Genomic DNA, 72089 nt, shown 5'->3' with positions numbered 1-72089 from the left:
TGTGAAGTCCGTGCGTATGACTGAGCTACTGGAATTCACAGGGCAGAACCAGTCAAGTGGCCAAAGGCCCGTGGTAGGCCTTAAGTATTTTGCTTCAATTTTTCAAAATGGTGAGGTGAAAAACCAGACAGACACCGTATGCAGCGTATATATGTATATACTCTTTCCCTCTGGTGGGATGACGGCGATCATGTAACGGACACAGCAGAGCCAAGAAACAATTATGCAGAAGCCTGCTGTAACGCTTAGCTGGGTAATAATGAGCGACTACTACCCCCAGCAGACACGCAGTAAACTGTACACGGTCGCAGGCTTGGCTGGGTAATAATGATCGACTACTACCCCCAGCACACATGCTGTAAACTGAAGATGGTCACAGGCAGCCCAAATATAGTATTTTTTTCCAATTTTGGGGAAAAAGCCCACTGCCTATATAGCTTGTATATGGATTTCCCTGTTGGAGGATGACTGTGGTTATTGAAAGCACAGTGCAGCCAGAAAAAATTATGCGCAAGGCTGCAGTAACACCTAGCTGGGTAATAGTGAGCGACTACTACCCCCAGCAGACACGCAGTAAACTGAACACGGTCACAGGCAGCCCAAAGATTTTTTTTTCCAATTTTTTTAAAAAAGCCCACTGCCTACATAACCTGTATATCTCTTTCCCTGTACCACTGTCCCTGCCTCACCAGTACTGCCCCTATACTCAGTAAAATGACTGCAGACTGAGGACGCTATGGTCTGCACACCCGATATACAAAAGAAAAAAAAAGGGTGCTGAGGTGCGGAGGTATGTATACCTTGATAGTAAATTTATTTTGCGTGCTGTTGCCATTTTTGGCTTCTGCTTCTACTGTATGTTACAGCCAAGGTTTAACCCCTTAACGACGGCCCCATCGGGAAACTACGTCCTCAGAAAGTGGGCCTTAATCCTAGAGGACGTAGTTTTATGCATCCTCTTTGGATTGATGCCCACTGGCCTGAGGACGTGACAGCTCCATGCTGTCGGTGCCCGCAGGTAGCCGACAGCATGGAGCTGTCATCCCAGGATGCGGGCAGTCCCCCCCGGCATTGCGATCGGCGCTATAAAATGAATAGCGCCGATCGCAAAAAAGTAAACAAAACAGTGTAAAAAAGTAGTAATTCAGCTGCTATGATGGATCGGATCCATCACGGCAGCTGAAAATACTCACACGGCTTGTCGGCGGTGTCCCCCGGAGATCTGGTCCTCCCGGACCCGCCGGCGGCCTTCTGCGCATGCGCGCCTGACGATGACGTCACGCGCACGCGCAGAAGCCCGGGTGTCCCCGGCAAATTTAAAATCTCCTGGCTCCCGGCTCCTGAAGGTAGCCTGGAACCAGGAGGTGTTACCGGGGACCACTGTGAGCGGTCCCCGGGCCCGCGATCACCGCTATCCATTGCGATAGCGGTGATCGCGAAAAACTTGAAAAAGTAAAACAAAAGTAAAGTTTCACCTCCCCTCATGGATCGGATCCATGAGGGGAGGTGAAGATACTCACCCCCGGTCCTCTGCGATGTCCCGGGACCCGAAATCCCCGTCTGCGCATGCGCGCCCGATGATTGACATCGGGCGCGTGCACAGAGGGGCTCGAGCCTCGGGAAATTCAAAATTGCTCTGCTCCTGGCTGCCATGTGTAGCCAAGAGCAGAGGGATGTCACCAGGGACATGATCACTGTCATCCAATGGATGACAGTGATCATGTAAAGTAAAAAAAAAAGTGCAAAAAGTAAAAAAAAAAAAAAAAAAAAAAGGGGTAAAAGGTAAAAAAAAAAAAAGTGCAAAAAGTAAAAAAAAAGTTTTAAAAAGTTAAAAAAAGCTTGTGTTTCATCTCCCCCCACGGATCATATCCGTGAGGAAGGATGAAATGACGTACCTAAGGCCTGCGGATTTATCCGCGGACCTCAACCCAGCTTCTGCGCTCGCTCCCGTCACCAATGTGGCAGGCGCATGCGCAAAAGCCGTGGTTTTTTAAAATCTCCCTGCTCCTGGCTACAAAACTTAGCCGAGAGCCTGGAGATTTCACGGGGGCCGCGGTGAGCGGTTCCTGATCACGTGTTCGCCGTTATCCAAAGAATAATGGCGATCACGTAAAAGTTAAAAAAAGGTGAAGCTTCATGTCCCCTCACTGATGCGATCGGTGAGAGGAGATAAAATTTTTTACCGGAGGCCTCCATATTTGCACCCCGACGCAATCTTCTTCCGTGAACTTTCCCGTAATCTGCGCATGCGACCGCTGGCAAAACACCGGACACATGTGCAGGAGTTGGGGAGCACAGGAAACTTAATATCTCCTTGCTCTCGGCGACCAACGGTCGGCGAGAGCCTGGAGCAGTGACGGGTGGCCTCGTTGAGCGGTCCCCGGTCACGTGAAAAAATGGTAGCGATCTACCTTTGGCCGGTCTCACATGACCGGATAGGAATTACGGATTCCGCATGCGTTTGATTAGCGGTAATACGCAGATCAATCGCATTGGATTACACAATTCCACTCACATTAGCGGGTTGGAATTGTGTAATCCACTCGCAGAAAAGAGAACGCAGCAGGTTCTATTTTACCGCGGATATCCGCAACATAGAGCCCATTGTGCTCCATGGTCGCGGATATACCCGCAGCCCATACGCAACTACGTTGTATACGGGCTGCGGGTACCCGCGTCATCGCTAAGCGACGGTGCGGTAAATACAAACAACAACAAAAAAAAGTGTACTGCGCATGACCGCCCGTGTAAGTACGCAGTTATGCGCAGTACATTACGCGGCCGTACGCAGGGTCACAGCCGGGCTCACAGATGGGATCCGCTGCCGGCCTCCGCAAGCAGATTCCGCATACGGCTGCGTAAGCCCGGCGTTATTCAGACCGCTACCTGTAATACGCAATTTACAAGAAGCCCCGGGAACGCTCGCCTTCCTGCAGTTCCAGGAGCAGCTTGTTGAGCGCCTTCTGTGTGAGACCGCCGCACCGCAGCAAGATTACGTAGACTCACAGAGCGCCACTTTTTACCCCCCATCCCCGCCACTGAGGTCAAAAAATGACTCCCAAAAAGCATGAGAGGAGGGGGGATACCCGGTTTTATTGCCCCATGTGCCCATCCCAACCAGCCTCCATAATTACCCGTCTTTGGAAATACTACACAGTTCACATTATTACTTTTATCTAAGATTTGGGGAAAGCCGAAAAGGGCGTGGAGGGGGGGGGGGGATTAGGGAGTCAATTTTTATTCCGTACAAATGAGCAATGGGGCCTGGAATTTATTCAGTTATGCCCTGCAATCCAACTGGTGTTCCCTCCATTACAGGCCTTGTTTCCTGTAAGTAGATTAGGGCCACAATGGGTATGTTTTTGAACACGGGACAAATGGGGGTATCCATTTGGGGGTGAACGTCTTCATTCCTATGTAAACTGTACAAAAAAAAAAGTTTTTAAATTGATAAAATTGCCAAAAAAATGAAAATTGTAATTTTTTTCTTCTGCTTTGCTGAAATTTATTCAAATACTGTGTGGTCAAAATACGCAGTACACCCCTAGATGAATTCGTTAAGGGGTCTAGTTTTTAAAATGGGGATATTTGTGAAGGTCTTTATAGTTTTGGACGCTCAATGACTCTATAAGTGGGCAATGGGGCCTGGAATTTATTCCGTTGTACCCTAAAATCCAACGGGTGCTCCTTCCATTATAGGCCTAGCCATGCGTCCTTTAAGTAGATTAGGGCCACAAGGGGTATGGTTCTGAAAACGGGACAAACAGGGGTATCCATTTTGGGGTGAAAGTCTTCATCCCTATGTGTGCTGTACAAAAAAAACAGTTTTTAAATTGATACAACTGCCAAAAAAATGAAAATTGTAATTTTTTCCCTACTGCTTTGCTTAGATTTATTGAAAAATTGTAGGGTAAAAATACACAGTACACCCCTAGATAAATTCGTTAGGGGGTCTAGTTTTCAAAATGGGATCATTTGTGGGGGTTCTCTGTCGTTTTGGCCGCTCAAGGGCTCTACAAGTGTGCAATGGGGTCTAAATCACCTTCATGCTAAATTTCTGTTCTGAAAGCCACCGACTACTCCTTTCATTTTGGGCCCCGTTGTTCATCCAGACAAAAGATTAGGGCCACAATGGGTATGTCTCTGAACACGGGACAAACAGGGGTATCCACTTTGGGGTGCAAGTCTTCATTCATGTGTGTGCTGTACCAAAAAAGCAGTTTTTAAAACGACAGAATTGCCAAAAAAACGAAAATCACAATTTTTTCCTTTTGCTTTGCTTCAATTCATTCAAAAACTGTGGGCTCAAGATGGGCAGTACACCCCTAGATAAATTCATTAAGGGGTCTAGTTTTCAAAATGGGGTCACTTGTGGGGGTTCTCTTTGATTTTGGTTGCTCAAGAGCTCTACAAAAGTGCTATGGGCCTAAAACTCCTTCAAGGAAAATCTATGTTCTTAAAGCCACCGACTACTCCTTTCGTTTTGGGCCTCATTGTGCATCCACACATAAGATTAGGGCCACAATGGGTATGTCTCTGAACACGGGAGAAACAGGGGTATCCATTTTGGGATGAAAGGCTTTATTCATGCGTGTGCTGTACAAAAAAAGCTGTTTTTAAAATGACAGAATTGACAAAAAAATGAAAATCACAATTTTTTCCTTTTGCTTGGCTTGAATTCATTCAAAAACTGTGGGGTCACAATGGTCAGTACACCCCTAGATAAATTCGTTAATGGGTCTAGTTTTCAAAATGGGGTCACTTGTGGGGGTTCTCTTTGGTTTTGGCCACTCAAGAGCTCTACAAAAGTGCTATGGGGCCTAAAACGCCTTCAAGCAAAATTTATGTTCTGAAAGACACCGACTACTCCTTTCATTTTGGCTCCCGTTATGTATCCAGACATAAGATTAGGGCCACAATAGGTATGTTTCTGAACACGGGAGAAACGGGGGTATCCATTTTGGTGTGTAAATCCTCATTTTCATGGGCTCTATAGGAAAAAAATATGTCTTTAAAATGACATATTTGCAAAAATCTGAAATTTTATTTTTTGTCCCCTAAATTGAACTAATTCCTGAAAAGAACTGGTGGGGTCAAAATACTCATGACACCCCTCAGTGAATACACTAAGGGGTGTAGTTTTTAAAATGGGGTCATTTGTGGGTGTATCTATTATTCTGACACATATGAGCCTCTGCAAACTTGGCTTGGTGCAGGAAAACAAAGTGCTCCTCAAAATGCTGAAAAGTAATGTTAAATTTGTACGTCCTCTAAATGGTTAAAAAAAACACAAAAGTTTTTCAAGTGTGCATTCAGAATAAAGTAAACAGATGGAAATACATATCTTATCAAAAATGTGTACAGTATGTTTGGACATATTTGAGATATTACGGTTGAAAATGTGAAAAAATGACAATTTTTTCAAAATTTTTCCAATATTGGTACTTTTAATAAATATACACAAATTATATCGGTCTCTTTTTACAATCTAAATGAAGTACAACATGTGGCGAAAAAACAATGTCAGAATCACTGGGATATGTAAAGCCTTTACGGAGTTATGCCACGTTGAACGACGCATGTCAGATTTCCAAAATTTGGCTCCGTCACTAAGGCGCAAACAGGCTTCGTCACTTAACGTGCACCTAAATATTTCTATTGAAATATATTTCCATTTGGTAGTGCTGACCTATTTTATCTTTTCTTTGTCACAGAAGTGGCAGGTGCAGCAGAGAATTCTTTTTCCTCGCGGGGATGAAGGAAACATCTGCCGAATGTGACAAATGTGTTCTTCATCCCCGCGGGGACACGGCAGCGACGGACAGGTAAGTATTTTTTTTTATTATTATTTTTTTTACAGTAAAATTCTTGTTTTTCAGGGAAGAGCTTATATGTAAAGCTCTTCAATGAAAAGCAATTCAGGGGGTGCCGGCAGACCATTATCTTCAATGGAGCAGCCGGCAGCAGCCGCTGCTCCACTGAAGATAGGACATGTGTGCACCATAGGGAATGCACGCACTATCTTTACAGGCACGCACCTGTAAAACATAAACATGTAAACACACCATAGGGAATGCATTGGTTCTAATAGAAGGGTCTTTTTGTGCGCACGTATGCATGCACAAAAACACGCTCGTGTGAAGCCACCCTTACAGAGATCTTTTATCATAGAAGCTATACTTGCACAGAAGAATTTCTCCACAATGCAATATAAGAATAAATGTGAGTTCTCTGAAGTCATGGTGATATCTTACAATGATATACAGCCAATTTGCTGTAGTTCAGCTCCACTGAAGATAGGACATGTGTGCACCATAGGGAATGCACGCACTATCTTTACAGGCACGCACCTGTAAAACACAAACATGTAAACACACCATAGGGAATGCATTGGTTCTAATAGAAGGGTCTTTTTGTGCGCACGTATGCATGCACAAAAACACGCTCGTGTGAAGCCACCCTTAGGGCGCCCACCCACTGGCGTTTTTTTTCACTGCGAAATTCGCAGGGTTTTTTTTCTGCAGGGGGTCTATGGGACTTGTAATGTAAAAATCGCGATTTTGCGCGATCGCGATTTTAGCTTTGCATGTCCCATAGCCCAAAGACCCCTGCAGAAAAAAAAAAAACGCTGCGAATTTCGCAGTAAAAAAACGCTAGTGGGTGGGCACCCTCACAGAGATCTTTTATCATAGAAGCTATACTTGCACAGAAGAATTTCTCCACAATGCAATATAAGAATAAATTTGAGTTCTCTGAAGTCATGGTGATATCTTACAATGATATACAGCCAATTTGCTGTAGTTCAGCTCTTCACAATACAAAAACAATAATTATAGTAGCACACTAGCTCCATGAAACATATAATGAGCGACATATAGGATAAGACTTTTCCACATTAACAAGGGCATACTATTCATCAGTATTGGTAAGCCAAGACTAAATCTTTCTATTATACTTTTTCTATGTTTAGGAGTCTGTTTTGGTCTGCAAATGCTGAAAATTTGTCTCATGAAAGTGACCTTCCTACTTACATTCTCAAATAATTAGTGTGTTAATTTAGGAAACAAAACTATATAGAGATGTGCTATTCGCAATAACTTTGAGCATTAAGTAGATTGCTTGTTTGATCTATTTCTTTTTAATATTTTAGAGTTATCACACTTGATTTTTATAGATATACTAGCTTACCCGTCGCGCGTTTCTGCGAAGACAGACATACATACATACATTTGTTTTTATATATCTAGATAACAACCAATGACAGCACAGCTTTCATGTTACCTCAGTGGTATAATAAATAACCAATCACAGCACAGTTCACATGTTACCTCAGCTTTATAATATATAACAACTAGAGATGAACGAGCACCAAAATGCTTGGGTGCTCGTTACTCGAGACGAACTTTTCGCGATGCTCGAGGGTTCGTTTCGAATAACGAACCCCATTGAACCGAGCATTTTTGTATATCGCCGATGCTCTGTAAGGTTTTCATTTGTGAAAATCTGCAAAACCCAAGAAAGTGATGGAAACGACACAGCAACGGATAGGGCAGGCGAGGGGCTACATGTTGGGCTGCATCTCAAGTTCACAGGTCCCACTATTAAGCCACAATAGCGGCAAGAGTGGGCCCCCCCCCCAACAACTTTTACTTCTGAAAAGCCCTCATTAAGAATGGATACCTTAGCTAAGCACCACACTACCTCCAACAAAGCACAATCACTGCCTGCATGACACTCCGCTGCCACTTCTCCTGGGTTACATGCTGCCCAACACCCCCCCCCCCGCACGACCCAGTGTCCACAGCGCACACCAAAGTGTCCCTGCGCAGCCTTCAGCTGCCCTCATGCCACGCCACACTCATGTCTATTTATAAGTGCGTCTGCCAGAGGAACCGCAGGCACACACTGCAGAGGGTTGGCACGGCAAGGCAGCGACCCTCTTTAAAAGGGGCGGGGCGATAGTCCACAATGCTGTACAGTAGCAATGGGAAATCCAATCCTGTGCCACCTCCATCTGGAGCTGCACACGTGGGCATAGCAATGGGGAACCTATGTGCCACACACTATTCATTCTGTCAAGGTGTCTGCATGCCCCAGTCAGACCGCGGTTTTTTATAAATAGCCACAGGCAGGTACAACTCCGCAATGGGAATTCCGTGTGCACCCACAGCATGGGTGGCTCCCTGGAACCCACCCGCTGTACATAAAAATATCCGATTGCATTGCCCATCACAGCTGAGGTAGTAATGTCATGTTTAATGCAGGTGGGCTTCGGCCCACACTGCATGCCCCAGTCAGACTGGGGTTCTTTAGAAGTGGAAACCGATGCATTTACAACTCCCTGTGGACCCACAGCATGGGTGGGTGCCAGGAAACCACCGGCGGTACATAACAATATCCCATTGCATTGCCCATCACAGCTGAGGTAATGTCATGTTTAATGCAGGTGGGCTTCGGCCCACACTGCATGCCCCAGTCAGACTGGGGTTCTTTAGAAGTGGACACAGATGCATTTACAACTCCCTGTGGACCCACAGCATGGGTGGCTCCCTGGAACCCACCGGCGGTACATAAATATATCCCATTGCATTGCCCATCACAGCTGATGTTATGTCAGCTGTAATGCAGGTGGGCCAAAAATTTATTGGATTACACTGTAGGCGAGGGCCCACAAAAATTGGTGTACCAACAGTACTAATGTACCTGAGAAAAATTGCCCATGCCCAACCGAGAGGGCAGGTGAAACCTATTAATGGCTTTGGTTAATGTGGCTTAATTGGTAACTAGGCCTGGAGGCAGCCCAGTTAAAATAAAAATTGGTTGAGGTGAAAGTTTCAACGCTTTAATGAGCATTGAAACGTATAAAAATTGTTTAGAAAAATTATATGACTGAGCCTTGTGGGCCTAAGAAAAATTGCACGTTCGGCGTGATTACGTGAGGTTTCAGGAGGAGGAGCAGGAGGAGGAGGATGAATATTATACACAGATTGATGAAGCAAAAAGGTCCCCGTTTTGGATGGTGATAGAGAACGATGCTTCCATCCGCGGGTGCAGCCTACGTATTGCTTAGGTTTCACTGCTGTCCGCTGGTGGAGAAGAGAAGTCTGGTGAAATCCAGGCTTTGTTCATCTTGGTGAGTGTAAGCCTGTCGGCACTGTCGGTTGACAGGTGGGTACGCTTATCCGTGATGATTCCCCCAGCCACACTAAACACCCTCTCTGACAAGACGCTAGCCGCAGGACAAGCAAGCACCTCCAGGGCATACAGCGCGAGTTCAGGCCACGTGTCCAGCTTCAACACCCAGTAGTTGTAGGGGGCAGAGGCGTCACCGAGGACGGTGCTGCAATCGGCTACGTACTCCCTCACCATCCTTTTACAGTGCTCCCGCCAACTCAGCCTTGACTGGGGACCAGTGACACAGTCTTGCTGGGAGCCATAAAGCTGTCAAAGGCCTTAGAGAGTGTTCCCCTGCCTGCGCTGTACATGCTGCCTGATCTCTGCGCCTCCCCTGCTACCTGGGTCGCGGAAATGCGCCTTCGGCCACTAGTGCTGTCGGATGGGAAGTTTACCATCAGTTTGTCCACCAGCGCCCTGTGGTATAGCATCATTCTCGAACCCCTTTCCTCTTCGGGAATGAGAGTGCAAAGGCTCTCCTTATACCGTGGATCGAGCAGTGTGTACACCCAGTAATCCGTAGTGGCCAGAATGCGTGTAACGCGAGGGTCACGAGAAAGGCATCCTAACATGAAGTCAGCCATGTGTGCCAGGGTACCTGTACGCAAAACATGGCTGTCCTCACTCGGAAGATCACTTTCAGGATCCTCCTCCTCCTCCTCTGGCCATACACGCTGAAAGGATGACAGGCAAGCTGCATCTATACCCTCAGCAGTGGGCCAAGCTGTCTCTTCCCCCTCCTCCTCATGCTCCTCCCCCTCCTCCGGCCATACACGCTGAAAGGATGACAGGCAAGCAGCATCTGTCCCCTCAGCAGTGGGCCAAGCTGTCTCTTCCCCCTCCTCCTCATGCTCCTCCCCCTCCTCCTCAACGCGCTGAGATATAGACATGAGGTTGCTCTGACTATCCAGCGACATACTGTCTTCCCCCGCCTCCGTTTCCGAGCGCCAAGCGTCTGCCTTTATGCTTTGCAGGAAAACTTCTCAAGAGGCATAGCAGAGGAATGGTGACGCTAATGATTGCAGCATCCCCGCTCACCATCTGGGTAGACTCCTCAAATTTTCCAAGGACCTGGCAGATGGCTGCCAACCAGGCCCACTCTTCTGTAAATAATTGAGGAGGCTGACTCCCACTGCGCCGCGCAAGTTGGAGTTGGTATTCCACTATAGCTCTACGCTGCTCATAGAGTCTGGCCAACATGTGGAGCGTAGAGTTCCACTGTGTGGGCACGTCGCACAGCAGTTGGTGCACTGGCAGATTAAACCGATGTTGCAGGGTCCGCAGGGTGGCAGCGTGCGTGTGGGATTTGCGGAAATGTGCGCAGAGCTGGCGCACCTTTCCGAGCAGGTATGACAAGTGGGGGTAGCTTTTCAGAAAGCGCTGAACCACCAAATTAAAGACATGGGCCAGGCATGGCACGTGCGTGAGGCTGCCGAGCTGCAGAGCCGCCACTAGCTTACCCCCGTTGTCACACACGACCATGCCCGATTGGAGGCTCAGCGGCGCAAGCCAGCGGTCGGTCTGCTCTGTCAGACCCTGCAGCAGTTCGTGGGCTGTGTGGCTCTTCTCTCCTAAGCTGAGTAGTTTCAGCACGGCCTGCTGACGCTTGCCCACCGCTGTGCTGCCACGCCGCGTGACACCGACTGCTGGCGACGTGCTGCTGCTGCTGACACATCTTGATTGCGAGACAGAGGTTGCGTAGGAGGAGGAGGAGGGTGGTTTAGTGGAGGAAGCATACACCCCCGCAGATACCACCACCGAGCTGGGGCACGCAATTCGGGGGGTGGGTAGGACGTGAGCGGTCCCAGGCTCTGACTCTGTCCCAGCCTCCACTAAATTCACCCAATGTGCCGTCAGGGAGATATAGTGGCCCTGCCCGCCTGTGCTTGTCCACGTGTCTGTTGTTAAGTGGACCTTGGCAGTAACCGCGTTGGTGAGGACGCGTACAATTTTGCGGGAGACGTGGTCGTGCAGGCCTGGGACGGCACATCGGGAAAAGTAGTGGCGACTGGGAACCGAGTAGAGCGGGGCCGCCGCCATCATGCTTTTGAAAGCCTCCGTTTCCACAAGCCTATACGGCAGCATCTCTAGGCTGATCAATGTTGCAATGTGCACGTTTAACGCTTGAGCGTGCGGGTGCGTGGGGTCGTACTTGCGCTTGCGCTCAAACTGTGGCGCTAGCGACGTATGGACGCTACGCTGAGAGACATTGCTGGATGGGGCCGAGGACAGCGGAGGTGAGGGTGTGGGTGCAGGCCAGGAGACGGTACTGCCTGTGTCCTCAGAGGGGGGTTGGATCTCAGTGGCAGGTTGGGGCACAGGGGGAGAGGCAGTGGTGCAAACCGGAGGCGGTGAACGGGCATTGTCCCACCTTGTGGGGTGCTTGGCCATCATATGCCTGCGCATGCTGGTGGTGGTGCCTGCCCAGCTGATCTTGGCGCGACAAAGGTTGCACACCACTGTTCGTCGGTCGTCAGGCGTCTCTGTGAAAAACTGCCACACCGTAGAGCACCTTGACCTCTGCAGGGTGGCATGGCGCGAGGGAGCGCTTTGGGAACCAGTTGGTGGATTATTCGGTCTGGCCCTGCCTCTACCCCTGGCCACCGCACTGGCTCGGCCTGTGCCCACACCCTGACTTGGGCCTCCGCGTCCTCGCTCGCGTCCACGTCCTATAGGCCTACCCCTACCCCTCAGCATGGTGTATTAGCAGTAGTGCAGAAACAGAACGCTGTAATTAAATGTGCCGCTTATTGGCCTGTGGTTGGAGGCTGACTTTGTTTACAGAACCCCAGGAAATAATTTGGCGCAAGCCTGCTGTAACACTTAGCTGGCTGCGTATTTATTTGGAGAACTACTACCCCCAGCAGACACGGACCCAGAACACTGAGCACAGTGAAAGGCAGGCCAAATAGATTTTTTTTCAAGATTTTTTTCAAAAGGACCACTGCGTATATTCAATCAATAATATATGTCTTCTGTCCCTGCCTACACAATTCTGTCCCTGGACTGTGTCACGGAACTGCAGTGTTGCACTGTTATTAACTGCAACAGACCGGTGATTTCAGAGCCAGGAAATAATTTACCGCAAGCCTGCTGTAACACTTAGCTGGCTGCGTATTTATTTGGAGAACTACTACCCCCAGCAGACACGGACCCAGAACACTGAGCACAGTGACAGGCAGGCCAAATAGATTTTTTTTCAAGATTTCTTTCAAAAGGACCACTGCGTATATACAATCTATAATATATGTCTTTTGTCCCTGCCTACACAATTCTGTCCCTGGACTGTGTCACGGAACTGCAGTGTTGCACTGTTATTAACTGCAACAGACCGGTGATTTCAGAGCCAGGAAATAATTTGGCGCAAGCCACTCACTGCAGGGGGGTGGTATAGGGCTTGAACGTCGCAGGGGGAAGTTGTAATGCCTTCCCTGTCTTTCAATTGGCCAGAAAAGCGCGCTAACGTCTCAGAGATGAAAGTGAAAGTAACCCGGACATCGCGTGGTACTCGTTACGAGTAACGAGCATCCCGAACACACTAATACTCGAACGAGTATCAAGCTCGGACGAGTACGTTCGCTCATCTCTAATAACAACCAATCACAGTGCAGCTTTCATGTTACCTCAGCAGAAAGAGAAATAACAACCAATCACAGCGCAACTTTTATTCTGCCTCAGCAATATAAAAAATAGCAACCAATCACAGCGCAGCATTCATTTTACCTCAGGGGTATAATATATAGCAACCAATCACTGCACAGCTTTCATGTAACCTCAGTAGTATAAGAAGTAGCAACCAATCACAGCACAGCTTTAATGTTGCCTCAGCAGTATAATATATAGCAACCAATCACAGCACAACTTTCATGTTACCTCAGCAGTATAAGAAATAGCAACCAATCACAGCACAGCTTTCATTTTACCTTAGCATTCTCAATATCCAGCAATTGTCTTGCGAAACGTTTGGCGGATGCATCATTTTGCAGTTGAACACGCATCCCATTGCTCGTTTTGCCTTTTGCTTTTGTGCTTGTAATGGAAATCAAATAATATATGTCTGGGGGGGCATAACTGTCGATAATGCTCGCACATGCGCCACCTATCGTAGGATAGTTGTACTATGCCAGTAATCTTCCCAGGAGTGTACTCAACAATTTACCTAAGTTTCATGGCGATTGGATGAATGGTGTAGTAATGCATAAAGGACAGACAGACAGACATTCATTTTTATTTATATATATATATAGATGACATCAGGAAGTAAGAGAATTAGATTTCGTACATAAAATTTGGACACTAATTCTTTTGCGCTTGGAATTGAATGATCGAGTTGGGACCCATTAGCTTTTCCTATTTTTGACATAATCAATGCTCGTGCCAAATTTCAAACTTCTATGACATTGGGAAGTGAGAAAATTAGATTCTGTACGTAAAATTTGGACGCTAATTCTTTGGCGCTTAGAATTGAAAAATGGAGTTGGGACCCATTAGCTTTTCCTATTTATGACATAATCAATGCTTGTGCCAAATTTCAAGTTTCTAAGACATTGGGAAGTGAGAGAATTAGATTCCGTACGTAAAATTTGGACGCTAATTCTTTAGCACTTTGAATTGAATAATCGAGTTGGGACCCATTACCTTTTCTTATTTATGACATAATCAATGCTCGTGCCAAGTTTTAAGTTTCTATGACATCAAGAAGTGAGAAAATTAGATTCTGTACGTAAAATTTGGACGCTAATTCTTTGGCGCTTAGAAATGAATAATCGAGTTGGGACCCATTAACTTTTCCTATTTATGACATTATCAATGCTCGTGCTAAATTTCACGTTTCTATGACATTGGGAAGTGAGAGAATTAGATTCCGTACGTAAAATTTGGACGCTAATTCTTTTGTGCTTAGAATTGAAAAATGGAGTTGGGACCCATTAACTTTTCCTATTTATGACATAATCAATACTCGTGCCAAATTTCAAGTTTCTATGACATTGGGAAGTGAGAAAATTAGATTTTGTACGTAAAATTTGGAAGCTAATTCTTTTGCGCTTAGAATTAAATAATCAAGTTGGGACCCATTAACTTTTCCTAATTTTGACATAATCTTCTGCAAAATTTCAAGTTTCTATGACATTGGCCGTCACAGATATAGAGATGGCCATCGAATCTTGGAGCCACTAATCTATGAGCTATTCATTTTGGCTAACTGTGGCAGGCTTTGCCAACCTCCTCCTCTATGACTTAGGTATTACCCTGGTCAGGTTAATCTTGGTGGCATAAATATGCACTACAACTAGAGGCTGGGTCCCCTCCGGTTCTATTGAGACGCATATAGCGCGTAGTTACGTTATTCTATTCTACGCCGAAGGTGAACCTGAGACATCTAGTAACGTCTACTTATGACCGTGATATACCGTTAATTCTGAATGACTAGAGCACGCTTGGGACTCACAAGATTGGTAGGGTCCTAGCGATATATACAAATTAGGCAATCTGAGTGATCCTCATATACCTAACAGTGACAGGCGTATTTTAGCCATTTATCCTTATAATTTGTTTTCATCACTCGGGGGCTCTATCAATGCCCTGCTCCTGAAGAACTATCAGTCATTCCGATAGGGAAACGTGTCAAGCACAAAAAACACGAAATCGTGTATAAAAACACTATATCATATTGTATTCTAAGAGTGAACACAAAAATGGAAAATCTGAAAACAGTAGAAAAAGGAAACACCATACTATATTGAGATTGAAATGCTAAAAACTATAAGAGTCCCTTAATGAGGAATGTGTTGATCGATTCGTATGTAAACCACTATCTCCACTGAAATTATAATTTTACTTGAGGACATACGAATCAGGTTACATCTAAAGTGATACCGAATACTGACCTCAAAAGGGGCACCATTTCCTCTCTATAATAATTCCTCGAAACATAAGAGACTCTTGGGGATCCTGGATACGGTTGGGAGGAAGATTGAAATTTACGATTTCTTCCCCCACCTCTCCTCGATCCTTCCCTTTGTCTGTATGTCTGTCCTGTCACTATATGTTTTACGTAACTGTGGTTTTTTTGTTGGCCTTGACTTTTTTAACTTAATTCCTAATAAAGTTATTTTTTAATATTCTATATCTGTGACGGCCCTAGCTTTGAATATATAGATTTCTCATACCACTGTGATTTGTTCTATGACATTGGGAAGTGAGAGAATTAGATTCCGTCCGTAAAATTTGGACGCTAATTCTTTGGTGCTTAGAAATGAATAATCGAGTTGGGACCCATTAACTTTTCTTATTTATGACATTATCAATGCTCGTGCTAAATTTCATGTTTCTATGACATTGGGAAGTGAGAGAATTAGATTCCGTACGTAAAATTTGGACGCTAATTCTTTTGCGCTTAGAATTGAATAATCGGGTTGGGACTCATTAAATTTTCCTATTTATGATATAATCAATGCTCGTGCCAAATTTCAAGTTTCTATGACATTGGGAAGTGAGAAAATTAGATTCTGTGCGTAAAATTTGGACGCTAATTCTTTTGCGCTTAGAATTGAATAATCGAGTTGGGACTCATTAGCTTTTCCTATTTATGACATAATCAATGCTCGTGCCAAATTTCATGTTTCTACGACATCGGGAAGTGAGAGAATTAGTGGCAATGATGGAAATCGAACGATCTACGTGGGGGGGGGGCGTAACTGTTGACGACATTCGCACGCGTGCCATTTATCATAGGGTAGATGTACTATGCCTATAATCTTCCCAGGAGTGTACTCAACAACTTCCCAAAGTTTCATGGCGATCGGATGAATGGTGTAGTAGCGCATAAAGGACAAACAGACAAACACACACACAGACAGACACACACGCATACATTCAATTTTATATATATAGATGGTTTTCAAATAATACCACTATACCTGGCCCAAATATTACCCCTATGTTAAGGTTGAATATTACCTCCATGCTATTATTGAACAAAACTCACTAAGCAAAGACCAATATTATTAACACCTTAGTGTCGGCCCAGTAGTGTTTTTACGTCCTGCCATGGCAGGACATGTATGGAGGGAGTTAGCACCGCTATCTCTTCACATACAGCATGGGTATCAACTGTTTATTACAGCTGACACCCGCGGGCAATAGCTGCAATCAACCACGTGGCCAAATGCGGCTATCAACCCTTTAAATTCCGCTGTCAATTCTGACAGCAACATTTAAATCCCCGACCAATGTTCGGGGGCCCGTACGGCCCCTTCAGCTGTGAGATCGGGGGAGTCCTGCAGATATCATGGCCCCATGGCTGTCTTGACAGACTGCCCATCAAGCTGTCCCCGTAGGGTGGCTTCGTAGGCTGTCTGTCAAAATGCAGTATGATGTAATGCTATGGCATTACATCATACTGCAGGAGCGATCAAAGCATCGCTGATTGTGGTCCCACCTGGGGACTAAAAGAAAATGTAAAAATAAAAACAATAAAGTTTTACTAATTATTAAACAATAAAAGTAACAAATGTTAAAAAAACCTTTTGCCATATTTGCAATAAAAGAATCTAAATAATAAAGCAAAAATATTTATTTGGTATCGCTGCATCCATAAAAGTCGAGTCTATCAAAGTAATGCATTATTTACACAGCATGGTGAACAGCGTCAGAAAAAAAAATAAAGAACGCCTATGTCAAAGAAAAAAACGTAATAAAAAGTGATTAGAGATGAGCGAATGTACTCGGTAAGGCCGATTTCGCAATCGAGCACCGCAATTTTTGAGTACTTCACTACTCGGGTGAAAAGTACTCAGGGGCGCTGTGGGTGAGCGGGGGGTTGCAGAGGGGAGTGGGGGGGGAGAGGGAGAGAGAGAGAGCTCCCACCTGTTCCGCGCTGCTACCCCCCGCTCCACCACGCCACGCCCCGCCCCCCGGTGACCCCTGAATCTTTTTACCCGAGTACTGAAGTACTCGAAAATCGCGGTGCTCGATTGCGAAATCGGCCTTACCGGGTACGTTCGCTCATCTCTAAAAGTGATCAAAAAGTCGTTGGTATTCAAAAATAATACAGAAACTTCAGGATGTACTACACAAAACGAGCCCTCACACAACTATATCGACGGAAAAATAAAAAAGTTATTGTGCGCAGAAAATGGAGACAGAAAATAATTTTTAAATATATATCTTTAAAAAAAATACAAGTAGTACAGTACAAAAAAAAACTATACAAGTTTGGTATCGTAGTAATCATACTGACCCATAGAATAAAGTTATCATGTCATTTTTGTTGCAGTTTGTGCACTGTAGAGAGACAGGACGCACCGAAACATGGCGGAATGCCGTCTTTTTTCCATTTCTCTCCACTTAGAATTTTTTTAAAGTTTTTCCATACATTATATGTTAAAATAAATAGTAGCATTAAAAAACCCAGCTCATCCCGGAAAAAACAAGCCCTCATACAGTTGGATAAATAAAGGAGTTACGATTTAGGAGTTACAATGACAATTTTGTGCTGAAAAAACAGTTTAAAGTACCAGCCACTGGGGGCTTCCCTTCCTCCTAGCTTGCTGTCCACTGCCTGCTGTCACGTGCATGACTGGAGTAATGCTTACAGCAACAGTGGAGGTACAGGGGAGGGATAAGGCATCATGCTTCTTGATATCTATGACAGCAGAGGGGAGCAGGCAAATGGTGAGACAATTACATGCATATGTGGGTGCTGAAGCTAATGGTGAGTTTTCTGCTGCTGTTTATTTGCATGTGCACTGCTCAGTACTGCTGTATACTGTCCTACATGATGATGTTCTGTCTCTTTGTGTGATATATAAACAACTAGAGACCAGAATCTGCAGTTCTCTGTACACAACATATGGAATACAGCACTACAGCCAGGCTCCTCCCACCAGTACTAATATAATTGATAATCACAGTTACAGACTGCATTAGGGGGTGGGGAAAATTGAAAAATACAGGATACAAGCCATATAACAGCCAGAAATGTGTAATTCTTCAGTCACACACATGATAGTTTATTCTAAAAAGTTTTCCCAAAAGGTAGGTATGCTTTAACATGCATTTTAAACCTGAGACATAGGCCGCCTGCAGACGGGCGGGTCGGATCCGGCGGCGAGGATTCTCGCCGCAGGACCCGACCCAAGCGCCTGCAGGGACCAGCGCGTACTCACCCGCGCCCACCGCTCCGGCGCATGCGCAGACCGGAGCCGGCAGTGGGTGAGTGACATTTCTGTGCGAGGCTTGCAGTGACCCGCACAGAAATAGAACATGCCGCTGTTTGTTTGCCGCATGAGATTTTGGGCGGCCAAATCGCGTCCGTCTGCATAGGATTGCGTTTGTTAACGCAATCCTATGCAGGCTTCCAGCGGCGGAAATTCCGCGGGAAATCCCGCTGCGGAATGTCCACTCATGTGCAGGCGCCCTTATACTGTGCCTGTCCCTGTGATAAGTGTGATAATGTGTATATGGGATAAAGATAAAAGAATAAAGAACAGCAAATACTAAGATACAAATATTGTACTGGGCTCTTTTCTTCATTCTCCACAAAACTAATTGTAAAATATTGACACGTGCTATGTAAATAAACCTGTGTAAACTTCATAAGCTATTAAATCTTTGCTTAGTTTAGGAAAATGGATAGTGCGCCCTATCAAAAATCTCAGTTGGAATATAAATAGGGGCATTGATTGATCAACTGTAACCACTTTTCCTACTTCAAGACAGCGGAAAAATCATTCAACAATGAAAATTGCTGTGATATTTCTTTTGGCAGCTTTGGCTTCCAGTTTTGGTAAGACTTTGCTGTCTTTCAATATTGCTTTTATAGCTATGTTTTACCCTGTATGTTACAGGAACAATAAGAATATGTTCAAACACAACAGATTTGTCACCTAAATTTTTACAATAGTTTCATACATTGGCATGATGTTTATAAAAATCCTTGCACATTGTGCTAAAACAGCTCCCTTCAGATGTTTGAAAGCAGGTTTTCAGTTGCATGAATTGCTAACAATTCTGCCCTGTGGGAATTTACTCCAACAATGAGTTGAAGAAATTGTTAATTGTGTTTCATATTGTTATTTTGTGCCATCTAGATTCATCAACTGGTACAATTCAGAACATATGTCTCCAACAACTGCTTCAAGTATGTATCATCTGTTACCAACCATTTATTGGTTCAAAAACATAGAAGTCTGAAAAATCAAAGTATTTAAATAACTGCTAAAAGTCTAAAATGTCCATTTGGACACATTCTATTGTTTTTTCTATTAGCATTTAAATGACAGAATTTCAACCACATACAGTAAGCCAATATTATGTTCATATTCTGCAGAATGATGCTCCTAAATTTATTCAGGACCTTGGAAATCTCCTCTGTAAATATCAACTTGCTCAGGTAAAGTGAACTTGTTTATACTAAATATCAATTTTCATCTTTAAGATTTTTGACTATTATTAATATTTCAATGTTTTTCGTAAAGTAAGTAAGCATATATCACAAATTCATGTAGAAGAATGGGATAAACACAAAAAAATGTAGCTTGTTACAATTTTGGGCTCTATCCCAAATAATTGACTAAAAAACTGAGACATAATATTTCAGCAAAAAATAAATAAACAAAAAGCAAAACAAAACCTTAATATAAGCTGTTGCTGACAAGGTGGCTCATAATTCTATACTACCCTTAATTTAATAGGATTACAGTATTAGTGCATAATCTTCATTGTGCTGAACTCTGCTAGTTAAAAAAAATGTCACAAGATTTTTTTTGCACTTAAAAATTTGATTAGTCCCTCTTAGTGCACTCATTTGAAAACTGTACTAAGACAACAGTTTTCAATACAAGAGATCGTGGAAAAAGCTTACCATACAGTATACAGAGTCAGTGACAGAGTCATTAAACTTTATAGACAAAATTACACGTATGTCTAGGGTATATGTATGTGCTTAACACATATAAAGCATTATGTCAACTCTTTGACTGGGTTCCCATTTATCAGTTGTGTGTGGCCAGTGTTTGAATGCTAAAGCTGGACATAACTGATGCAATTTTGGTGCACTTTTTGCACTGGTCCAGCATCCATAGCCAACATAACTGGATAGAAAAACATTGCATGCAATGGTGTTCTGTCCAGCGCATAGAGGCAACCGGCATCAAGCAGAGTCAGTTCTGGCATGAGCTTCACTCTAGCATTTCACTACAGGGCTAAAGGGAACAAAAATGGCAAAGGTCTTGACCGCTTGATAAATCCGTTGTTTCACTTTTCATGGCTTGCCATTTAAACACTTTTTTAGCAAGCATGTAAAACACTGATCCTTAAGATCTGGATGTGATTGTTCTCAGCAAGAGAAACGACGTAATCTTGTAGATATGATACCTTTTGATATGAGATCTTTGTTAAGATCTGGAGAAATGGAACAAGTTTCTAAGTGAATAGCATATTTACTCTGAATTGAGTATTCAGTATGATGCATAATACTAAGACTATGGAACCCATTTAAATACATTAGTTAAGATAAAGAATCTCTTACCATATGCAAAAGAAAATCTTTCAAATGTTGACATCTTGATCTTTTTTTAATAATAAATCTGCTTTGTTCAATTGTAGACATCACAAAATCAAGAATTATTTCTGGAATTTCTAAATGGAGTCAACAAATTATTGGTAAATATATTATATTGCTTGTCCAGAACATGGATTTTGTCTAAAATCAGCAACCTGTTGCATATCTCAAACCTACAGTGCTGTTTGAGTTAAACACAGCAACTGCACTTTAGGAAAAAAAACTTTTGAGATGTCGGAGTGACATGTCAAAAGTTTTGATCAGTGGGGGTTCTGGTGTCGAGACTACAGCTGATCACTGAAATGAAGGGGCTTACCCAAGCTCTTTCTCCTTTGGCTGTCATCATTGCCTGTAAGTTCCACTTGACAGCTGAAGACAGATGCATAGACTTATATAGACATTTATGCAGAGTTAATAGCTACACAAGTAATCAGGTAGCTGCAGACCTCAAACTGTGAATGCATGGCAGTCCTAAGAGAAAGCAGAAGTGATTTATCAAAACTTCTTCAGCATAAATAGGGGTGCGTTAAAGATGCCATGAGAACTGGACTATATGGAAAATGTGATCCCCATTGAGTTCAGAATTTGAATAATGATACTCTTTATTTATATAGCTCCAACATATTAGGCAATGCTATACTATTGGAGAATTAACAAACAAACAAGTAAAATAACAAAATAAATAAACTATGAGAAAAAGGTAGAGAGATCTGCACATTGACTGCTTAATATTTCTGCAGACTACCATTCGGTGAAACCTGGAACATGTGGAGGTGGGTTTTACCAGGAACAGCAGGTGTTAATAATGAGCTGCGCAATCTTCATGTACTTGCATGCAAGCTCCACTGGTCAGCCTAACCATAGAGATATTAAGCCTTCAAACATAATATTGGTGCATATGAAGTCTGATGAAACGTGCCACTCTACAGAAATAGAAGCTACGCAGGTTTGCCCGGCTCACAGCAGGTATACTCCGCGGGCCTCCCACATGTGGTGTCCGGTCCACCCATGTGAGCCCGGCCTATGGAAAAATAGGTGACAATAATAATATAGCAAATTGGGAACATTTTAGAAATATTGAGGGAAAAGAATGATTCAATTGCTTTTATATTAAATATATATTTATTGTAAGCATATTGTCAAATTATATATTCCAGATGCATAGTAGCAGTCAAACTAATTTTGACGGTATTCACTTAGATTTATAAAACAAAGGAAACAGAGGCAGTGTGTACAATAAAAGATTACTGCCAAAGTACAAACAATTATGATGAAATGTAATGTTAGCCTTGACCTTATAAAGAGCAAAATTGGTTGTAATGATATTTGCACAGTAACACACTTGCAATGTCCTTAAAATACAAGTAGGGTTAAATAAACACTGAGGATTTTAAGCCAACACTCTACAATCAGCCATTTGCTCCAACAAAATCTGATGGCCAAAGTATTTAGAAGTGATTAGATTGTAATATAATAACTTTTAATGATTGTGTTATTCTTCTTATTTTGATCTTATCAAAAGGCTATTTTTTAATCTTGCATGAGCTGTAGATGAAAATTGTTCTAATCATGGTCCTCCAGTCTAAACATTCAGAATATAGTCGCACAAATTAGTTTTATGCATATGAAAAGGGGTATTTCTGCAGCAAGTTCCATTTTGATGGTACGGACAGCCAAAAAAATTGCAACAACAAATTTGATACATGTCAATTAGTTTCAAAAGATATCTCTCTTAGACCAGCGTCACCGTGGCATATTTGTGCATGCAATAAGCAGAGAATAGAACCTATTGATTTCATTGGGTTCGTTCACGTGCATCTTTTTCCCGTGAATTTCGGTTGTGCAAAAAAAAACACAGCATGCTTTATTTTGCTGCAGATTTGCGCACTAAAAGTCCCCCCAGAGGTCAATAGGGATGCACAAATGCACACAAAACATGATAGGAGATGCATGGAACACTACATAACTCTGCAGGAAAAAAAACACATATGAAACTCATTAGACTAATGAGCCATTTCAATCGGTGTGTATCTTTTTGCCGGGTGCAAAAGATATAAAAGCAGACTATTAGCTTTACCTCCAAATATTACTTTTAATCTTTCGTGTTCTGTATATAAATTCTCCAAGTCACACAAGCAGTGCCTTCCTCACTCCAAGTTACTGCATCATGTGGCTACAGTTTCCAAAGTGAGATTACTTGTTGGTCAGGGGTGCCAAAAGCATTCTTTAATCTAAACATTTGAAGAAGGTTGTCTCTGATGAGACAATACCTTTAACAAGCAATATCTCAATTCATATATATTTATTGTGATGATTAGAGATGAGCGAACGTGATCGGCTCCGCCCCTTTTCGCCCGAACACCGAACTTTGCGAGCAATTCCGTGCTCGGGCGAAAAAAGTTCGGGGGTCGCCGTGGCAGCGCGGGGGAGTGCGGCGGGGAGTGGGGGGGAGAGAGGGCTCCCCCCTGTTCCCCGCTGCTGCCGCCCGCGCCGCCACGCCTCTCCCCGCCCCCCGGCGCCCCCCGAAGCTTTACGCGCGGACACTGAAGTCCTCGGCAAAGCCGGTGTCCGGGAGCGTAAGTGTTCGTTAAGAACACGTTCGCTCATCTCTAGTGATGATGCATAATACTGTACCGAATGTTGTGTATAATTGGCTTCTTTTTTGTTTGATTTTTTAATAGGGAGATGTGGGATGCACCCTGGACAGTTTACTTGGAATAAGAGTGGTAAAATCTTCAAATTGTTTCTATATTGTATAAAGGATTGATGTTGTAGAGGAAGCCTAAGGTTTGGTTCACACTGTGTTCATAGACCTGGTGTGTTCATTGCAGAGTATGAAAAAATGTATGCTTTGTGACAAAAATACATGGGTCATGCGCTAATATGTCCACCACTACAGAGCGTATTAGCGTATGAACCATTTCTTTTTTTTTTAATCCGACTATTCAAACTCCGTGCTCCAAGTTTGGAAAAAAAAAGGAAGATAGGTCCTGGATAAAGATGAGCGAGCATGCTCGGATAAGGCAGTTACATCGCTCTACTCGAGTAACTGCATTCTCGTCCGAGCAGGTTCAGGGGCGTCGGTGGGTAGCAGGGGGAGAGTGAGAGAGATCTCTCTCCCACCAGTGCCCCCCGCCCCCTCCCCCCCGAGCCTGCTCGGACGAGAATGCAGTTACTCAAGAAGAGCAATGCTCGCTCGAGTAACTGCAATATCCGAGCCTGCTCGCTCATCTCTAGTCCTGGTCTCTCTTTCTCGTATGTAAAGATAAGGCAGGTCCTATCTTTTGTCGGGCGTAGTATTAATGAGCGGAAATCCCGATGAAAATGAAACTATTGAAATAAATGGTTTCATTTCATCCCATTATGGTTTTGATTTTCACAGCTGCATAATGGGACAAAGTCATGCCCATATGTTTAAGCCATTATTCAAATAGCAGTGAGAGTGATACCTGAGAATGACTAGTGATCACCGTAAACAGCATCCAAGCTTTAAAATAGATTTGTTTTTAAGATAATTAATAGATAAAAGCATCAAAATATAACATTTTAAATAATAATTCTCACCATTCTTATCAACTCTGTGCCACTTTGTCATTTTTTTTAATTTTAGGTACCTACCCTTGAAAATTGTGAGCAAATTGCTGATCAGGTTGCAAACATCTTGTTCAACTTTCTGGTACATTTTTACATTTTTTAGAAATAATTTTATTAATAAAATTCAATGACTGTTTAATGTAGAATACCATAAAAATATCAAAGATAGAAAACTGTAAGGGGTTTAATGTTACTAGACTATAGATAACTTTTTGATCATAATTATAGTTAAATATTGTCCATGAAAATGTGATATCAATCAAGTTTAGTTTTTAACCCAAAATAAATCTGATTTTTCTGGCCTGCTTTTTCTTAAGTCAAACTGTTAGGTATCAATTACAATAAGTACATTGAGATACTGTACAGTGGTCTTCATATTACTATATCATTATGTAATAACAATAACATTTAAGTAAGTTGCTTCTTTCATATACAGGGTGTCCCAAAAAATGTAGAGTTACTTTGAATAATTAAAGTCGTTGTTTATTAATGAGTAATAAAAAAGTCTTTTTGTCTGTTTTCGTTTTCAAGCTGATGACAGTTTTGATTCAAGCACTGCAGATCACACAAAGCAATGGAATCGCAAACATTAAGGAGCATTTCATTTGGTATTTGTGTGCATTCATGTTCAATGGCTACCCTCAACTCATTGACTGTTGCTGATTTTTTTGCCATAAACTTTATCTTTTAAGGGCTCCCAAACACTTGTGTTTTTTTAACGCTGCATTAACACTTCGGTTTTTTTAACGCAAATTTCAATGGGACTTTCTAATGTTAAAAACACATCACACAAAAAGCACAAACTTGCGATGCATTTTTAACATTAAAAAAGTCCCATTGACATTCACGTTAAAAAAACACAGTCTTAAAAAAACGCAAGTGTGTGGGAGCCCTCAAGAGGATCTAGTGGTGTGAAGTCTCTTGAACTCGAGGGCTAGTCTGTTGAACGTCTTTGTCCAATCCATCTGCTTAACATATTGTATTCAAGCAAGGCCCTTACATAATGATGGTAGTGTGGGGGTGCTCCATCTTGGTGGAAATTAAACTCCTCATCCTAGAAGTCCTCTTGACTGTGCAGTGGCAAGTTTAAGTAAACAGCACCAGTCACAGTAGTGTCAAAAAAGAATGGTCTAATTAACAGCTTCATTGATAAGCTGCACCACACTATAATAGCCCCTTTACACACAACGATTATCATTGAGAATCGTTCAAATTCCTGTGCTCCCACAGAATTTGAAAAATAGTCGTCCCATGTAAATGCGTGCAGTGATTATGCAAGAATTGTTTAGTTTCTGCATGCAGAAAACTGAAAGACACACTGTTCAGTGTAAACAGCAGTTGTTCACTTCTGAACGACCGTCCGTTAACTAAGAATGGAAGTGGGCGAGTGAAAGAATGATACCTCCATGCTGGCAGCGCTATAAGCTATGCTAGCTATACTCGCTCCTTTGTAACAGCACAGGAGCGGGCATTACTGGGATAAGCTGTTGGACACTGCTTGCCCAACAGCTCATCTGGTGTAGATGAGGCTAAAGCCTGGTAAATTAATGTAATGTTCCTCCATAATATGCAGATTCTCAGCCATTTAGTTTAAATGTAGCCTCATGACTCCAATCTTTCTTGGAAACTGTGGTTCCTCTGCCCATCTTGCCAAGTACCACTCACAAAACTTCACTCTCCACTCTGGATCATCTTTATTGACAGCATGGACTATTCTTGGAATGTAACTTTTCTAATGACAGTGCTTTAAATTGTGATGGACACTTGATTTTGAAATTACTGTCTCATGACCTGGTAACCGCACAGATTATTTTGGACTCTGGAAATACTTTTGCATCAACCTTTCTCACTTTGTGGGGCTCGTCAATGTCCATGGTCTTCCAGAATGTTTTTTGCGGACATTCTGAACAGGTCCATCTACTTCAAACATATCCGTAATTTGAGTGCTAGTAAGTCACAAAGGTGGATTTGTTTGAAACTCTGTTCCAATCAGCCTTTGTACTTCAACTGAGTTATAAGCTTTTAAAATATGTAAACATTTTTGGGGACACCATGTATTTATATAATAGAAGTATCCTGGGAAATAGCTATAAAGGCTGCAGATGTAACAGTGGTATACAAGCCTTGGTGCCTGAAAGCTTCTCTGCCTCCTCAGACACTAGTATTATAAATGGCACATGGTAGGTTGCAGTTTGTGTTACAGATTTGGCACCAGGGCCCAGGAACTTCAAGGTACACATCTGAAAATCGTAGCAATGGCCCTTTTACATGGGCTGACAGTCATTTTAATGAATGCATGAGCGCCGACGTCACCGCTAAGATTGCGAGCGCTCGTGTAGAGCGATTACACAGAAAGACTTCACCGCTGGATAGCGGGCTTCTCGTCAGCTTCTCGCTCAGTGCTTCACCTACAATGTGAAATACTGAGCAGGGAGCATTTGCAAAGGCTGAAAAGCCATCAATGTTTTTTAAGCTGACTGAAAAGTCAGTATAACAAATTGTAAACGAATAGTGAGTGGTTTTTGTACATTGAGGGTGGGTTCACACGAGCGTGTTTTGGTGCGTACATACATCCGCACCTAGGTACGAGCAAAAACACGCGTGAACACAGCTGAAGTGCTTTAGCCAATCACAATCAGAGCTACCAGCAGGCGAGGATTTTAAATCCCCCACTGCTGATAGCTCAGCAGCGCTACAGAGCCTGGGACAGCAGCAGAAGTCAACGCTGAGCCCCAGCAGTTGTCAATGGCTTTTCAGGGAAGGGCTTCATAAGCCCTTCCCTGAAAAGCAATTAAAAGTAGTGTAAAAAAAAAATTACTTACCTGTCTGCCGCTGCTGTGTCCCCCGCAGAGAAATTCTTTAATTCTCTACGGCAGCTGTCACACATGTCAGCTGCGGTAGAGGATTCTGCTGCTGGCAATTGATTTCAGGGAAGGGCTTTGAATAAGATAAGCTTTTGAATAATCTGAACAAAATTCATAAGGGGGTATTTCCACCCCCGTTACGGCCGATAGTTGCAGGGATAGGCTCACCCTGTGAACGTTTAAAGGGGTTGTCTCGCGGCAGCAAGTGGGGTTATACACTTCTGTATGGCCATATTAATGCACTTTGTAATATACATCGTGCATTAAATATGAGCCATACAGAAGTTATTCACTTACCTGCTCCGTTGCTAGCGTCCCCGTTGCCATGGTTCCGTCTAACTTCGGTGTCTTCTTGCTTTTTTAGACGCGCTTGCGCAGATGCATCTTCTCCCTTCGGCTGGTCTTGGAAGCATCGGCGTTTTGGCTCCGCCCCCTTGTACGCATCATCGCGTAGCTCCGCCCCATGACGTGTGCCGGTTCCAGCCTCCTGATTGATGTTGTGAACAGGTTGATCAGTTTAGCAGGTACATCAATAACAACTCTGTCAATTTACAATTTATTGTCACATACAATAAGAATGAAGTGCCATTTCTGGACTTGACCTTAAAAGGTAATTGTGCTACGGGTATAGAAACTAAACTTTATAGGAAGGAAACGGCAGGTAACACTATATTACACGCGAGTAGCGGTCATCCTAAGCATACTATAAAGGCCATCCCTATGGGAGAATTTATTCGTGCAAAAAGATCTTGTTCTGATAGTTCCGTGTTTAATATAACTAAAATGGACATGAAAAATAGATTACATCAAAGAGGCTATAAAAAAACATTATTGGACAGGACATGCACTAAAATGGAAACACTAAATAGAGAGGAACTACTCATGGATAAATTTAGGGGAAAAGGTAGAAAGAAGAATAAAGGATTAGTTTTTTCCACAGCATATAGCAGAGATTTTTATAGTATCAGAAAAACTTTCTTTAAATTCTTGCCGATACTCAGACAGGACGATATGACTGATGAAATACTAAATGAAGGAGTTAAATTTGTTGCAAGAAAAAATAAAAATCTAGGAGATCTATTAGCTCCAAGTAATTTTTCTTCCAACACAGAAAAACCTCATTGGTTAAAATTCAAGGGTTTCTACCGTTGCGGCAATTCAAGATGTACTGTTTGTCATCTGGCTGTCAAAAAGGAAAGCTTTTTTGACAGTAGTGATACGAGGGAATATAAGATATCGAGTTATATTAATTGCAATACCACTAATGTAGTTTATATAATTCGATGTAAGGAATGCAACATAAGCTATATAGGATGTACCACCCGTAAATTAAAAACAAGAGTGAGTGAACACATCCGTAACATAAAGAAAGGTAATATGAGCAGCTCAGGTGTAGCTAAGCATTTTTGTGAAAGACATACAGGCACTATAGATAATTTTTCTTTTTTTGGGATAAAAAGGGTAATGAATAAAAAGAAAGGTATAGTAAGTCCGGAAAAAGTCTTCAAAAGGGAAGCTTTTTGGATTCTAAATTTAAACACCAGATACCCTAAAGGGATGAATTATAGGACAGATTTGATGTACATCTATTAGTTCTAACGAAATCGGTGAGAATCCACCATCTTTTCCTTTCCGTTTTTTTTTTTTTTTCGTTTGTTTATTTGTGTGCCGTTTTTTTGCATGTCATTAAATACATATATAGCAATGCCTATGACATGTTAAACAAACTGTTCTAGTCTATTATGATGAGCTTCTATTTAATATGATGGTCCGTAATGCACTGTTTTGCTTTATAAGGTATATTGTTTATATAGTTATTGATGTGCTGCTGGACGATTTGTCTGTAACATATATATGGATCAATAAGTAAGTTGTTTCAAATCCTGTAAGATTGTAACTATTTCACCGCAATTTCCACCATGTTTATTAAGATATACATTTTTGTATCGTCCTACTATGTATACTCTGTATACTCTATATGCAAATGGACATGTGTCAGTTCTTGCAGGAGGAACGAACCATGGTAATCAATTTGAGATAATCAATGTAGGGGTTAACACATATGTTTTTAATCAACTAATTATATGTTAAGCTTTTTTAAAGGTCTGTGTAATGTTTGTTAGTTAGAGGTGAGCAAGGTTCTATGTGAACCGAAACGCGTACTCTGTCTGTTATGAGCACAAAGTTATTGGAATAAAAGCAAGGTTTTTTCTCACAAAGCCGGACTCCTGCACATGGAAATTTGTGTGACTACCGTCTCCTGGCCTGCACCCATACCCTCACCTCCGCTGTCCTCGGCCCCATCCAGCAATGTCTCTCAGCGCAGCGTCCAGATGTCGCTAGCGCCACTGTTTGAGCGCAAGCGCAAGTACACCGCCACGCACCCGCACGCTCAAGCGTTAAACGTGCACATTGCCAAATTGATCAGCCTGGAGATGCTGCCGTATAGGCTTGTGGAAACGGAGGCTTTCAGAAGCATGATGGCGGCGGCGGCCCCGCGCTACTCGGTTCCCAGTAGCCACTACTTTTCCCGATGTGCCGTCCCAGCCCTGCACGACCACGTCTCCCGCAACATTGTACGTGCCCTCACCAACGCGGTTACTGCCAAGGTCCACTTAAAGGGGTTGTCTCACGAAATCAAGTGGGGTTATACACTTCTGTATGGCCATATTAATGCACTTTGTAATATACATCGTGCATTAAATATGAGCCATACAGAAGTTATACACTTACCTGCTCCGTTGCTAGCGTCCCCGTCGCCATGGTTCCGTCTAATTTCGGTGTCTTCTTGCTTTTTTAGACGCGCTTGCGCAGATCCGTCTTCTCCCTTCGGCTTCGCTCGGCAGCTCGGAGCTACGCGATGACGCGTACAGGGGGCGGAGCCAAAACGCCGATGCTGCCGAGCGGAGCCGAAGGGAGAAGACGGATCTGCGCAAGCGCGTCTAAAAAAGCAAGAAGACACCGAAATTAGACGGAACCATGGCGACGGGGACGCTAGCAACGGAGCAGGTAAGTGAATAACTTCTGTATGGCTCATATTTAATGCACGATGTATATTACAAAGTGCATTAATATGGCCATACAGAAGTGTATAACCCCAATTGATTTCGCGAGACAACCCCTTTAACAACGGACACGTGGACAAGCACAGGCGGGCAGGGCCACTATATCTCCCTGACGGCACATTGGGTGAATTTAGTGGAGGCTGGGACCGAGTCAGAGCCTGGGACCGCTCACGTCCTACCCACCCCCAGAATTGCGGGCCCCAGCTCGGTGCTGGTATCTGCGGCGGTGTATGCTTCCTCCACTAAACCACCCTCCTCCTCCTCCTCCTCCAACGCAATCTCTGTCTCGCAATCAAGATGTGTCAGCAGCAGCACGTCGGCAGCAGTCTCTGTCGCGCGTCGTGGCAGCACAGCGGTGGGCAAGCGTCAGCAGGCCGTGCTGAAACTACTCAGCTTAGGAGAGGAGAGGCACACAGCCCACGAACTGCTGCAGGGTCTGACCGACCGCTGGCTTTCGCCGCTGAGCCTCCAACCGGGCATGGTTGTGTGTGACAACGGCCGTAACCTGGTGGCGGCTCTGCAGCTCGGCAGCCTCACTCACGTGCCATGCCTGGTCCACGTCTTTAATTTGGTGGTTCAGCCTTTCTGAAAAGCTACCCACACTTGTCATATCTGCTCGGAAAGGTGCACAGGGTCAGCGCACATTTCCGCAACTCCAAGACGGATGCTGCCACCCTGCGGACCCTGCAACATCGGTTTAATCTGCCAGTGCACCGACTGCTGTGCGACGTGCCCACACAGTGGAACTCTACGCTCCACATGTTGGCCAGGCTCTATGAGCAGCGTAGAGCTATAGTGGAATACCAACTCCAACATGGGCGGCGTAGTGGGAGTCAGCCTCCTCAATTCTTTACAGAAGAGTGGGCCTGGTTGGCAGTCCTTGGAAACTTTGAGGAGTCTACCCAGATGGTGAGCGGGGATGCTGCAATCATTAGCGTCACCATTCCTCTGCTATGCCTCTTGAGAAGTTCCCTGCAAAGCATAAAGGCAGACGCTTTGAACTCAGAAACAGAGGCGGGGGAAGACAGTATGTCGCTGGATAGTCAGAGCACCCTCATGTCTATATCTCAGCGCGTTGAGGAGGAGGGGGAGGAGCATAAGGAGGAGGGGGAAGAGACAGCTTGGCCCACTGCTGAGGGTACCCATGCTGCTTGCCTGTCATCCTTTCAGCATGTATGGCCGGAGGAGGAGGATCCTGAAAGTGATCTTCCTAGTGAGGACAGCCATGTGTTGCGTACAGGTACCCTGGCACACATGGCTGACTTCATGTTAGGATGCCTTTCTTGTGACCCTCGCGTTACACGCATTCTGGCCACTACGGATTACTGGGTGTACACACTGCTCGACCCACGGTATAAGGATAACCTTTCCACTCTCATTCCCGAAGAGGAAAGGGGTTCGAGAATGATGCTATACAACAGGGCCCTGGTGGACAAACTGATGGTAAACTTCCCATCCGACAGCGCTAGTGGCAGAAGGCGCAGTTCCGAGGGCCAGGTAGCAGGGGAGGCGCAGAGATCAGGCAGCATGTACAGTGCAGGCAGGGGAACATTCTCCAAGGCCTTTGCCAGCTTTCTGGCTCCCCAGCAAGACTGTGTCACCGGTCCCCAGTCAAGGCTGAGTTGGCGGGAGCACTGTAAAAGGATGGTGAGGGAGTACGTAGCCGATCGCACGACCGTCCTCGGTGATGCCTCTGCCCCCTACAACTACTGGGTGTCGAAGCTGGACACGTGGCCTGAACTCGCGCTGTATGCCCTGGAGGTGCTTGCTTGTCCTGCGGCTAGCGTCTTGTCAGAGAGTGTGTTTAGTGTGGCTGGGGGAATCATCACGGATAAGCGTACCCACCTGTCAACCGACAGTGCCGACAGGCTTACACTCATCAAGATGAGCAAAGCCTGGATTTCCCAAGACTTCTCTTCTCCACCAGCGGACAGCAGCGATACCTAAACAATACGTAGGCTGCACCTGCAGATGGAAGCATCGTTCTCTATCACCATCCAAAACGGGGACCTTTTTGCTTCATCAATCTGTGTATTCTATTCCTCCTCCTCCTGAAACCTCACATAATCACGCCGAACGGGCAATTTTTCTTAGGCCCACAAGGCTCAGTCATATAATTTTTGTAAACAATTTTTATATGTTTCAATGCTCATTAAAGCGTTGAAACTTTCACCTCAACCAATTTTTATTTTTACTGGGCTGCCTCCAGGCCTAGTTACCAATTAAGCCACATTAACCAAAGCGATTAATGGGTTTCACCTGCCCTCTTGGTTGGGCATGGGCAATTTTTCTCAGGTACATTAGTACTGTTGGTACACCAATTTTTGGGGCCCTCGCCTACAGTGTAATCAAATTAATTTTTAGCCCACCTGCATTACAGCTGACGTTACATCAGCTCTGTTGGCCACTGCAATGGGATATATTTATGTACCGCCGGTGGGTTCCAGGGAGCCACCCATGCTGTGGGTCCACAGGGAGTTGTAACTGCATGTGTCCACTTCTAAAGAACCCCAGTCTGACTGGGGCATGCAGTGTGGGCCGAAGCCCACCTGCATTAAACATGACATTACCTCAGCTGTGATGGGCAATGCAATGGGATATATTTATGTACCGCTGGTGGGTTCCAGGGAGACACCTATGCTGTGGGTCCACAGGGAGTTGTAACTGCATATGTCCACTTCTAAAGAACCCCAGTCAGACTGTGGCATGCAGTGTGGGCCGAAGCCCACCTGCATTAAACATGACATTACCTCAGCTGTGATGGGCAAAGCAATGGGATATATTTATGTACCGCCGGTGGGTTCCAGGGAGCCACCCATGCAGTGGGTCCACAGGGAGTTGTAACTGCATGTGTCCACTTCTAAAGAACCCCAGTCTGACTGGGGCATGCAGTGTGGGCCGAAGCCCACCTGCATTAAACATGACATTACCTCAGCTGTGATGGGCAATGCAATGGGATATATTTATGTACCGCCGGAGGGTTCCAGGCAGCCACCCATGCTGTAGGTCCACAGGGAGTTGTAACTGCATGTGTCCACTTCTAAAGAACCCCAGTCTGACTGGGGCATGCAGTGTGGGCCGAAGCCCACCTGCATTAAACATGACATTACCTCAGCTGTGATGGGCAATGCAATGGGATATATTTATGTACCGCCGGTGGCTTCCTGGCACCCACCCATGCTGTGGGTCCACAGGGAGTTGTAACTGCATGTGTCCACCTCTAAAGAACCCCAGTCTGACTGGGGCATGCAGTGTGGGCCGAAGCCCACCTGCATTAAACATGACATTACCTCAGCTGTGATGGGCAATGCAATGGGATATATTTATGTACCGCCGGTGGCTTCCTGGCACCCACCCATGCTGTGGGTCCACAGGGAGTTGTAACTGCATGTGTCCACTTCTAAAGAACCCCAGTCTGACTGGGGCATGCAGTGAGGGCCAAAGCCCACCTGCATTAAACATGACATTACCTCAGCTGTGATGGGCAATGCAATGGGATATATTTATGTACCGCCGGTGGCTTCCTGGCACCCACCCATGCTGTGGGTCCACAGGGAGTTGTAACTGCATGTGTCCACCTCTAAAGAACCCCAGTCTGACTGGGGCATGCAGTGTGGGCCGAAGCCCACCTGCATTAAACATGACATTACCTCAGCTGTGATGGGCAATGCAATGGGATATATTTATGTACCGCCGGTGGGTTCCAGGCAGCCACCCATGCTGTAGGTCCACAGGGAGTTGTAACTGCATGTGTCCACTTCTAAAGAACCCCAGTCTGACTGGGGCATGCAGTGTGGGCCGAAGCCCACCTGCATTAAACATGACATTACCTCAGCTGTGATGGGCAATGCAATGGGATATATTTATGTACCGCCGGTGGCTTCCTGGCACCCACCCATGCTGTGGGTCCACAGGGAGTTGTAACTGCATGTGTCCACCTCTAAAGAACCCCAGTCTGACTGGGGCATGCAGTGTGGGCCGAAGCCCACCTGCATTAAACATGACATTACCTCAGCTGTGATGGGCAATGCAATGGGATATATTTATGTACCGCCGGTGGCTTCCTGGCACCCACCCATGCTGTGGGTCCACAGGGAGTTGTAACTGCATGTGTCCACTTCTAAAGAACCCCAGTCTGACTGGGGCATGCAGTGTGGGCCGAAGCCCACCTGCATTAAACATGACATTACCTCAGCTGTGATGGGCAATGCAATGGGATATATTTATGTACCGCCGGTGGCTTCCTGGCACCCACCCATGCTGTCGGTCCACAGGGACTTCACACTAGGGAGTACTACCTGCCTGTGTCTATGAATTAAAAAGCCCGGTCAGGTTGGGGCATGCAGTGTGGGCCGAAGCCCACCTGCATTTAATCTGACGTTAGCTCTGCTGTCCAGGGCACTGCAATGGGATACATTTCTGTACAGCCAGTGGGTTCCAGGGAGCCACCCATGCTGTGGGTGCACACAGAATTCCCATTGCGGAGTTGTACCTGCCTGTGACTATTTATAAAAAACCGCGGTCTGACTGGGGCATGCAGACACCTTGACAGAATGAATAGTATGTGGCACATAGTTTCCCCATTGCTATGCCCACGTGTGCAGCTCCAGATGGAGGTGGCACAGGATTGGATTTCTCATTGCTTCTGTACAGCATTGTGGACTATCGCCCCGCCCCTTTTAAAGAGGGTCGCTGCCTAGCCGTGCCAACCCTCTGCAGTGTGTGCCTGCTTTTCCTCTGGCAGACGCACTGATAAATAGACATGAGGGTGGCGTGGCATGAGGGCAGCTGAAGGCTGGGCAGGGACAGTTTGGTGTGCGCTGTGGACACTGGGTCGTGGGGGGGTGGGGTTGGGCAGCATGTAACCCAGGAGAAGTGGCAGCGGAGTGTCATGCAGGCAGTGATTGTGCTTTGTTGGAGGTAGTGTGGTGCTTAGCTAAGATATGCATTGCTAATGAGGGCTTTTCAGAAGTAAAAGGTTGTTGGGAGGGGGGGGCACTCTTGCCGCTATTGTGGCTTAATAGTGGGACCTGGGAACTTGAGATGCAGCCCAACATGTAGCCCCTCGCCTGCCCTATCTGTTGCTCTGTCATTCCCATCACTTTCTTGAATTGCCCAGATTTTCACAAACGAAAACCTTAGCGAGCATCGGCGATATACAAAAATGCTCGGGTCGCCCATTGACTTCAATGGGGTTCGTTACTCGAAACGGACCCTCGAGCATCGCGAAAAGTTCGTCTCGAGTAACGAGCACCCGAGCATTTTGGTGCTTGCTCATCTCTAATGTTCAACAAATGCCATCTGTCAAAAGTTTTCATCATGGCTATCAAGTAAAAGCATGATACATAGAGGTATATCTTTTAACAGAGGAATCTGAGGGTGTCAGTTGACTGTCAGATAGCATCCACTAAAAGTGTAAGTGCTTTTCTTTTAATCCTCTAATGCCACAGGACATTAGTTTATGCCCTGGTAGGATGGTAGTTAATGCAACAGGATGTAAAAATGAAAAGGTTATGGCTTTTGAAAATTGGAAATGAAAATTCCCAAAAATTGTTGCATTCTTATGGCCAAAAGAGGCCATATCCATAAGGGGTTAAATGTTTATTTAACATCTCATACCATAAATCTTGGAATATGTTGGGTTAAGAGAAATGTTAGGAAAAGGCACTTCTACACATATCATGAAATTGCTCATATTTCAGTTATATTTGCCAGTAAGGAAGTGATCACTTCAGCTTAAAAAATACCTAAAGTGACATGGCATTATGATAAGCTAAATATTTGACTAAAAGGTAATCCAGAACACTCTTTAGTTGTCATACTGTATTATGTGAATGAAACACAATACAATAGTTGGGTTTATATTGTAACAGCAGGTTATTTGAGAGTCCCTAAAATTGCAAAAGTATAACAGATGGGGGAACATTTCACAACCTTTAGGTCATGTTTAATGTCACCGAGATGCTGACAAATGCATCATTCTAGGGTATAAATACTACAGTTTTAGAGGTAGGTTAATAGACCTCCAGCTAATCTCCTAGCATCTACATAACTGACTAAAGAGCCATTTTATTGTCTCCCATCATGAAGGCTGCAATAGCTTTTCTTTTTGTGGCTCTAAACTGCTACATTGGTAAGTTTATATACTTAAGATCTTAGTTTTTCATGCTAACAAAATATAATGTTGGAGATCTTTTATAATCAGAACTTTTATTAGGGACTACTAAAGTAGTGAATTTGTAAATTTACTGAATTGCTAAGTGAGAACTGATGTGTACATTTCTATTAAATATATAGAAAAAACGTAATCCAGGAATTGACTTACTCTGTTTGAAAGGAGCAATGGATGATAATATATTTCTTCCTTACTTTGTATAGAGTTTGGAAATACAGGATCCATTGCTACTGGTGGAGTTCCAAAAGGTGAGTAGCTATTGCATTTTTAATATAAGCCCCCTTGCATATAAAAGTTTTTTCCTTCTTTTATCACATAAGATCAAAATTTGTTATGATAGTAAAAAAGATAGCAGAATATTTTATCAACATTTAAAAAAATATTCATCCATATTAGTTCAAAAAAACTTTATTTTTGACTTAGTAACATGCCAGTGCAGGATATGAGTTTTGTTTTTGGACTGATACTATATAATTCACTTTGAAGTTTTAATATGCTTACTGTGTGACTTTCAATTTTGTAATTGTGCAGATATACCTAGCATCCCAAAGAGCTGTCTTGAAAAGTTACTTAAGGTAAGAAATTAAGTATTGTATATATTAAACTTTACACCTTTACACTTTTATAGAATAATGGGAGCTACTATTTTCACCTTTGAACATCATTATATAGTTCATTTATACGCTAGTTATATTATACATAAAAAGTTGAACAACAATATACATGCTTTCTGGGGCGTAGCTAAAGGCTCAGAGACCCAGGTACAAAAGTTCAGCTCGCACCTCCCACCTGTACCTGCACTACATAGAACTGCACTGCAAAACAAATTTACATACATGATCAAGCTCCTTGGCATACGCTTTCCAAACATAACCCATTTCCTGGACTATGTGAAAATTTATTTGTAGCCACCCAGGCTGTGTTCATGTTTTTGTTGCATTCTTGAACCACAATTAAAAAACTCACAATTAAAAAAACTGCATGCTGTATTCAAAAACCACATGTGCTTTTAAGAAACTGCACACACCATTAAAACCACATGTGGATTTAAACAATACATGAGTTGTTTTTTTTTAAACTAAAGTGTTTGCGCACTTTACACACAATAGAAAAAAATGCAACAATCACATACAGGAGGTACATAGGTTATACCAGTATAGTCCATATCACTATATACAGGATGCATAACTTATACTAGCTCTGCGTGTATAATTATATACAGAGGTACATAGGTTATACCAGTATGGTCCATATCACTATATACAGGATGTATAACTTATACCAGCTAATTATTTGGTGTATAACCATGGCTTCAGTATATCCCAGTTAAGTAACATAATATTCTATAACACATTACACAATTCTTCTAGTATAGTTTGAAGTTAACTATCAGTGTTATCAACAGGTTGATGTTCCGGAGACACTTATAAAACTTCAAGAATTGCTCTGCCTGTACATGCAGGGAAAGGTATGCATGCATATAGAATCACTCCATGCTGTCCTTTTACTGGGCATTTAAAATATGCAAAGGGTTCATTTACACATATCAAAATTTGTGTTCAACATGCGGATTTTGACACAAATTTGAAAATGGCCTAATAAGATGACAATTTTGTTGCAGAAACCGCATTTAAACATAGGTTTTGGTGCGGATCTCAATAGCAAAAATTCCACAGTATCCTGCGGAATATTTTGGTATATGTGAAAGAACCCTAACACTGGCAGATATTTTAACCATCTGCAAATGTCCTTTTAAAAACCTACCATTTGGGTTGTGTTATATACTATCAATATAGCGTATGAGCTGCAATCACTTTTGCGTCTCTATGTTTTTATGAACAGAGATAATAAAACATCACTCTATGGATTGGACAACTAATGTGTGTGAATGTTATTATCTTTTTTTAACTTTACAGAAAGATCACAATGAGGAACTATACAAAGAGTTCCTAAAGCAAGTGCACGAGGCTTTGGTAAATATTTAAAACATATATGATTTTCTTTATAATTTGTTAATAAAACATATTTTCAAAAACAATTTTATACAAAATGTTATACGTAGAATCATGGAATGGTAGAGTTGGAAGGGATCTCCAAGGCAGGATACACTAAATAATTCAAGACAGATGTCTGTCCTGCCTCTGTTTAAAGACTTCCATTGAAGGAGAACTCACCACTAGAGATGAGCGAACGTACTCGTTTCGAGTAATTACTCGATCGAGTACCGCCATTTTTGAGTACTTCAGTACTTGAGTGAAAAGTACTCGGGGTCGCCGGGGGGGCGGGGGGCGCCGTGGGTGAGTGGGGCGTAGCAGCGGGGAACAGGGGGGAGCCCTCTCTCTGTCCCTCTCCACCCCACTCCCCACTGCAACCCCCCACTCACCCACGGCGCCCTCCGAATTTTTTCGCCTGAGTACGGAAGTACTCGAAAATCGCGGTATTCGGGCGAAAAAGGGGCGTGGCTGAGCACGTTCGCTCATCTCTACTCACCACCTACTGTGGCAACTTGTTTCACTCATTGATCACCCTTACTGTCACAAAGTTTTTCTAATATCTAATTTGCGTCTCCTCCCTTTCAGTTCCATCCCATTGCTTCTAGTCTTTCCCTGTGCAAATGAGAATAAGGCTGATCCCTCTGCACTGTGACAGCCCTTCAGATATTTGTAGACAGCTATTAAGTCTCCTCTCAGCCTCCTTTTTGCAAGCTAAACATTCCCAGATCCTTTAACCGTTCCTCATAGGACATGATTTGCAGCTGGTAGCTCTTCTCTGAACTTGATCCAGTTTGTCTATGTCTTTTTTAAATTGGTGTGCCCAGAACTGGACACAGTATTCCATATGATGTAAGGAAGAGAAGAGGGGAATAATTACCTCACATGATCAAGACTCTATGCTTCTTTTAATACATCCCAAAATTGTGTTTGCCTTATTTATTGGTGCATCACACTGTTGACTCATGTTCAGTCTGTGATCTATTCATATACCCAAGTCTTTTTTTACATGTGCTGCTACTTAGCCCAATTTTTCCCATTCTGTATGTGATTTTTTCATTTTTCTTTCCCAGATGTAGAACCTTGCATTTCTCTTTGTTAAATACCATTCTGTTAATCGCCACCCACTGTTTAAGCTTTTTTAGATCTTTTTGAATCCTCTCGCTCTTCTCTAATTTTAGCTATCCCCCCTTGCTTTGTGTCATCTGCAAATATGATCAGTTTCCACTCAATTCCCTCCTCCAGATCATTTATAAAAATGTTGAACAACACTGAGCCCAGTACAGAGCCTTGTGGTACTTGTTACTAGGTACTAAAATACAAAATTGTGAACCCATTGATAAAAATGTAATGCTTGTGCCCGGAAATTTATGATTTAAATATTTTTTTTTATCTAGGGCTCAATAAAGCCTATAATATTATGAAATTCAACTTCATTGTGAATAATGATTGTTCTATATTGTATTATATTACAATTCTTGTTTTATATTTTATTTAGAAAGATGCAGGTTGTACAGTAGATGAAATCTTGAGCACTGAAGACTTCCTGGTAATTATCTTACAAGCTGCTATTCATAACTTTGCATATTTAAACAAAACAATATCCAATTGCTTTGTTTGGTTTATAGGAACAGATTGGGGACAAGGTTGGAGAGGCAGCTGAAAAGCTTGGGTTGGAACTCCTAAAATTAGTGGTAAGCACTTCTATTACTTTATATCTAATTGAGAATCTCTGGGTTTTATAAAGAAAAATGTTAAATATAAAATTTACAAAATTATTCTAGTCTCAAAATTGGTGAACTTTATCAAAATCACTGGGCTATATGTACTTAGCTAGAAGTGCTAAAAGTCTTGCTCATTTTGCATCAAATAAGGGAGTACATGCTGAGCACACTTATTATGTTTATTTGACAATTTTTGTGCCTTACTTATCAAAAAGGTGTAGCTGAGTGGAATTTATGTTGCTTGCTGGAAAAGTGGCATTTCTTCAGATGTGACAATGCCGCAATCAATACATTGTTTAATTGATCTGCACCAAAAAGAAGGTGCAGCTCATGCCAGAATTCTGGTGCATACCAATATAACATGCTCAGCATTGTTTATATATTGAAAGTCAATAATTTGCTATAGCTTGAACAATGGACAACAGTACAATTATGGATAAGAAAGCCACATAATTTATAATTATGCATACTTCCATCATATAAGATAAATATCCCATGCCATATTGTATATTATAATCTATTTTACTACTTAATTATAGGAGGAACTTGGAGTAAGCGATATTGTCCTGAATGTTTTATGTGATTTGCTGGTAAGACGATCAAATATAAAGAAATATCTGTCCGTTGTTGGACTCATTTTCCAATCAATAAATGTAATTCTGTAATTTAAACATATTTTATAGGGAGAGACACTGAAAAGTTTGGGCGAGTCATTGGTAAGATTCATCTAGTCATCTTTGGCTAATGTTTATGTGTGTAAATTAAGGACATTTTTAATTTATAATAGTGTAAACATACTATAAAAAAAGAAGCTTAATTTCATTTAGGGCAGGACAAGTACTTCCAACAAAAGATCTGAAAATTAGTTTAGTGTTTTGCTTATCACCCACCCCCCTCCCCTTTGTCACTGATTACCCTGAGTGATGTTTATTCAACATGCAAAACATATTACGATTTTCAACAAACAGAGCTCATTCTACTTGCTGAAGCTTCGGCTACATTGACCATAATCTTGGCTTTAAAAATAAGGCCAAAAGTATATCTGTAGCCACAAATTAACTGGAGCTGGAGCTATTTAAAGTTAGAGCTGGAATACTGAATTTGCAACTCTCACTTCAGTCAGTGTGAAGAGCAAAGAGGGGACAGCTGAGTACCATCTGTGATTCTTCTATTTGTCCCCCTGATGCATGGGAGGATAACATAGACTTATATTCATATTATCCCACACCCTCATAAATCAGAGAGCATTTTTGAACCCTGTTACACTTTTTTCCTAGAAAGAAGTGAAAAGATGAGCACTTGCTGATCTAATAACTTTTAACCCTGTTGATTCTGCTGTACTTACTGACCACAGTATCTAATTGTACAGCAATTTTTGTTAAAAAAACAAACATTTTTTTTCTCCTTAGGACCCTTTCACATGTGTGCATGTGAGTTGCACCTGACATTCTCGGGTGCAACTCACATTGGACAACATATAAACACCCTGTCTGTGTCCTGTCCGATACCCATAAGCAGTGGACACTGCATGTTCAATTCTAGTCTGTGATAAGAATTGGAATAAGAGTTGCTGAGTTTCTGTGGGAATAGCCTAATTTTCTACAATGGGTTTGTGCGCTGTCTTTGTAAATCAAAGAGAACACATTGGCAGGAAACATGCCTGTGTGATTTGGCCCTTTTACAATTTTTTAAAAGGAACCTGTCACATCCCCACTGTGCCAGAAAATTTCGATTCTGTTAGCGGACATGACAGGGAGCCGGTGATGTATTTTTTTACTTACCCACTCCCCCGATCCAGTGCTGTCACCCAGTGAAGATTGTGTGCCACAAAAATCTGACTCTTTACAGATTCCCGCATGCACTCTCCCATGCAAGTCTATTGGAGAGCGTGCGCATGGGAACCCTACAAAAGTCTGAGCTTTGTCCATGCAGCAATTTCACTGGGTGACAGCAGATGAGTATAGAGTATAAAAAATACATTCCCCGACTCCCTGCCACATCCCCTAACAGCACCATAACTTAGTTTAGGATTCTGTGAGGTCATGACAGGTTCCCTTTAAGTATTGAAAATAAAAACTACACATAATTATCTTCACATCCATAACAACTCGTACTGTAAAACATTAGACTATTTTTCTAGTACAGTAAATGTAATTTTAAAAAAATGTAAAAGTTAAAATAGATGTTTTCTATTATGGCTGCAGAAAAACAAAAGGGGAAATGATTTATTTGTTCCTAACTCTAAAATTAGTTATGTCAATAAGGAGTAAAATTGACTTAAGGTGAATAAATTATGTGCCAAATATATCTCCAAGAGACAAATTTAAAATCTACAATTACAAAAGTGTGATTTCTGGCATGTTGTTTTCCTATTTTCATGTGACTGATGGGTTAATTAATAAAGCCTATTGTAAAATATCACAGTTGGCATGCAGTGACATCATACCAGCATATGTTGTTGTTATTCTTACATCTCTCTTTAAATAATGTTATTTCCATTAGGGTGGTTTGGGCGGGGCAACTAACATTGTGGGCGGATTGCTAGGCTAAGGAAAAAATCCTGATGTAAGTTATCTATTTGTTTTTCAATATGTAGTGTATCAGTATCCAAAATTGTATCATATTATAAAGTAAAACATAAAGAACCAACATACTGGCTTTATTAAATGATGATAAGACTCCATTCACATTATAGAAATGTGTGCACCCAGCATGTTAAACCCTTTAATGCCACAGGACGTAAATTTACATTCTGGAAGGGTGGTAGTTAGTATTACAGGATGTAAACGTATGTCCTGTGGATGGCGCAGATGCAGATGGTAAGCCTATACGATCCTGCCATCCTGTGACTGATAGCCGGCCTCCGGCTTCAACAGCTAGGATTGATAAGAAAACTGATCCCCGCTGTTAAACCCTTACATGTCGAGATCAATGTACATTGCTGCATATATAGGGTTCACAGAAGGAGCAAACTCCCCATGTGATGTCATCAGCCCTTCGTGATGTAATTCAGGTCTGGTGTCTGGGCCTGCCATGGCCTGTGATCCCTATTTTGAGCAATAAGGCATTGCAATACAGAAGTACTGCAATTCATTATTATCATAGCGATCAGGAACATAAAAATGTGAGTAAAAATTGTGTAAAAAACACACAAAAAAACTTAAAAACTTTTTGCACACTTTCCTCTTTGTATAAAAAAAATAATACCTTTTAATACAACTCACATATTTGGTATCATCATATCCATAACAACCTGTACAATAAAATTGAACACACTATTAATCCGGCATGGCAAAAACCTAAACAAAAAGTAAGCAAAATGCTTATTTTGTTAATTTTGGCTTCCAAAAAATGTGATAAAAGTGACCAAAAAAGCTGTGTGTACCCCAAAATAGTACCAATTAAAAAATACAGCTCACTATGCAAAAAAAGAAGCCATTAAAGTGCTCCACCCTTTAGAAAATTCAAAAGTTATGAGCAGAGGCATAACTTGAAGCTTCTGGGCCCCAAAATAAAACCTGTAAAAGGGCCCCCAACTATAATGCTTTATTCATACTACTAGGCTCCCTATATGGAGAAGAGAGGCCTTATGGGACCCCTAAGGGTCCTGGGCCTAGGTGCAACCCCATCCTCTGCATCTTCTATAGTTACACCACTGGTTATGAGTCTTTGAGTGCAATGATTTCAAAAATAATCCAAGAAGGATTTTTATTTTGAAAAGTGGAAAAACCTGAAAAAAAAAATTATTAATATCTTAGTTGTACCAGCCCATGAGAATAATTTATCTTGTCATTTATGCTGCATGATTAGTGCTGTAAAAAAAATAATGACAGAATTTATGTTTTTTCTCTGCCCTTCCCTCCAAAAAAATACATTATATCTACCCAAAAATTGTATCGACAAAAACAACAGTTTGCTGCACAAAAAAAAGTCCTCATATGATCACGAGGATGGGAAAAAAAATGGCTTTGGAAGAATAAAGATGAAAATGCCCCAAAAACTGTTGTGTTCTTATAGACAAAATAGGCCATGTCTTTAAGACATTAAAGGTGCACAGTTCCTATAGAGTGATACTATGGAGATGTAGGCATTCATATATTATTATTTGATATCTCCATGCAGCATCATATTATGGAAATATTTGTTCATAGTAGCTGTGCTTGCAGAGAAGAATATCTTCATAATAACGTCAGTTTCAGACAAGTGTAGGAAAACACATCCGCAATATGGATCCGAATTACACGTGTTTTAAAAGACATTACATTCGTATGTCATGAAATTTTCAGCCGTATTTGCCTCCGTATTTTTATTATTTTCTTACGGGTATGATGACCGATCTGTATTTGCCAAATAGAGCATAATACAAATATGGAGGCAAATACGCAAAAATAGCTCATGCAGCATGGTTGTAAAAAGTATGAGCATGTAATTAACTCTTCATATTACGATCCCCTCACCACAGACCTAATAAGAAACAATAATACGCCCACCTGAAAGTGGCCTAAAAGTAATGTAGAGCTCTCTGAAGTCATGGTGATATCTTATATTACTAATACAATAATGCAGTTCCACTCTTGGCAATATGAAGGCAATAATTATAGTAGCACTCAAGCACTGTGAACAATATGAGTCACATCTGTGATATGACTTTTCCCACTTTCATAAGCACACACATTTTATCTGTATTTGTAAGCCAAAAATAAAGCGTCCCATTATAATTTTTCTGTGTTTAGGATCCACTCTTGGTCTTGGTCTACAAATACTGAAATGTTCATCTTGTGAAGCTAGCTTTCATTTGTAGACTCTTGATTAGTGTGTTAGCTTAGGAAACATAATTATATAAAAGTTCTGGTAATATTGGCAATAACTCTGAGCATAAAATATATTGATTGATATTCTATTTCTTCTTATTAATATTTTAGTTATCACATTTGAAGCCATCAATCAAGGCAGATTAAAAATTAAAGTCAACCACGTGCTATTACTCATATGATTCATTGATGATCCATGTTGATTTGAATAAATCTATTATTCATCATTATATAAGTGTCTCTGATCATTTGTCATCTTTTAGATTATTTTTGGGGTTCCATGATCTCACAGTTTATGTGCAGGGCTGATGTCAGGCAAAGTCTGACTCTGGGCAAAATTAAAGTAAATCTGTCGTTAGAAAACTACTAGAGATGAGCGAGCACCAAAATGCTCGGGTGCTCGTTACTCGGGACGAAATTATCGCGATGCTCGAGGGTTCGTTTCGAGTAACGAACCCCATTGAAGTCAATGGGCGACCCAAGCATTTTTGTATATCGCCGATGCTCGCTAAGGTTTTCATTTGTGAAAATCTGGGCAATTCAAGAAAGTGATGGGAACGACACAGCAACGGATAGGGCAGGCGAGGGGCTACATGTTGGGCTGCATCTCAAGTTCCCAGATCCCACTATTAAGCCACAATAGTGGCAAGAGTGGGCCCCCCCGCCTCCCAACAACTTTTACTTCTGAAAAGCCCTCATTAGCAATGCATACCTTAGCTAAGCACCACACTACCTCCAACAAAGCACAATCACTGCCTGCATGACACTCCGCTGCCACTTCTCCTGGGTTACATGCTACCCAACCCCCCCCCCCCCCCCGCACGACCCAGTGTCCACAGCGCACACCAAAGTGTCCCTGCGCAGCCTTCAGCTGCACTCATGCCACACGCTGGCCTCATAGCCACACCACCCTCATGTCTATTTATAAGTGCGTCTGCCATGAGGAGGAACCGCAGGCAAACACTGCAGAGGGTTGGCACGGCTAGGCAGCGACCCTCTTTAAAAGGGGCGGGGCGATAGCCCACGATGCTGTACAGAAGCAATGAGAAATATAATCCTGTGCCACCGCCATCAGGAGCTGCACACGTGGGCATAGCAATGGGGAACCTATGTGCCACACACTATTCATTCTGTCAAGGTGTCTGCATGTCCCAGTCAGACCGCGGTTTTTTATAATAGTCACAGGCAGGTACAACTCCGCAATGGGAATTCTGTGTGCACCCACAGCATGGGTGGCTCCCTGGAACCCACCGGCTGTACATAAATGTATCCCATTGCAGTGCCCATCACAGCTGAGGTAACGTCCGATTAAATGCAGGTGGGCTTCGGCCCACACTGCATGCCCCAGTCACACTAGGGTTCTTTAGAAGTGGACACATGCAGTTACAACTCCCTGTGGACCCACAGCATGGGTGGGTGCCAGGAAGCCACCGGCGGTACATAAATATATCCCATTGCATTGTCCATCACAGCTGAGGTAATGTCATGTTAAATGCAGGTGGGCTTCGGCCCACACTGCATGCCCCAGTCAGACTGGGGTTCTTTAGAAGTGGACACATGAAGTTATAACTCCCTGTGGACCCACAACATTGGTGGGTGCCAGGAAGCCACCGGCGGTACATAAATATATCCCATTGCATTGCCCATCACAGCTGATGTAACGTCAGTTTTAATGCAGGTGGGCAAAAAATTAATTGGATTACACTGTAGGCGAGGGCCCCAAAAAATTGGTGTACCAACAGTACTAATGTACCTCAGAAAAATTGCCCATGCCCAACCAAGAGGGCAGGTGAAACCCATTAATCGCTTTGGTTAATGTGGCTTAATTGGTAACTAGGCCTGGAGGCAGCCCAGTTAAAATAAAAATTGGTTCAGGTGAAAGTTTCAACGCTTCAATGAGCATTGAAACGTATAAAAATTGTTTACAAAAATTATATGACTGAGCCTTGTGGGCCTAAGAAAAATTGCCCGTTCGGCGTGATTACGTGAGGTTTCAGGAGGAGAAGCAAGAGGAGGAGGATGAATAGAATACACAGATTGATGAAGCAAAAAGGTCCCCGTTTTTGATGGTGATAGAGAACGATGCTTCCATCCGCGGGTGCAGCCTACGTATTGCTTAGGTATCGCTGCTGTCCACTGGTGGAGAAGAGAAGTCTGGGGAAATCCAGGCTTTGTTCATCTTGATGAGTGTAAGCCTGTCGGCGCTGTCAGTTGAGCCATAAAGCTGGCAAAGGCCTTGGAGAATGTTCCCCTGCTGCGCTGTACATGCTGCCTGTTCTCTGCACCTCCCCTGCTACCTGGCCCTCGGAACTGCACCTTCTGCCACTATCGCTGTCGGATGGGAGTGTTACCATCAGTTTGTCTGCCAGGGTCCTGTGGTATAGCATCACGCTCGAACCGCTTTCCTCTTCGGGTATGAGAGTGGAAAGGTTCTCCTTATACCGTGGGTCGAGCAGTGTGTACACCCAGTAATCCGTAGTGGCCAGAATGCGTGTAACGCGAGGGTCTCGAGAAAGGCATCCTAACATGAAGTCAGCCATGTGTGCCAGGGTACCTGTACGCAACACATGGCTGTCCTCACTAGGAATATCACTTTCAGGATCCTCCTCCTCCTCCGGCCATACACGCTGAAAGGATGACAGGCAAGCAGCATGGGTACCCTCACCAGTGGGCCAAGCTGTCTCTTCCCCCTCCTCCTCATGCTCCTCCCCCTCCTCCTCAACGCGCTGAGATATAGACATGAGGGTGCTCTGACTATCCAGCGACATACTGTCTTCCCCCGCCTCCGTTTCCAAGCGCAAAGCGTCTGCCTTTATGCTTTGCAGGAAACTTCTCAAGAGGCATAGCAGAGGAATGGTGACGCTAATGATTGCAGCATCCCCGCTCACCATCTGGGTAGACTCCTCAAAGTTTCCAAGGACCTGGCAGATGGCTGCCAACCAGGCCCACTCTTCTGTAAAGAATTGAGGAGGCTGACTCCCACTACGCCGCCCATGTTGGAGTTGGTATTCCACTATAGCTCTATGCTGCTCATAGAGTCTGGCCAACATGTGAAGCGTAGAGTTCCACCGTGTGGGCATGTCACGCAGCAGTCGGTGCACTGGCAGATTAAACCGATGTTGCAGGGTCCGCAGGGTGGCAGCATCTGTCTTGGACTTGCGGAAATGTGCGCTGACCCGGCGCACCTTTCCGAGCAGGTATGACAAGTGTGGGTAGCTTTTCAGAAAGCGCTGAACCACCAAATTAAAGACATGGGCCAGGCATGGCACGTGCGTGAGGCTGCCGAGCTGCAGAGCCGCCACCAGGTTACGGCCGTTGTCACACACGACCATGCCCGGTTGGAGGCTCAGCGGCGCAAGCCAGTGGTCGGTCTGCTCTGTCAGACCGTGCAGCAGTTCGTGGGCTGTGTGCCTCTTCTCTCCTAAGCTGAGTAGTTTCAGCACGGCCTGCTGACGCTTGCCCACCGCTGTGCTGCCACGCCGCGCGACACCGACTCCTGGCGACGTGCTGCTGCTGCTGACACATCTTGATTGCGAGACAGAGGTTGCGTTGGAGGAGGAGGAGGAGGGTGGTTTAGTGGAGGAAGCATACACCGCCGCAGATACCAGCACCGAGCTGGGGCCCACAATTCTGGGGGTGGGTAGGACGTGAGCGGTCCCAGGCTCTGACTCTGTCCCAGCCTCCACTAAATTCACCCAATGTGCCGTCAGGGAGATATAGTGGCCCTGCCCGCCTGTGCTTGTCCACGTGTCCGTTGTTAAGTGGACCTTGGCAGTAACCGCGTTGGTGAGGGCGCGTACAATGTTGCGGGAGACGTGGTCGTGCAGGGCTGGGACGGCACATCGGGAAAAGTAGTGGCAACTAGGAACCGAGTAGCGCGGGTCCACTGCCCTCATCATGCATTTGAAAGCCTCTGTTTCCACAAGCCTATACGGCAGCATCTCCAGGCTGATCAATTTGGCTATGTGCACGTTTAACGCTTGAGCGTGCGGGTGCGTGGCGGCGTACTTGCGCTTGCGCTCAAACAGTTGCGCTAGCGACGTCTGGGCGCTGCGCTGAGAGACATTGCTGGATGGGGCCGAGGACAGCGGAGGTGAGGGTGTGTGTGCAGGCCGGTAGGCACTCGTGCCTGTGTCCTGATAGGGGGGTTGGGTCTCAGTGGCAGGTTGGGGCACAGTGGGAGAGGCAGTGGTGCAAACCGGAGGCGGTGAACGGCCTTTGTCCCACCTTGTGGGGTGCTTGGCCATCATATGCCTGCGCATGCTGGTGGTGGTGGCTCCCCAGCTGATCTTGGCGCGACAAAGGTTGCACACCACTGTTCGTCGGTCGTCAGGCGTCTCTGTGAAAAACTGCCACACCTTAGAGCACCTTGGCCTCTGCAGGGTGGCATGGCGCGAGGGGGCGCTTTGGGAAACAGTTGGTGCATTATTCGGTCTGGCCCTGCCTCTACCCCTGGCCACCGCACTGGCTCGGCCTGTGCCCACACCCTGACTTGGGCCTCCGCGTCCTCGCCCGCGTCCACATCCTCTAGGCCTACCCCTACCCCTCAGCATGCTGTATTACCAGTAGTGCAGAAACAGAACGCTGTAATTAAATGTGCCGCTTATTGGCCTGTGGTTGGAGGCTGACTTCGCTTACGGAATGCACAGCAGAGGCAGGAAAGAATTTTGCGCAAGCCTGCTGTAACACTTAGCTGGCTGCGTATGAATTAGGACAATTACCCCCAGCAGAGACCTAGTACACTTGTGGACAGGAATACAGCGGTGATGTAAGAGGCAACACAGAGGCAGAAAAGAATTTTGCGCAAGCCTGCTGTAACACTTAGCTGGCTGCGTATGAATTAGGACAACTACCCCCAGCAGAGACCCAGTACACTTGTGGACAGGAATACAGCGGTGATGTAAGAGGCAACACAGAGGCAGGAAAGAATTTTGCGCAAGCCTGCTGTAACACTTAGCTGGCTGCGTATGAATTAGGACAACTACCCCCAGCAGAGACCCAGTACACTGAGGACGGTCACAGGCAGCCCAAATAGATTTTTTTCCCAAATGTTTTTGGAAAGGCCCACTGCCTATATACACTAAATATGTCTTCTGTCCCTGCCTCACCACTACTGGCCCTGGACAATGTAAAATTACTGCAGGACACAATGCTCTGCACGGCCGATATACAAAAAAAAAAAAAAAAAAAAGTGCAACACTGCAAAAAGCAGCCTCCACACTACTGCACACGGTTAGATGTGGACCTAAGAAGGACCGTTGGGGTTCTTGAAGCCTAAAATAACTCCTAACGCTCTCCCTATAGCAGCTCCGGCACCAGCAGCACTGTCCCTGAACTATGTCAGAATGCATCTGTGGCGAGCCGCGGGAGGGGCCAATTTATATACTCGGGTGACACCTGATCTCACCAGCCACTCACTGCAGGGGGGTGGTATAGGGCTTGAACGTCGCAGGGGGAAGTTGTAATGCCTTCCCTGTCTTTCTATTGGCCTGAAAAGCGCGGTAACATCTCAGAGATGAAAGTGAAAGTAACTCGAACATCGCGTGGTACTCGTCTCGAGTAACGAGCATCTCGAACACGCTAATACTCGAACGAGTATCAAGCTCGGACGAGTACGTTCACTCATCTCTAAAAACTACCTATTATATAAATCACATTTATGTTTAAAACAGATTGTTTAAGAATTTCTGGTACTTTTTTTCGGTTATTAAAATCTAAATTTTTAAAAAATCCTAAAATCCTACATTTATCACGGTGACCACAAAGCCTATTTATAGTAGGCTGACACTTCCTGATTTGTAGAGAAATCTTTACAGCAGTCATCTCACTAACATCACGGATAGGATTACACTGAAAGGTAATCCTTTCAGTAGATAACACAGGATCCACCAGTCACAATAGGTATAAACTGTGATTATGTACTCCCCTCCCTGCAAAATTACCTCTGCACATATCAGGACAGAACATGTATAGAACAGTCTCCCATACAAGTCAATGGGTCAACACCTATCCATTGTATGAATGTCCCATTAGGCTGCTGTAAAGCATATCTTCTTAATGCTGTTAAATGTAGCTCAAACAAGATGGCCTCAACAATCAGAAATCCAAAAATTCAAAATGTTCTCTTTCAGGTTTCAATTAATAAATCAAAAATTGGTAATGTAGCCCCTTTTTAAATGGAGCAATGTTTAATTATTGTACCGACAATATGGACTCATTCAGTTTATTCATATTACTATGTGCAGATTTCTACACCGCTGATCTGTGACACTTCCAGAGGCATTGCTAGGTTCTTAAGAGATAATGGTCACAAGACACTAGTTATACCGTATGTCCACTTACCCCATAAACAAAGTGATTTATATAGAAATATTCAGTAGTTATCAAATAATACCAGTATACCAGAACAAAATATTACCTCCATACTACAAAACATACTAGAAAAGATCAATATTACAAAACATATCACTAAAAAACATCTACAAAAAGGCACATTAACCACTCAGTATAATAAGATGAATTCATCTTTAAGACAAACAATTCATACAAAGATTAAAAGGGCAGAACAAGTTATGTTAAATAACAACCAAACAAAACAGCTAAATAAGATGTACATAAAAACATTAGAGAACAGTCAACTGAAATGCAAGCCCTGATGGCATCCATCCTTATACATTTTGGGTGTACGCCATCAGGGTTTGTAATCTAGTTGCCTGTTCTCTAAGATTTCCTTGCACATCTTATTTAGGCTTTCGGTAATTGGGTATTATTACTATTCCCTTCATATTAGCTATTTGTTGCATTTGCATTATTACACATAATATCTAAGCCATCCATTATGATTTGTAAGTGATTAGATTCATTAATTATTTTTTCATCTATTTATCCTCATGGCTTTTAAATAGAGATGAGCGAACCTACTCGTTTCGAGTAATTACTCGATCAAGTACCGCGATTTTCGAGTACTTCAGTACTCGGGTGAAAAGATTCGGGGGGCGCCGGGGGGCGGGGGAGGCGTGGCGGCGCAGGGGGTAGCAGCGGGGAACAGAGGGGAGCCCTCTCTCTCTCCCTCTCCCCCCCCACTCCCCGCTGCAACCCCCCACTCACCCACCCGAATCTTTTCGCCCGAGTACGGAAGTACTCGAAAATCGCGGTACTCGGGCGAAAAAGGGGCGTGGCCGAGTAGGTTCGCCCATCTCTACTTTTAAACATGACCTTGTTCTGCCCTTGTAATCCTTGTATGAATTGTTTGCATTAATAAAGATGACTTCATGTTATTCTACTCAATGGTTTATATGGCTTTTTGCTGGAATGTTTTGTTAATTTTACACTAAACCAGGCACTTTTGTTCTATGTCAGATCAAAAATTATAGGTCTATATATACAATCAATATACAAGACTTAATTAATACTGCCACAGCAGAACCATTATCATTATATCACTTATTAGTGTCTTGATAACATTACCATACTGTTAGTGAATAAAATCCAGTCTACTAAGATCAAAATTACCCTAAACAGAGACCATGTAGTGGTAGATACTACTTAATGGTAATTCTACTCAGAAGCTCTCCACTCTGATTAGCTTACAGTAAAACCCAGTGACTCACAAATGAGGCCTCCCTCACACATGCGTTGCTGAGAGCGTCGCAATTTAAATCGCAATGCTTTACCACGTTTTACGTTCACTTTCGTCTGCAGCGATTCTGCAGCCGATGCCACCTTCTAGCACTCCTTGTCACTGATAAGGAGTGCTAAACGCCCCAAAACACAACACACTCTGCTCCAAAAGTGTCTGTGTGAGGGAGGCCTAACATCTTGTTGGAGTTTCTTAATTTTCCTATCACTTCAGTTTAGCCCAGGCAACAATGCAGACTTCACCTGGCCACAAGTTCTGTGGTGTTTGCTGTCCAGACATTTTTTTCAGCATCCAATTACCTATGTATGCAAAGTCCTGGTTATGCTCTATTGTATTAATTTTTTAAAACCTATTATTTAACCAAGATTGCTGATAAGTCCTCTTCAATGAAACACAGTACAATAAAAGGACGTGAAGGTTTTTGGTTTAACATCAGACCTGTATATACAAAAAAAATCAGATACTGTAAGTATAAATATTAACTTATCATCTAAGAAACAATATGATATAGTAAATATATTTAACTTTACACCAAGTTCGTTCTAAAATTTTGGTTAGGTTTTACGGTGCGTTGCCATGCCCCTTTCCTACCAGACCACATACTTTTTTGTTATGTCTCTAACAAGTGCGGCGCAGAAAGTATTTTCAACACAAAATAAATGCGGTGAAAGGCATGAACACTTGGTTAATATAACTGAATATGTATTTGCCCTCTGGTATATCTGCTTGGTCTTGGTAACCATAACTATAAATGCACTGACAGGTGAAGTGAATGACATTGATTATATCATGACATGACAATAGCATCATAAAAGGTGTGAGATATATATATTAGGCAGCAAGTGAGCAGTCAGTTCTTGACTCTGATACAGTAGAAGCTAGAATAATAAACATAAGTACAGGATCTGATTGACTTTGACAAGGGGCAATTTGTGATGGCTAGACATTTTATCTTCAAGACACTAGAGGGCAGATTTAGTATTCAAAATAGGACAATTTTTGTGATGTATATTACGCAAAACAAGTGTCTTACATGCTTTGCACCACATTTACTATGTGTTTTTAGACACTTTCCAACACATCTAACTCGTCTGGAAAAAAGGAGGGATTCATGAAAAGGTGGTGTGGTCAGAATTTTGACAGAATGTTTGGCATAAACTAAGCCAATAATTGGTGGTATAAACTTAGACGAGACATTCTTAACATTCGACAGATCCACCATCTAGCATGAGTCACTGTGATGAATCTGATGGCTTTTAAGACTGTCTGTCTTACTTTGCACTGTGTAACTTTTAGACAGTATTAGTAAATGTATCATTGTGGTGTGTTTCTGGAATGCAGTGGTTAGTGCTGTACATACCAAGAGTGGTTCATCCAAAAAATGAACTGTCAATAGGTGCACAGACACTAGAGGCTCATTGATGCAGGTAGGGCGCAAAGGCTAACATGTGCAGTCCAATCCCACTGAAAAGCTACCATAGCATGAATTGTTTAAAAAGTTAATGATGGCAATGATAGAAAAGTTTCAGAACCCAAGCTGACCACTGTCTAGGAACAAAAATATCTATGGGCACTGGTGTGCCACTAGGGGTCGCAGGAATCACAAATGCAACGTGGTCCCTTATCTAGCAGGCCCATGGGCTCCCGCCATATACTGTTGTGCACAGCAGCACATTTTATTTACCACTGCGACTCTTAACTAGTGGGCAAGGGATGCAGACTTCCCCAGCACAGTCCTCCTACAATGGAGTCACAACTGCAGTCTGTCAGTGCACTGCCGGCCTCATGATTGGTCCAGCCAGTGGTGTTTGCGATGGAGGAAGGGAAGCGGATTCTGATGCATGCAGTGGTGTGCGAGATGTGATATGAAGCATGCTGATGTAATGTAGTTATGTTCTATATATAATTATATACATGTAGTTGGTATAAGTTTTACTGTATAATTTATACCAGCTGTACATATATAATTAAATAATCACTATATACAAAGAGATGTGTGTATATATATATATATATATATATATATATTGAAATGGAGCATGCTGGCGTAACCTGGATATCTCCCTTATATAATTATAAATGTACAGCTAGTATAAGTTACACATCTGCTGTATTTGGTAATATAGACAATGCTGGCATAACCTGGGTATCTCCTGTATAAAATTATATATGTACAGCTGGTGTAAACGTGTTTTCATATCTGCACTCAGGGTTCTGCCTTCCCTCTCCATTTGGGGAGCAGAAGAGGGAAATCTTCGCTGCTGAACGGCTCCATCTCTGTACAGAACTGAACAGCGCCAGACAGATCCTGTTGACTATAATGGGTTTCATCCGCTTTTTGCCCAGCTACCCAGCTTTTGGACAGAAGAAAAAGTGCTGCATGCAGCGCTTTATCATCCAGTATTCTGAGCCAGATCTGCGACAGAACCTCTGGCCAGAGGTTCCGATGTAGATGTGACAATAGCTCATGTTCTACATCCCGTATATCGTGAAATAGACCATGCTGGTGCACCTGGGTACCTTCTGTATTATATATGTACAGCTGATGGAGCTGTACATATATAATTATATACCATTATACTACCATGCTCCATACCACTATATATAATATGCAGGATGTATAACTTACACTGGCTGTGCATATGTAATTATTTACAGGAGATACCCAGGTTATACCAGCATGCTTCATATCACTATGTCATGGAGATGCAAATACATATACTGTATATAGTGATATGGAGCATGCTGGTATACCATAGGTATCTCCTGTATATAATTATATATGTACAGCTGGTATAAATTATACATCTTCCTGTACATAGTACATAGAGCATGCTAGTATAACCTGGGCATCTCCTGTACATAAGTATATATTTACAGCTGATATAAGTTTAGAGATGGTTTGGGGTATATGGAGAGGAGCCAGTATGTTTTTTTCAAACTAGGAGAGTTTTCTAAGTTCCACATGTTTTTGTAGGAATTGAAACAAATGGAGAAAAAGCTGTTAGCCTCTTCCCTGCCACAATCTATGTAGATTGTGGCATGTAAAGGGTTCACAGGGAGAGCAAGCTCCTTCTGTGATGCCATTGGACCCTTCACTATGGAATCGCAGAGGGCCGTCGGGTTACCATGGCAACAGGACACCAGATACAGGCGTCCTGCATTGCCACTGCCTATGATCGCTATAGCAAGCTATAAGGCATTGCAGGACAGAAGTCCTGCAATGCTTTATCATAGCGATCATAACAGCTATGGTACAAGTCACCCACTGGGACACAAATAGTGTAAAAACAAAATCAGAACAGTGTCAAAATAAAAAAAAGTTAAAAAAAGTTTTTTAAAAACCCTTTTTGCGTTTTTTCTCTCACTAGTATAAAAAAATTAAATTAAAATCCCACATGTTTGGTATCGTCATATCCATAACAATTCGCACAACAAATTGAACACACTTTTTATCCTGCACGCAAAAAGCGTAAAAACCCCCCTAAAAAACTTATGCATAATGCTTATTTTTTTTTGCATTTTGCCTCCCAAAAAAGCAATAAAAGTGATCAAAAAAATCTGTATATACGCCAAAATGGTACCTGTAAAAACTACAGCTTGTTACACAAAAAAACAAGCCCTCACAGAGCTGCGTCCATGGAAAAATAAAAAAGTTATTGGACTTTGAATGCAACAATTTAAAAAAAGAAATAATTTCCAAAGAAAAGGTTTGCAGAAAAGTGCAAAAACCTAAAAAAAAATTAATTAATTTTGGTATCCTTATAATCGTATCGACCTGCAGAAATAATGTATTTTGCCATTTATGCTTAAGGCCTTAGTCAGACGGGCGTTTTTTGCCGCGATTTGCGCATGCGTCCGGCGATTTTATAAAACCATTGCTTTGCAATGGTATCGGACACATGAGCGCTTTTTATGCGCTCGTCCGATAAATTATAGAACAGAAATCGCAGATCGCACCTATCTGCGATCTGCGATTCCTGTTCTCTTCTCTATATGCGCTCAATGGGGCCGGCGGCAGCAGCGCCGACCCCATTGAGAACATATAGAAAACAAATCATTCTTCTCTGCCACAGCTGTAACAGCTGTGGCAGAGAAGAACGATGTTTGCCCATTGAATTCAATGGAGCGCTGAGCCAATCAGGGGGCAGGTCTGACTCACACCCCCTTCACACCCACTGCAGGCCGGCCGCGCGGAACTCCGGCTGCCGGGAGCAGGTAAGTATATATATATTCTTTATTTTAACACTTTTCTGGATGAATTGCAGGGAAGGGCTTATATATTTAAGCCCTTCCCGACAATTCATCGCACACTCGCCCGCAGCGCATTGCTTTCAACGGAGTGGGCTGTATTGCTGCTCCATTGAATGCAATGCGCTGGACAGCTCCGGCCCGTTTCTAATGAAACGCGGCTAGGAGCAGATTTTCGGGCGATTTTCGGGCACCGGTCACGCGATTTGCGGATGCGCATCCGTCATGCGATCCGCAAATCGCGCGAAAAAACGCCCATCTGACTAAGGCCTAACACTGTAAAAAAACACCACAAAAACAATGTTAGAATTGATCTGTTTTCTCTCCCTATCATAAAAAAAATTAATAAAAGATTTACAATACATTATATGCACCCCAAAAATGGTACTAATAAAAACTACTTCGCCACGCGGTAAACAAGCTCACATATGGCCATGTCAACAGAAAAATGAAAAAGTGATGGCTTTTGAAAAGTGGAGATGAAAATCCGCCAAAAATCGTTGCGTCCTAAACGCCAAAATAGGCCATGTTCTTAAACAGTTAAAGGGGTTGTCCCGCGCCGAAACGTTTTTTTTTTTTCAATAGCCCCCCCGTTCGGCGCGAGACAAACCCGATGCAGGCATAAAAAAAACAAACCGTCCAGTACTTACCCGAATCCCCGCGCTCCGGCGACTTCTGACTTACCTTGTGAAGATGGCCGCCGGGATCTTCACCCTCGGTGGACCGCAGGTCTTCTGTGCGGTCCATTGCCGATTCCAGCCTCCTGATTGGCTGGAATCGGCACACGTGACGGGGCGGAGCTACGAGGGCAGCTCTCCAGCACGAGCAGCCCCATTCAAAACGGAGAAGACCGGACTGCGCAAGCGCGTCTAATCGGGCAATTAGACGCTGAAGATTAGACGGCACCATGGAGACGGGGACGCTAGCAACGGAGCAGGTAAGTGAATAACTTCTGTATGGCTCATAATTAATGCACAATGTACATTACAAAGTGCATTAATATGGCCATACAGAAGTGTATACCCCCACTTTGTTTCGCAGGACAACCCCTTTAAAGAGCATTCTGCAATCTATTTCTCATGTGTATTGACACACAGTATTTACATGCTAATGTGAACGGATCAATGAAAGTCTATTTACTTTCATTGCATCCATTCACTCCGTGTCACATGGCTGTGCATCGCAGCCGTAATATGGGCTGAAATCACAGTCATGTGAATGAGCCCTTATCTTTGCTCAAGTTACAGTTCCATGTTGCACTGTTTGTTTATACTTTAATGCTCTTTTACAATGTGGAGATTAAGCTTCTGTTGCCACCTTGTGGTCAACTCAGATATGTGTCCTCGGTCAGTATTTTAAATTGCAAGTTGTGGTACATAAAGAATCCTAATGGTCTTGTATGCAAGCTCTTCTGCTAATGTATTACTCTAGAGACTTAAGACCAATCACTCCTGACACCTAATTTGAGGTTCATTTCCACTACTGAGTGATTAAACTTGCTGGAAGGTAAAGATGTGAGAACATGCTTCAATACCAAAACCAATACCAATATATTTGCCAAAAGCAACAACCCTGAGTGGATCCCCTTAAAAGTAAACTTTTATTGATCACATAAAATTTTGCCTCAAAAAGATATAAAAAGGACAGATATACTGTACAGATTCAAAGAGTCCGGACATATAAACTACCCGCCTCAATAAATACATTGGGTATACTTACATTTAATTAGGAATGGTGGAGCTGCGCTCACTGCACCGACTTAAGCACAATGGCTCATGCACACTGCGTCACAGAAACCAATATGACCAAGTGAACTAGTGCATAAATGACACTAGTCACTGACTGTTAGAGAAAGAAGAGGTAGGGAAATTTCTTTATGGAACCTTCCAATATCTACATGGGAAAGTTGAGCGATGGAAGGATCAGCAGGTATTTTGTTTGTTATTAACCATTTGAGCTTTAAGGAATTCGCTAATAGTGAACTAGTCTTGTTGTCTTGACAATAGTATGTTATCTTAAGGCCATGGTCGCAAAAGTAGTCTCAGTTGTGTGGCAGCTGACACTAACATAAGACCGAGGTGCAAGACCTATTAACGCTATACTCACCTTAGCCTGTTGTAAGAAAAGGATTAGATTGTGAGCCACTACCATGCTGCGTAGCAGCAACGTGCATTACAATTATGTAAACTTGTAACTTTTATCTACTGGCCAACTATACAAAGTTTCTGACTGGGCCTTCAATTATAATTCTCTATCTATACTGCCGATCTGTTTATAAGTCTCCTCACTATCCCACAACCACAAACGACTTTTCGATACATTCCCCTTCCGCAGCCCCAAAGAACAGGCCCCGTGACGTATCTCAGTGCTGGAGAGCTAGCCACCAATTAAAAAAAAAAAAAATCAAAAACATCCAACAAAAATCTCGGAAATCTGCATGGGAAGCCCTGATCCTGGTCTCTCTGGCAATGAATCCATAACTCACTCACTATCTATACTAGAACCAACCACAGAGAAGGAAGTCTCCAGACTGCTTTTCGCTACTCACCCACCATCTGCGCTAACGACCCTCTTCTTTCATACCTCCTCTTCAGGGAGGAATACCAAATCTCCTAATCCAATCCCCCAGCCCACACACCCCTAGAACATGTCCCCTGCCCCTCCCTATGGCTCCCCACACCTTCTACTTTGCCTATCGTCTACATCTTCTGTCCTGTACATCCTTATCACCCCCAACCCCGTTCTGTTTCCTTATAATTAAATATCATATGTCATTTTCGCACTGTTTTGTGCTCCTCCGTGCCTCGTCTCCTGCCCCTGTACCTCCTGAATCAACCCCACCCCGTCTCTCCCCAAATAATTGTATACCACATGTAATTGTCATCTGGTTTTGTGTTCCCCCGTGCTTTGAAAGCGCTGCGGAATAAGTTGACGCTACACAAATAAAGATTATTATTGTTTTATTATTATTATCAAGGGATCCCTAACGTCTAAAGGCCCAAGTAAGATCCCATACTCTCCCCCCACTACAGTTACACCTTTGGCCCTGCACTTTGTAGCTATTTTTCCTAGATTGCCAGCAAACAGTTGAAAGCACACCTAGCAAAAAAATCGAATTAAAATGCATAGGCCTCCTCCATAACCCCTCTAGCCCACCTTTCCATCACCAAACATGGTGTGCTTTCTACCATTAAAGGTAGGTAGAAAAAATGTTCACTCAATTTGCTGACTATCTAGAAGAAACAGAAAGAAGGACCATCTAGAATAGCTCCTTAATATTGCATACACAGACCGGCCTAGATTCCAATATTTAGCGTAATCCTAAATGTAATTTTACGTTTTGAATTAAAAAAACAACAAGTGCTTCACAGTTCAGAGGTAAAGGCTCACATTAATGTGGTCGGTGCCTGAAAACTGCGCTAATCCAGAGAACTGGGCACCGTTAGGTCAGCAAGCGGATGTGGACCCGTTTTGCCACAAACTGATTTGGCTTTGGGCTAAATCTGGAGGCAGCACTTAGGATACCCCGGTTTTCACCGCTTGCACCTCAAAATGGCAATTGGTCTTCGCTGCGGGGTCCCCAAGCCGTTACTCGCAAAAGTAGTCTCAGTTGTGTGGCAGCTGACACTAACATAACACCGAGGTGCAAGACCTATTAACGCTATACTCACCTTAGCCTGTTGCAAGAAAAGGATTAGATTGTGAGCCAGTACCATGCTGCGTAGCAGCAACGTGCATTAAAATTATGTAAACTTGTAACTTTTATCTACTGGCCAACTATACAAAGTTTCTGACTGGGCCTTCAATTATAATTCTCTATCTATACTGCCCATCTGTTTATAAGTCTGCTCACTATCCCACAACCGCAAACGACTTTTCGATACATTCCACTCCCGCAGCCCCAAAGAACAGGCCCCGTGACGTATCTCAGGGCTGGAGAGCTAGCCGCCCCTTTTCAAAGAAAAAATCAAAAACATCCAACAAAAATCTTGGAAATCTGCACGGGGAGCCCTGATCCTGGTCTCTCTGGCAATGAATCCATAACTCACTCACTATCTATACTTCAACCAACCACAGAGAATGAAGTCTCCAGACTGCTCTTCGCTACTCACCCAACATCTGCGCTAACGACCCTCTTCTTTCATACCTCCTCTTCAGGGAGGCATACCAAATCTCCTAATCCAATCCCCCAGCCCACACACCCCTAGAACATGTCCCCTGCCCCTCCCTATGGCTCCCCACACCTTCTACTTTGCCTATCCTCTACATCTTCTGTCCTGTACCTCCTTATCACCCCCAACCCCGTTCAGTTTCCTTATAATTAAATATCATATGTAATTTTCGCACTGTTTTGTGCTCCACCGTGCCTCGTCTCCTGCCCCTGTACCTCCGGAATCAACCCCACCCCGTCTCTCCCCAAATAATTGTATACCACATGTAATTGTCATCTGGTTTTGTGTTCCCCCGTGCTTTGAAAGCGCTGCAGAATAAGTTGGCGCTACACAAATAAAGATTATTATTGTTTTATTATTATTATCAAGGGATCCCTAACGTCTAAAGGCCCAAGTAAGATCCCATACTCTCCCCCCACTACAGTTACACCTTTGGCCCTGCACTTTGTAGCTATTTTTCCTAGATTGCCAGCAAACAGTTGAAAGCACACCTAGCAAAAACATTGAATTAAAATGCATAGGCCTCCTCCATAACCCCTCTAGCCCATCTTTCCATCACCAAACATGGTGTGCTTTCTACCATTAAAGGTAGGTAGAAAAAATGTTCACTCAATTTGCTGACTATCTAGAAGAAACAGAATGAAGGACCATCTAGAATAGCTCCTAAATATTGCATACACAGACCGGCCTAGATTCCAATATTTAGCGTAATCCTAAATGTAATTTTATGTTTTGAATAAAAAAAACAACAAATGCTTCACAGTTCAGAGGTAAAGGCTCACATTAATGTGGTCGGTGCCTGAAAACTGCGCTAATCCAGAGAACTGGGCACCGTTAGGTCAGCAAGTGGATGTGGACCCGCTTTGCCACAAACTGATTTGGCTTTGGGCTAAATCTGGAGGCAGCACTTAGGATACCCCGGTTTTCACCGCTTGCACCTCAAAATGGCAATTGGTCTTCGCTGCGGGGTCCCCTAGACGTTACTCGCAAAAGTAGTCTCAGTTGTGTGGCAGCTGACACTAACATAAGACCGAGGTGCAAGACCTATTAACGCTATACTCACCTTAGCCTGTTGCAAGAAAAGGATTAGATTGTGAGCCAGTACCATGCTGCGTAGCAGCAACGTGCATTAAAATTATGTAAACTTGTAACTTTTATCTACTGGCCAACTATACAAAGTTTCTGACTGGGCCTTCAATTATAATTCTCTATCTATACTGCCGATCTGTTTATAAGTCTCCTCACTATCCCACAACCGCAAACGACTTTTCGATACATTCCACTCCCGCAGCCCCAAAGAACAGGCCCCGTGACGTATCTCAGGGCTGGAGAGCTAGCCGCCCATTTCAAAGAAAAAATCAAAAACATGCAACAAAAATCTTGGAAATCTGCACGGGGAGCCCTGATCCTGGTCTCTCTGGCAATGAATCCATAACTCACTCACTATCTATACTTGAACCAACCACAGAGAAGGAAGTCTCCAGACTGCTCTTCGCTACTCACCCACCATCTGCGCTAACGACCCTCTTCTTTCATACCTCCTCTTCAGGGAGGCATACCAAATCTCCTAATCCAATCCCCCAGCCCACACACCCCTAGAACATGTCCCCTGCTCCTTCCTTTGGCTCCCCACACCTTCTACTTTGCCTATCGTCTACATCTTCTGTCCTGTACCTCCTTATCACCCCCAACCCCGTTCTATTTTCTTATAATTAAATATCATATGTAATTTTCGCACTGTTTTGTGCTCCACCGTGCCTCGTCTCCTGCCCCTGTACCTCCGGAATCAACCCCACCCCGTCTCTCCCCAAATAATTGTATACCACATGTAATTGTCATCTGGTTTTGTGTTCCCCCGTGCTTTGAAAGCGCTGCGGAATAAGTTGGCGCTACACAAATAAAGATTATTATTCTTTTATTATTATTATTATCAAGGGATCCCTAACGTCTAAAGGCCCAAGTAAGATCCCATACTCTCCCCCCACTACAGTTACACCTTTGGCCCTGCACTTTGTAGCTATTTTTCCTAGATTGCCAGCAAACAGTTGAAAGCACACCTAGCAATAAAATTGAATTAAAATGCATAGGCCTCCTCCATAACCCCTCTAGCCTACATTTCCATCACCAAACATGGTGTGCTTTCTACCATTAAAGGTAGGTAGAAAAAAATGTTCACTCAATTTGCTGACTATCTAGGACAAACAGAAAGAAGGACCATCTAGAATAGCTCCTTAATATTGCATACACAGACCGGCCTAGATTCCAATATTTAGCGTAATCCTAAATGTAATTTTACGTTTTGAATAAAAAACAACAAGTGCTTCACAGTTCAGAGGTAAAGGCTCACATTAATGTGGTCGGTGCCTGAAAACTGCGCTAATCCAGAGAACTGGGCACCGTTAGGTCAGCAAGTGGATGTGGACCCGCTTTGCCACAAACTGATTTGGCTTTGGGCTAAATCTGGAGGCAGCACTTAGGATACCCCGGTTTTCACCGCTTGCACCTCAAAATGGCAATTGGTCTTCGCTGCGGGGTCCCCAAGCCGTTACTCGCAAAAGTAGTCTCAGTTGTGTGGCAGCTGACACTAACATAAGACCGAGGTGCAAGACCTATTAACGCTATACTCACCTTAGCCTGTTGCAAGAAAAGGATTAGATTGTGAGCCAGTACCATGCTGCGTAGCAGCAACGTGCATTACAATTATGTAAACTTGTAACTTTTATCTACTGGCCAACTATACAAAGTTTCTGACTGGGCCTTCAATTATAATTCTCTATCTATACTGCCGATCTGTTTATAAGTCTCCTCACTATCCCACAACCGCAAACGACTTTTCGATACATTCCACTCCCGCAGGCCCAAAGAACAGGCCCCGTGACGTATCTCAGGGCTGGAGAGCTAGCCGCCCATTTCAAAGAAAAAATCAAAAACATCCAACAAAAATCTTGGAAATCTGCACGGGGAGCCCTGATCCTGGTCTCTCTGGCAATGAATCCATAACTCACTCACTATCTATACTTGAACCAACCACAGAGAAGGAAGTCTCCAGACTGCTCTTCGCTACTCACCCACCATCTGCGCTAACGACCCTCTTCTTTCATACCTCCTCTTCAGGGAGGCATACCAAATCTCCTAATCCAATCCCCCAGCCCACACACCCCTAGAACATGTCCCCTGCTCCTTCCTTTGGCTCCCCACACCTTCTACTTTGCCTATCGTCTACATCTTCTGTCCTGTACCTCCTTATCACCCCCAACCCCGTTCTGTTTCCTTATAATTAAATATCATATGTAATTTTCGCACTGTTTTGTGCTCCACCGTGCCTCGTCTCCTGCCCCTGTACCTCCGGAATCAACCCCACCCCGTCTCTCCCCAAATAATTGTATATCACATGTAATTGTCATCTGGTTTTGTGTTCCCCCGTGCTTTGAAAGCGCTGCGGAATAAGTTGGCGCTACACAAATAAAGATTATTATTGTTTTATTATTATTATCAAGGGATCCCTAACGTCTAAAGGCCCAAGTAAGATCCCATACTCTCCCCCACTACAGTTACACCTTTGGCCCTGCACTTTGTAGCTATTTTTCCTAGATTGCCAGCAAACAGTTGAAAGCACACCTAGCAAAAAAATCGAATTAAAATGCATAGGCCTCCTCCATAACCCCTCTAGCCCACCTTTCCATCACCAAACATGGTGTGCTTTCTACCATTAAAGGTAGGTAGAAAAAATGTTCACTCAATTTGCTGACTATCTAGGACAAACAGAAAGAAGGACCATCTAGAATAGCTCCTTAATATTGCATACACAGACCGGCCTAGATTCCAATATTTAGCGTAATCCTAAATGTAATTTTACGTTTTGAATAAAAAACAACAAGTGCTTCACAGTTCAGAGGTAAAGGCTCACATTAATGTGGTCGGTGCCTGAAAACTGCGCTAATCCAGAGAACTGGGCACCGTTAGGTCAGCAAGTGGATGTGGACCCGCTTTGCCACAAACTGATTTGGCTTTGGGCTAAATCTGGAGGCAGCACTTAGGATACCCCGGTTTTCACCGCTTGCACCTCAAAATGGCAATTGGTCTTCGCTGCGGGGTCCCCAAGCCGTTACTCGCAAAAGTAGTCTCAGTTGTGTGGCAGCTGACACTAACATAAGACCGAGGTGCAAGACCTATTAACGCTATACTCACCTTAGCCTGTTGCAAGAAAAGGATTAGATTGTGAGCCAGTACCATGCTGCGTAGCAGCAACGTGCATTACAATTATGTAAACTTGTAACTTTTATCTACTGGCCAACTATACAAAGTTTCTGACTGGGCCTTCAATTATAATTCTCTATCTATACTGCCGATCTGTTTATAAGTCTCCTCACTATCCCACAACCGCAAACGACTTTTCGATACATTCCACTCCCGCAGGCCCAAAGAACAGGCCCCGTGACGTATCTCAGGGCTGGAGAGCTAGCCGCCCATTTCAAAGAAAAAATCAAAAACATCCAACAAAAATCTTGGAAATCTGCACGGGGAGCCCTGATCCTGGTCTCTCTGGCAATGAATCCATAACTCACTCACTATCTATACTTGAACCAACCACAGAGAAGGAAGTCTCCAGACTGCTCTTCGCTACTCACCCACCATCTGCGCTAACGACCCTCTTCTTTCATACCTCCTCTTCAGGGAGGCATACCAAATCTCCTAATCCAATCCCCCAGCCCACACACCCCTAGAACATGTCCCCTGCTCCTTCCTTTGGCTCCCCACACCTTCTACTTTGCCTATCGTCTACATCTTCTGTCCTGTACCTCCTTATCACCCCCAACCCCGTTCTGTTTCCTTATAATTAAATATCATATGTAATTTTCGCACTGTTTTGTGCTCCACCGTGCCTCGTCTCCTGCCCCTGTACCTCCGGAATCAACCCCACCCCGTCTCTCCCCAAATAATTGTATATCACATGTAATTGTCATCTGGTTTTGTGTTCCCCCGTGCTTTGAAAGCGCTGCGGAATAAGTTGGCGCTACACAAATAAAGATTATTATTGTTTTATTATTATTATCAAGGGATCCCTAACGTCTAAAGGCCCAAGTAAGATCCCATACTCTCCCCCACTACAGTTACACCTTTGGCCCTGCACTTTGTAGCTATTTTTCCTAGATTGCCAGCAAACAGTTGAAAGCACACCTAGCAAAAAAATCGAATTAAAATGCATAGGCCTCCTCCATAACCCCTCTAGCCCACCTTTCCATCACCAAACATGGTGTGCTTTCTACCATTAAAGGTAGGTAGAAAAAATGTTCACTCAATTTGCTGACTATCTAGGAGAAACAGAAAGAAGGACCATCTAGAATAGCTCCATAATATTGCATACACAGACCGGCCTAGATTCCAATATTTAGCGTAATCCTAAATGTAATTTTACGTTTTGAATAAAAAACAACAAGTGCTTCACAGTTCAGAGATAAAGGCTCACATTAATGTGGTCGGTGCCTGAAAACTGCGCTAATCCAGAGAACTGGGCACCAATAGGTCAGCAAGCGGATGTGGACCCGCTTTGCCACAAACTGATTTGGCTTTGGGCTAAATCTGGAGGCAGCACTTAGGATACCCCGGCTTTCACCGCTTGCACCTCAAAATGGCAATTGGTCTTCGCTGCGGGGACCCCAAGCCGTTACTCGCAAAGGTAGTCTCAGTTGTGTGGCAGCTGACACTAACATAAGACCGAGGTGCAAGACCTATTAACGCTATACTCACCTTAGCCTGTTGTAAAGAAAAGGATTAGATTGTGAGCCAGTACCATGCTGCGTAGCAGCAACGTGCATTAAAATTATGTAAACTTGTAACTTTTATCTACTGGCCAACTATACAAAGTTTCTGACTGGGCCTTCAATTATAATTCTCTATCTATACTGCCGATCTGTTTATAAGTCTCTTCACTATCCCACAACCGCAAACGACTTTTCGATACATTCCACTCCCGCAGCCCCAAAGAACAGGCCCCGTGACGTATCTCAGGGCTGGAGAGCTAGCCGCCCATTTCAAAGAAAAAATCAAAAACATCCAACAAAAATCTTGGAAATCTGCACGGGGAGCCCTGATCCTGGTCTCTCTGGCAATGAATCCATAACTCACTCACTATCTATACTTGAACCAACCACAGAGAAGGAAGTCTCCAGACTGCTCTTCGCTACTCACCCACCATCTGCGCTAACGACCCTCTTCTTTCATACCTCCTCTTCAGGGAGGCATACCAAATCTCCTAATCCAATCCCCCAGCCCACACACCCCTAGAACATGTCCCCTGCTCCTTCCTTTGGCTCCCCACACCTTCTACTTTGCCTATCGTCTACATCTTCTGTCCTGTACCTCCTTATCACCCCCAACCCCGTTCTGTTTTCTTATAATTAAATATCATATGTAATTTTCGCACTGTTTTGTGCTCCACCGTGCCTCGTCTCCTGCCCCTGTACCTCCGGAATCAACCCCACCCCGTCTCTCCCCAAATAATTGTATACCACATGTAATTGTCATCTGGTTTTGTGTTCCCCCGTGCTTTGAAAGCGCTGCGGAATAAGTTGGCGCTACACAAATAAAGATTATTATTGTTTTATTATTATTATCAAGGGATCCCTAACGTCTAAAGGCCCAAGTAAGATCCCATACTCTCCCCCCACTACAGTTACACCTTTGGCCCTGCACTTTGTAGCTATTTTTCCTAGATTGCCAGCAAACAGTTGAAAGCACACCTAGCAAAAAAATTGAATTAAAATGCATAGGCCTCCTCCATAACCCCTCTAGCCCACCTTTCCATCACCAAACATGGTGTGCTTTCTACCATTAAAGGTAGATAGAAAAAAATGTTCACTCAATTTGCTGACTATCTAGGACAAACAGAAAGAAGGACCATCTAGAATAGCTCCTTAATATTGCATACACAGACCGGCCTAGATTCCAATATTTAGCGTAATCCTAAATGTAATTTTACGTTTTGAATAAAAAACAACAAGTGCTTCACAGTTCAGAGGTAAAGGCTCACATTAATGTGGTCGGTGCCTGAAAACTGCGCTAATCCAGAGAACTGGGCACCGTTAGCTCAGCAAGCGGATTTGGACCCGCTTTGCCACAAACTGATTTGGCTTTGGGCTAAATCTGGAGGCAGCACTTAGGATACCCCGGTTTTCACCGCTTGCACCTCAAAATGGCAATTGGTCTTCGCTGCGGGGTCCCCAAGCCGTTACTCGCAAAAGTAGTCTCAGTTGTGTGGCAGCTGACACTAACATAAGACCGAGGTGCAAGACCTATTAACGCTATACTCACCTTAGCCTGTTGCAAGAAAAGGATTAGATTGTGAGCCAGTACCATGCTGCGTAGCAGCAACGTGCATTACAATTATGTAAACTTGTAACTTTTATCTACTGGCCAACTATACAAAGTTTCTGACTGGGCCTTCAATTATAATTCTCTATCTATACTGCCGATCTGTTTATAAGTCTCCTCACTATCCCACAACCGCAAACGACTTTTCGATACATTCCACTCCCGCAGGCCCAAAGAACAGGCCCGTGACGTATCTCAGGGCTGGAGAGCTAGCCGCCCATTTCAAAGAAAAAATCAAAAACATGCAACAAAAATCTTGGAAATCTGCACGGGGAGCCCTGATCCTGGTCTCTCTGGCAATGAATCCATAACTCACTCACTATCTATACTTGAACCAACCACAGAGAAGGAAGTCTCCAGACTGCTCTTCGCTACTCACCCACCATCTGCGCTAACGACCCTCTTCTTTCATACCTCCTCTTCAGGGAGGCATACCAAATCTCCTAATCCAATCCCCCAGCCCACACACCCCTAGAACATGTCCCCTGCTCCTTCCTTTGGCTCCCCACACCTTCTACTTTGCCTATCGTCTACATCTTCTGTCCTGTACCTCCTTATCACCCCCAACCCCGTTCTATTTTCTTATAATTAAATATCATATGTAATTTTCGCACTGTTTTGTGCTCCACCGTGCCTCGTCTCCTGCCCCTGTACCTCCGGAATCAACCCCACCCCGTCTCTCCCCAAATAATTGTATACCACATGTAATTGTCATCTGGTTTTGTGTTCCCCCGTGCTTTGAAAGCGCTGCGGAATAAGTTGGCGCTACACAAATAAAGATTATTATTCTTTTATTATTATTATTATCAAGGGATCCCTAACGTCTAAAGGCCCAAGTAAGATCCCATACTCTCCCCCACTACAGTTACACCTTTGGCCCTGCACTTTGTAGCTATTTTTCCTAGATTGCCAGCAAACAGTTGAAAGCACACCTAGCAAAAAAATCGAATTAAAATGCATAGGCCTCCTCCATAACCCCTCTAGCCCACCTTTCCATCACCAAACATGGTGTGCTTTCTACCATTAAAGGTAGGTAGAAAAAATGTTCACTCAATTTGCTGACTATCTAGGAGAAACAGAAAGAAGGACCATCTAGAATAGCTCCTTAATATTGCATACACAGACCGGCCTAGATTCCAATATTTAGCGTAATCCTAAATGTAATTTTACGTTTTGAATAAAAAACAACAAGTGCTTCACAGTTCAGAGGTAAAGGCTCACATTAATGTGGTCGGTGCCTGAAAACTGCGCTAATCCAGAGAACTGGGCACCGTTAGGTCAGCAAGTGGATGTGGACCCGCTTTGCCACAAACTGATTTGGCTTTGGGCTAAATCTGGAGGCAGCACTTAGGATACCCCGGTTTTCACCGCTTGCACCTCAAAATGGCAATTGGTCTTCGCTGCGGGGTCCCCAAGCCGTTACTCGCAAAAGTAGTCTCAGTTGTGTGGCAGCTGACACTAACATAAGACCGAGGTGCAAGACCTATTAACGCTATACTCACCTTAGCCTGTTGCAAGAAAAGGATTAGATTGTGAGCCAGTACCATGCTGCGTAGCAGCAACGTGCATTACAATTATGTAAACTTGTAACTTTTATCTACTGGCCAACTATACAAAGTTTCTGACTGGGCCTTCAATTATAATTCTCTATCTATACTGCCGATCTGTTTATAAGTCTCCTCACTATCCCACAACCGCAAACGACTTTTCGATACATTCCACTCCCGCAGGCCCAAAGAACAGGCCCCGTGACGTATCTCAGGGCTGGAGAGCTAGCCGCCCATTTCAAAGAAAAAATCAAAAACATCCAACAAAAATCTTGGAAATCTGCACGGGGAGCCCTGATCCTGGTCTCTCTGGCAATGAATCCATAACTCACTCACTATCTATACTTGAACCAACCACAGAGAAGGAAGTCTCCAGACTGCTCTTCGCTACTCACCCACCATCTGCGCTAACGACCCTCTTCTTTCATACCTCCTCTTCAGGGAGGCATACCAAATCTCCTAATCCAATCCCCCAGCCCACACACCCCTAGAACATGTCCCCTGCTCCTTCCTTTGGCTCCCCACACCTTCTACTTTGCCTATCGTCTACATCTTCTGTCCTGTACCTCCTTATCACCCCCAACCCCGTTCTGTTTCCTTATAATTAAATATCATATGTAATTTTCGCACTGTTTTGTGCTCCACCGTGCCTCGTCTCCTGCCCCTGTACCTCCGGAATCAACCCCACCCCGTCTCTCCCCAAATAATTGTATATCACATGTAATTGTCATCTGGTTTTGTGTTCCCCCGTGCTTTGAAAGCGCTGCGGAATAAGTTGGCGCTACACAAATAAAGATTATTATTGTTTTATTATTATTATCAAGGGATCCCTAACGTCTAAAGGCCCAAGTAAGATCCCATACTCTCCCCCACTACAGTTACACCTTTGGCCCTGCACTTTGTAGCTATTTTTCCTAGATTGCCAGCAAACAGTTGAAAGCACACCTAGCAAAAAAATCGAATTAAAATGCATAGGCCTCCTCCATAACCCCTCTAGCCCACCTTTCCATCACCAAACATGGTGTGCTTTCTACCATTAAAGGTAGGTAGAAAAAATGTTCACTCAATTTGCTGACTATCTAGGAGAAACAGAAAGAAGGACCATCTAGAATAGCTCCATAATATTGCATACACAGACCGGCCTAGATTCCAATATTTAGCGTAATCCTAAATGTAATTTTACGTTTTGAATAAAAAACAACAAGTGCTTCACAGTTCAGATGTATTGGCTCCATTAATGTGGTCGGTGCCTGAAAACTGCGCTAATCCAGAGAACGTGGCACCGTTAGGTCAGCAAGCGGATGTGGACCCGCTTTGCCACAAACTGATTTGGCTTTGGGCTAAATCTGGAGGCAGCACTTAGGATACCCCGGTTTTCACCGCTTGCACCTCAAAATGGCAATTGGTCTTCGCTGCGGGGTCCCCAAGCCGTTACTCGCAAAAGTAGTCTCAGTTGTGTGGCAGCTGACACTAACATAAGACCGAGGTGCAAGACCTATTAACGCTATACTCACCTTAGCCTGTTTCAAGAAAAGGATTAGATTGTGAGCCAGTACCATGCTGCGTAGCAGCAACGTGCATTACAATTATGTAAACTTGTAAGTTTTATCTACTGGCCAACTATACAAAGTTTCTGACTGGGCCTTCAATTATAATTCTCTATCTATACTGCCGATCTGTTTATAAGTCTCCTCACTATCCCACAACCGCAAACAACTTTTCGATACATTCCACTCCCGCAGGCCCAAAGAACAGGCCCCGTGACGTATCTCAGGGCTGGAGAGCTAGCCGTCCATTTCAAAGAAAAAATCAAAAACATCCAACAAAAATCTTGGAAATCTGCACGGGGAGCCCTGATCCTGGTCTCTCTGGCAATGAATATATAACTCACTCACTATCTATACTTGAACCAACCACAGAGAAGGAAGTCTCCAGACTGCTCTTCGCTACTCACCCACCATCTGCGCTAACGACCCTCTTCTTTCATACCTCCTCTTCAGGGAGGCATACCAAATCTCCTAATCCAATCCCCCAGCCCACACACCCCTAGAACATGTCCCCTGCTCCTTCCTTTGCCTCCCCACACCTTCTACTTTGCCTATCGTCTACATCTTCTGTCCTGTACCTCCTTATCACCCCCAACCC

General features: G+C 43.6%; 1 protein-coding gene across 1 annotated transcript; it reads left to right on the top strand.

Annotated features, from left to right (window-relative positions):
- Positions 1 to 36290: 36290 nt before the first annotated feature.
- LOC136610610 (ranaspumin-like) lies at positions 36291 to 45199 on the top strand. Its single transcript, XM_066589832.1, has 11 exons — positions 36291 to 36396; positions 36642 to 36686; positions 36970 to 37013; positions 37844 to 37906; positions 38355 to 38411; positions 39928 to 39978; positions 40058 to 40123; positions 40693 to 40743; positions 40837 to 40869; positions 42656 to 42718; positions 45076 to 45199. The coding sequence occupies exons 1-10, from the start codon at positions 36348 to 36350 to the stop codon at positions 42701 to 42703; spliced, it is 507 nt and encodes a 168-aa protein (XP_066445929.1). The 5' UTR covers positions 36291 to 36347; the 3' UTR covers positions 42704 to 42718; positions 45076 to 45199.
- The last annotated feature ends 26890 nt before the right edge of the window (positions 45200 to 72089 follow it).

This window comes from Eleutherodactylus coqui, chromosome 2 (assembly GCF_035609145.1).
Source record: "Eleutherodactylus coqui strain aEleCoq1 chromosome 2, aEleCoq1.hap1, whole genome shotgun sequence".
Taxonomy (NCBI): Eukaryota; Metazoa; Chordata; class Amphibia; order Anura; family Eleutherodactylidae; genus Eleutherodactylus; species Eleutherodactylus coqui.
The sequence above is the reverse complement of the archived record's forward strand: the minus strand, read 5'-3'. Positions and strand labels throughout refer to the sequence as shown.

Coding starts and splice junctions, on each gene's coding strand:
- LOC136610610 (XM_066589832.1), top strand. CDS start 36,348: ATGAAGGCTGCAATAGCTTTTCTTTTTGTGGCTCTAAACTGCTACATT. Junction 40,124..40,692: donor TGGAACTCCTAAAATTAGTG/GTAAGCACTTCT, acceptor ACTTAATTATAG/GAGGAACTTGGAGTAAGCGA. Junction 40,744..40,836: donor ATGTTTTATGTGATTTGCTG/GTAAGACGATCA, acceptor CATATTTTATAG/GGAGAGACACTGAAAAGTTT.